Source organism: Octopus sinensis, linkage group LG12 (assembly GCF_006345805.1).
Source record: "Octopus sinensis linkage group LG12, ASM634580v1, whole genome shotgun sequence".
In the NCBI taxonomy this organism is placed as follows: Eukaryota; Metazoa; Mollusca; class Cephalopoda; order Octopoda; family Octopodidae; genus Octopus; species Octopus sinensis.
In genome coordinates, this window is record NC_043008.1 from 67,245,044 (window position 1) to 67,305,672 (window position 60,629).

Sequence of the window (60,629 nt, forward strand, 5' to 3'; positions counted from 1 at the left end):
GTTTTTAAGCCTGGTACACATTCTATCAGTCTCTTTTGCTGAACTGCTTAGTTAAAGGGATGTAAACACACCAACACCAGTTGTCAACCAGTTGTGGGGAACAAATACAGACACAAAGACACACACATACACAGATATGTTATGAACAAAAGGTTTCTTTCAGTTTCCCTCTACCAAATCTACTCACAAGGCTTTAGTCAGCCCAAGGCTATAGAAGAAGCCCAAGGTGTCATGCAGTGGAACTGAACCAAGAACCATGTGGTTGGGAAGTAAGCTTCTTACCACACAACCACACCTGTGCCTATTGTTAAAAAAAAACAAAACAGTTTTTCATAATGTTTATAAAAAAAATTTGAAGGATCATGACAGATTCTGAATCTAGTGTACAAAACAAAAATTTGAAAATCATTAAAAAGAATGGCGCATAATATAAGACTTAAAATCCAAGTTTAAAAGCAGCAACTTCCACACCAAAATGGAGAGAACAAGTTACTAAGTAATAACACATCTGGGAAGTAGTGTTGCTAAGGAAAATTGCAGTTTTAAGCTAGACTTTCTGCAAAAGAATGCTAAACAGAATATTCAGAAAAAATAATGCTAGTTTATTAAACAACAAAAAGAAAAATATATATGAACTTTGCTAACATATCTTAATCCACTTCCAACAAATATAAGTTTTCAGTATTTATGGTGTTACAAAGTGGTAACTATTGTACTAATTTTACTTTAAGTAAACAATCTTGGCAGCATCTGTCAGGTTGTTATAGACCACATTTCACAGAGTGAGAAATTCCATCTTATTTCTCAATTTGGGTTTGTTAAAATATTTGTGCTACTGAATAGACTTTCTATCAAAACATTTGTATTTCAGAACATTAAAAGATTAAGAGCAAATGTTGCCAATATCTATAAAGGGATTTCCTCCAGTAACAACTTTGGAATAAAATAAATTTGTCCCCAAATTTGTTCAATATTAGGTCAAGTTTAGCACCTTGCAGGTGGGGCCCCATTAGATTTTTCTTCAGGTCGAGTGGCTCGTCCTGCTCAAATGGTTCCTGAATACAGGTCGTTTAAGGATGTTGAACAAAACACCTATGTTACAAAAGGTGAATTATCCAAACTCCAAAGAATTCCTCTCAACACATGGCAATGATGCTCCCCCACTACTTCTGCTTATTAGAGATGCACATACTGTCAGCCACTAAGGGACATGCTCAACTGGTTAAGGTCAAGCAACTGACAAGCAATCTGTGGTATTGAGCAGAATATTTGCTGTAGCCCATCTTTTATACCAAGACAATGTACATGATAACACTTCCAATCATTTAAGATCAGAAGCTATGAGAGCCATTGACTGGTATTGCATCAGGGCATTTATTATTATTATTATTATCATCATTAGTATTATTATTAAGGCAGCGAGCTGGCAGAATGTTAACATGCCAGGCAAAATGCTTAGTGGCATTTCGTTCATCTTGACATTCTGAGTTTAAGTTCTGCCAAGGTCCACTCAGCCTTTCATCCTTTCACAGTCAAAAAAAATAAGTACAGTTGATCACTGGGGCCAATGTAATTGATTTGTAAGGAATTTTGAAATAATATTTCATCCAAATTTAAACTTAATGAAAACATTTTGTAACTTTATAACTGGAAATATTTAGGACTTTTGACACTAAATACTTCCAGTTATAAAGTTACAAAATATTTTTATTAGCTTAAATTTGGATGAAATATTATTTCAAAATTCCTTACAAGTTGTGCACATGTGTATTCTGCTAAAAGTGCTAAATAATGAAAAAGTGCTGATTTTCCTGTTAACTTGCTCAAAAATGCTAAATAAGCAACAATGCTGAGAAAATGGAGAAAAACAGCAGCAGCATCACAAAGACGGAGAGAGAGGATGTGTGTGGGGTGTGATGGGTCTCTCGGTTCTAAACTCCACCCAAAACCTCAAAAGTGACGTAGGCAATAGATGACATGTCACAATTACTGTAAAAGGGGGAGAAAGAAATTTGAGGGGGGAGGGGAACCTACTTTCCGTTGTCCTCTTATCTCACACATAAAGTTCTTTAACTTAACCCTATGGCAGCCAGGTTCCCAGTATAGCAGCAATAGCCTAACCGTAATCGGCGAAGTTCAAGAATACGCACATCACTCGTTTTCGGCGGTTAGGGTTAGGCCAAAAACGGGTGGGTGTGCGCATTCTTTACCTCCGCCACCGTAATCGCTATTGGTTTCCCATTGAAGTGATAAAGAACAAGAAAAGAAAAGATAAAACACTAAAAAAAAAAAAAGACAACTGATCTACCTTACAACTTTGTAGTCGAATGTGTTATGACTCATTGTTAATGGCGTTTCCCCATAGTTATTGTTGACTTTTGTTTTTAATCGAGAAAAAAAAAAAAAGATTCTTGCGATGAAACGAGCGTGTAACGAACCCGTTACTTAGCCTGGTAAATGAACAAGGCCCAGACTCCTTACAATTGAGGAAGTTATTGATGGTAATTTTTCGGACGATGAGTTTGGCCTTACGCAGAGAATGAGTGATTCGGACAATTTAAGTGGCGAAAGTAATGAGGAAAGTAATGATTCGGGTCAAATACGTTAGTTGAAAGACAAGCCTCTATTATTGTTATTCTCTGGTATTTGTGTGTGTGTGTGTGCGTAAGAGATTATGTCCATTAGTTTGCACGGTAGTTGAGACATAGGCCTAGCAATAGTTACTACTGGGCTGTGTATACAACTGTTTATTATTTTGTTCAGGAACCCAGGTAAAGAGTAAAGTTAGACATAGGGGTCCAGATCTGAGAGGGTTAAGCATTTCGTCACTTGTATTGAGAGATTACCCGTGTCCACTCGCTTCTACACAAATGCAAGTTTAAGACTTCTTCAGAACATTGACAGTTGGGGACTAATAAATAATCTCATATATTTTCTTTATTACGCTCGTGTTCTTCAAGAATTTTAAAAACATGAATAAACAAACAGTTTTTAATTCGAAACAGATTGAAGGGATAAAAGTTTAGAAATTTTCTGAAAGGATTAGGAGAATCGTTTCTCCGATATTTCAAACACACAAAAATAGAGAAAATGAAAAACCGGATAATGTCAAAAAAAAACTAACGGAGAGAAGTTGAAATTTTGATAAATTCAAGGTTTTAAAATATTCCTTTTTTTTTTTTTTGAAAACACACACACACACGGGAAAAAATTTAAATGACAAAATCCCGGGAAAGTGATCCAAAACTCCGTCAATTATTATCATCGGTGTAGTCCACGATATTCCAACGACGGCAAGAGGTCAAATTCTACGAAAACTAACCACTTCCTACAAATTCCTAGATGCAAGAACATTTGACTGCGAAAGTGATTTTGTAAGAGTGCAAAAAGAAAAATATGTATTCTAAACAAGTCCAATTATATCATAACATTTGGTAGACATATATACATAGATCCAAAGTTAATCATTACTTTATACCCAACATTACACACACACACACATACATATATATATATATATATATATATATATATATATATATATATATATATATTACACATTCAGTGGAAGCCGCTTATAATCGCAGGGGTTACCAAATACTTTTTGTTACTAAAATTAGAGGGTTCGAAATACTGTAATGGTACTCATATATTTCTCCGATAAAAGTTATCAGCTGTTTATTATCTAAAAGGTTCCGCCGTTTCAAAGCAATCACAATAAGTGACTTGCATGTTATTGGCCAGGCCCATATTATATCTATAAAGGTACCAAAATCACCAAAAGGTCGTCCATCAATCTGACAATGTGTGCGTGTGAGTGTTGTGTGTGTCTGTGTATCATATATATATATATATATATAAAACACCTGTGAGCATGCATATATGTCCATGTGTGTACATATAAAATATGTATAAATGGCATGTGTGTATATATATATATATATATATACACACTGCAATATATATGTTGACAAACATCTTGTATACCTTCCAGGGGGGCGGTGGATGTCAAAAATGACATGCAAATTTCCTTTGTCTCCGATCACAATATCCTCACCGCCAGGTCAGCATTGCTTTTAATCCTTCAAAAGTCCAGAAGACAAAGTAGGACCTTCCAAAAACTTACTGTTAGTTAGGGACAGGCTCTTTATCTCCTAAAAGACATCATACACTTTGTCTTCAGATATTTCCTGTTGACTTTTAAATCTTTCACTTCTAATCGTCTTGTTTTTGCGTTGAGAATGAAAAAAAAACATTGTATGTTTATCTATCAGCTAGTGTGAAAATACAAACGACGTTTGTTCCAGACTTATCTCCAGCAACATATATACATACATACACACACACACACATATATATATATATATACATATATATATAAGCTTATACATACACACACAAGCACGTTACTGGCATTGGGTCTATGGAAAACTGGAAACGTCAACAGAATATGGAAACAAAATATGTCCCAAAAAGGATGCGAATATACTGCAACAGACACACACAATATAAACAAATTTACTTTGCTCAAAGAAAATTGATCGGTGTGGGGAAAACTTATTTCAGTCATTTGGTTTCCCAAGTCAATATACAAATGTGTGTGCGTGTGTATAAAAATATACTATTTGAATACAGTGTGCGTATGTATACTACAGAAACTATTATAATGCAGTGTGTGAGAATATATACATAAACACAGAGTATCTGAATTCATTATACAGAAAAGAGAGAAAATAACAGAGAGAGAGAGAGAGAGAAAGAAAGCGAAAATTATTTGACGATCAAACACAAATGTAGGACAAAACATGGCGGGCGGAGATTTATTATTTCGAAGAAAAAGAAACACCTATAAACATAGAACTAACACGAGTAAATAGAAACAAATATGAATATAATATAAAAACAGTATTCATTAAGAAAACTTTCAATGAGCAACTTACGACTCATCTCTTCTCTCTATTTCCTTCACTTCTTTCCAAACAACAGCAGATCTCTTCGCTTTCGATGATATTAAATCTTTTTGCTCACCCACAACTCTCACCTCTGCTCAGTAGCGAATCTAACCTTCTTATGATAGTGCGCATGCGTTAATGGATCTCAGCCAATGAAATAACCCCGTGTTAAAAGGTGTGCGGAAACGCTTCTGGTACATTTATTAATAAGTTCTGTTTTAATAACAGTATAGTTGATTGGTTAGATCAATTTATTTATTTCCTCCATCAGTTTGTTATTCCATCGTGTAAGTGTTATTGTTCGAAGATGTGGTTTTATTTATTTCGTAAGCTGGTATCTTCACCGTATACATCCATCCATCCATCCATCCATCTATCTATCTATCTATCTATCTATCTATCTATCTATCTATCTATCTATCTGTCGATCTATCTATCTATCTATCTATCTATCTATCTATCTATCTATCTATCTATCTATCTATTTATCTATCTATCTATCTATCTATCTATCGATCTATCTATCTATCTATCTATCTATCTATCTATCTATCTATCTATCTATCTATCTATCTATCTATCTATCTATCGATCGATCTATCTATCTATCAATACATTCTTTTGATGCATGTGTGTATGTAAATGCATATGTATTTGGTTTTGTGCGTGTGTGTAAACTAGAATGAAAACATTTTTTGACAATTCTATTTATTTCAACCATAAATGACACAAAACAAAAATCTATGTAAATTCCATAATATTAGTGATAAGTAATCACACTTAGATACATATATATCATTCGAGGTGTGTGTGTGTGTAGTTGTCCGACACTAATTGGCTGTCATGAGACTTCAATGTGTGTATATGTGGTTGGTCAGTCGGCATATCTGATTATCTTTGATCTTTTGACAATTCTATGACGTTCAGTATGTTTGGTTAACTAAAAAAAAAAAAAGACTACTAATGGTTTTGGAAGAAATGTTTAAAACTGGGTACCGACAACGCTGCAGACACCAAGTTTAGACTTAAAATCGATGTGATTGTTTGTCAATATTTGGAACGAAGTTTTAGATTTAAAAAATTGTTTTTCGTAAACATGACTTCTGCTGTCAAACCTCGCGTTATCATAATGTATAATGAATGCATATATATAATATTTGTCGTATGAAATTTATTGCTCGAAACGTTTACAATCGGATGTGTGATTTTAAAAAAAAAGTGTTTGTTTTATACTTGTTAAACAACAGCAGAGTTTTGATATGGTTATCCCTACTTTTTAGGGAAAGAAACGGGCAAAGAATTGGGGCGAGGGGTAAAGTAAAAAAAAAATTCAGGTACAAAAAATTATTTCACTTGTAACTTTCTTTGCACGAAAAGCACCTAATCACTGCAGCAGTAAACTCATTATGATTAAATACAAAACAGGATGAAAGTTTCAAATTTAGAGCTAAACATGTAATACAGGAATACTAAAAGAAAATCGCATCGAAATTCCTTGCCCTTTTCCCTCCCCATGAAGTAGTGATAGCTATGGCTATTTCAATACTCCGTCCATATATCTAAGTACATATAAATATACATTCTGCAAGATATTTTAATTCCTATGTGTTTATTTACTACAAATTTTTTTTTAAAAATACAAATATATACAAAGCGACGAGAACATTCTAATGACTTTATGTAAAGGGGAGATAACTCTAGCTAAATGGAAAGACTAGCTACCTTACCAGGTAATTCAAGTCGTCAGAACACTGTCATACATTATGTTTTGGGTCACGAATACACACACACACACTTATATATTCAGTAATAATTTTGGCGTGGCTGTGTGGTAAGAAGCTTGCTTCCCAACCACATGATTCCGGGTTCAGTCCCACTGGATGGTACCCTTGGCAAGTGTCTTCTACTATAACCTAGGGCACTTAAAACCCCGTGTGTATGTGTGTATAAAGGCACATAGCTCAGCGGTTGGAGCGTCGGTATAACAATCATGAGGTAGTGAGTTCGATTCCCGGGCCGAGCCCTGTTGTGTTCTTGAACAAGACCCTTTTTGTTGTTCCAGTTCACTCAGTTGTACAAAGGAGTTGCGATATCACTGGTGCCAAGTTGTATGTATCAGCTTGGATAACATTGGTGGCGTGGGGAGATGGGGTTAGTATGCATGGGCCACTGCTGATCTTCCATAAACAACTTTGCCTGGACTTGTGCCTGGGAGGGTAACTTTCTAGGCTCAATTCCATGATCATTCATTCCCAAAAGAGTTCTTTACTTTTATATGTGTGTTTGTCCCCCACCACCACTTGATAACGGGTGTTAGTCTGTTTACATCCCTGTAACTTATCAGTTTGACAAAACAGATCGATAAAATAAGTACCAGACTTTAAAAAATAAGTACTGAGGTCAATTCATTTGATTAAAAAATTTTCAAGGCAGTGCTCCAGCATGGCCACAGTCTAATGACTGAAACAAGTAAAAGATATATGTTTGTGTGTATGTATAGAGAAGTTCCAGGTATGAAGGCAAGGTCTAGAATCGAAGGGCCCTAGAGTTAATCTAGTAAAAACCAAAGTCTTAGTAAGTAGGAAGGCAGAAAAATCACAAATCTCTTCAGGTAGATGTCCCTGCTCAATCTGTAGAAAAGGCGTCGGTAGAAACTCCATAAGATGCACCTGATGTAAGCCTTGGACACAAATGGTACAGCAATATCAGAGGAAGGTTAACAGAGAAACTAGCTTTTGTATGTGGAAGATGCACAGGTACTATAAACACTGAAAATGTGCAGAAAATAGACTCCATCAACTGCCAGGTGGGCAAGCTAGAGGTAGTAGATAGCTTCCGTTATCTAGGTGACCAAGTTAGTAGTGGAGGTGAATGTTCCAAGAGCATAGCTGTGAGAATAAGATTAGACTGGGCAAAGTTTAGAGAGCTCCTCTCTCTGCTTGCAACAAAGGGCCTCTCTCTCAGAGTAAAAGGAAGATTGTACGATGCCTGTGTACGAACTGCTATGCTACATGACAGTGAGAAATGGGCTGTGACAGCCAAGGACATGCATTGGCTTGAAAGAAATGAAGCTAGTATGCTTCACTGGATTTGCAATGTCAGTGTGCATGTTCAACAGAGTGTAAGCATCTTGAGAGAAAAGGCATAAGAGGTATCAGGTGTGCTGCCATGGTCATGTGAATCATATGAACAAGGACAGCTGTGTAAAGAGCTGCCGATCTCTAACTGGAAAAAACCTGTGGTAGTGGTAAACCCAGGAAGACATGGGACAAAGTGGTGAAGCATGCATACATAAATACATACATACATATAGGTGCAGATGTAGGCATATGGCTTTAAAGTTTCCTTTCTAACAACATGCCTTCAGGTTCAGTCCTACTGTGCAGCACCTTGGGTAAGCATCTTGTACTCTAGTCTCAGGCCAACCAAAGCTTTGTGAGTGGATTTAGTAGGCAGAAACTGAATGAAGCCCACTTATGTTAGAACTACGATACTGGATGGTAGCAAGACATGGACCTTGGTTGCAGAGGACTTGAAAGAAATGAAGTGAGCTTGCTCTATTGGATGTGCACTGTGAGAGTGTGTGTGAAAGACATAGTTCAAGGGTGCTGAGTGGAAAACAGGCCAGTGAGATTCAGTATGACACAGAATGTGACAAAGCTGTCCCTTTGAATTACAGTACAACTCATTTTTGTCAGCTGAGTGAACTGAAACGTGAAATAAAGTGTCTTGCTCAAGGATACAATGCACAGCTTGGAATCAAACTCACAACCTTACGATTGTAAGCTGAATACCCTAACTATTAAGCTATGCATCTCCACACACACATATATATGTACAACTGGGTCCTTCTTCCAATTTTCTTCCTCCTCAAGACAGCCACTCCCCATCATCTTAACTTTAATTCTCTCTTGATACCACTTCCTCTCTACCCAGAATAACTTTTCTTTCTATGCATCATTCATTGATTAATTCTGTTCTCTCCACCCAGACTCTCATTGGTCACCTACCTCCATTATGTCACCAAATTATCTCACCACATCTCACCATCTCTATACACTGTGGCTGCCTCTCTCTTTACCTCATCCACTCCTGCAGCTACTCACCAGCATGTCATACCGCATTTTCTTCTCCTTATCTCCTCCACTTCTTGTTGTCACTATCATCTATGCTCATCAATGGAGCAAGGATAATTAATCTTTGGTTACTGTTGAGGGTTTAATGTTGTTCCTCTTTCAATTAGTTTTATGGTTGGTGGTGGAATGAGGTGGAGAGCTTGTGTTTATCTTTCTTTGGCAGTGATGTATTTATTGTAGTTAGACATAGGAATATGTTTTAATCCAAAATTTAAAACTTTCAAGATATTTTCTCTTCTGCAGTTTCTTCTTGACTTTTCCAGAAATATGACTGACAAAACAAAAACCCAGTTTCCCCCACCTCAGTCAACAGTAGCGATCCCAAGTCCACAAGAACCTGGATACAAGTTAACAGATTCTGCTACAAAAGTAAGTAGTGGCCTAAATATTCTACTGCTCTTGTTTGAATTATAACAGTCTGCCAGGCCACAAACAAGTAAACATTGAATTTACATTCATTACATCTTTGGCGGGTACCTCCCAACCACAAAAAAGTGACACCATCATCATTTTTGACATCACTTTTCCATGCTTCACGGGTCAGATAGAATTTGTTGAGATAGATTTTCAACAAACAGATGTCCTGCCTATTGCCAACCCCAACCTGCTACCAAGCAGCATAATATTTTGTCATGGAAGACACAGGAAACTAACAACATCACTTGTAATACTCATTTTCAATCATCACATGATGTCAAAACAAAGGTACACACAAACACCCTCTTCATACACACACACGTGGAGGCGCAATGACCCAGTGATTAGGGCAGCGGACTCACGGTCATAGGATCGTGGTTTCGATTCCCAGACCGGGCGTTGTGAGTGTTTATTGAGCGAAAACACCTAAAGCTCATCGAGGCTCCGGCAGGGATGGTGGTGATCCCTGCTGTACTCTTTCACCACAACTTTCTCTCACTCTTACTTCCTGTTTCTGTTGTACCTGTATTTCAAAGGGCCGGCCTTGTCACTCTCTGTGTCACGCTGAATATCCCCAAGAACTACGTTAAGGGTACACGTGTCTGTGGAGTGCTCAGCCACTTACACGTTAATTTCACGAGCAGGTTGTTCCATTGATTCGGATCAACCGGAACCCTCGTCGTCGTAACCGACGGAGTGCTTCACAAAACACACACACACACATATTTAAATATATATACACATGCACACAGGGTTTCACATATTTTCCATCTACAAAATTCTATTGGCAAGGCATAGGTCAACTGGAGGCTATATAATGTTGTCGCTAAGCAATGAGATTGAACTCAGAACCACATGGTTACCATTGTTATGAAGCAAACTTCTTAACCATGCAGCAATTCTTGTGCCACAGTTATTAATTTATTTTTATTATTTTCCATTTCTTCCAGCATGTAACCAGTAGAAGCAGAGTTCCGATTAGCCCAGTGAAGAAACTAACCAATGGACGTTCCTACCACCTCATGTCTCCTATCGACAGTGACCAGGAACTCAATGATCTAGAAGTGGCTACAGTCTTGGCTGAAGGTTAAAATTCCTTTTGTTTTTGTTATTATTATTGTTGCTATTTAACTCCAAGTCAAAACTAAGCAAGCAAAGAGATTCAGAGCTGTGATCATGCTTTCTTTTGTTATTTATTCAGAGATAATGATTCCAGTCCAATATGTTTTTCTTTAATCTGGTTTTTTCAGACTATCTGATGTAAACAAACAAACACTCACTCACTCACACACAGGCTTCTCCCTCATAGTGAAAGGCAGATTGCATGAGGCCTATGTATGAACAGCTTTGCTACATGGCAATGAGACATGAGCTGTAACTACTGAGGATATGTGAAGGTTTGAAAGAAATGAAGCCAGTATGCTCCGATGAATGGGTAATGTCAGTGGTCATATATGGCAGAGTGTAAGTGATGTAAATGCACCTGTGCCAGTGCTGCATAAAAGCACCCAGTACACTCTGTATGGTGATTGGCTTTAGGAAGGGCATTCAGCTGTGGAAAGCATACCAAAACAGAACAAAGCCTGGGCCAACTCCTGGCAAACTGCTCAACCCATGCCAGCATGGAAAACAGATGACATAATGACATACATACATACATATATATATATATATATATATTAATAATAATAATAAAGAGTATGGAGACTTGTACTTCCATAACATTTATTTTATTGTTATATACAGCATATTATAATGATCTACACATGTTTCCAATGCAGCTTCATCAGGGCCATCTAGTATTTGGTTGTTCTCAAAATGAATTAATCATTGGGGTTAACCATCAACTGGAACTCAACGGAGGGTTAATAGGGTATCCATCCAAATAATATATCCCTCCAGACTCACTTTCATATATATTTATATATATATATATGGGCTTTAAGTTGCTGTCTACCAAATTCACTGACAGCCTGTGGCTATAATAGAAGACACTTGCCTTCAGTGCTAGTATGGATTAGACAAGACTTATTGAGGTAATTTTTCTACACCTGGATGCTCTTCCTATCACCAGCCTTCATTTATTTCCAAGAAAGGTACTATTTCTCTCAGTCTTTTGAACAAAGAACAAACCACATACACTAATTTGCATATTTTATTAATGTTTTCATGGCAGAAAGATGAAATATTAAATTAACTGTGTTAGAAGTGTTTCTTTTCTTTGCTATGATCTATTATAGAACATATCTATAGGTACAAATTAGATTATATTTTTTTTTTCAAAGACAGAATTACCATCAGAACAGCAGAAATACTGAGTAAGTTACCCTTACAAAGTGGAAAAATTTGTCAACAGCCATGGGACATGAACCCCTATCCCTCATAGTCTCCAGCTGAGTACTTTACCATTAAGCTAAACTGCCCGCTGACAAATTTATTGGCAATTTTAGATGCTAAATAGCTAAATGCACAACTCTGTGTATATAAGTATAAGCAAACTAACATTCGTTTTTATAATGTGTACTGAACAATACAAATTGGATTTTTTTTTTTCGGAATGCAGAATTGCCGATAGAACAGCAGAAATACTGAGAAAATTACTCTTACAAAGCAGAAAAATTTGTCAACTAACAGCCATGGGTCTTTTAGTCAACACAATATGTTAAGATGATTATACACAGCTGCTTATGAACATTCCAAAAGGAGTCAAAATATGCACACAGTTGTTGTCACTTTTTCTGTCTGCACATCTATTGTACAAACGAATATGTACAGTTGTAACCATCCTCCTCATTCTCTTCTTCATCATCATTATCACCATCATCATTATTCCTACATTTACTTTTCCATGTGGAGGCACGTGGCTTAGTAGTTAGTGTGTTGAACTCATGATTGTAAAGTTGTGGTTTTGATTCCTGGACTGGGCGATACATTCTGTTCTTGAGCAAAACACTTCATTTCACTTTGCTCAAGTCCACTCAGCTAGCAAATATGAGTAATCCTGCAATGGACTGGCATCCCATCCAAGTGGGGAATTTCTACATCACTGAAACCAGGAAACCGGCCCTTATGAGCCTGGCATGGCTTGAGAAGGAACATTTTTTTTTACTTTTCCATGCTTGCATGGGTCAGATGAAATTTATTGAGACAGGTTTTCTATGGTCATCTGTCTTTCCTGTCGACACCCTTCACCTGTTTCCAGTCATGGCAATATTTTCCCAAAGCTGAACATGTTTATACAGAAGACTGAACACAAGGGAGACCATTTGAATAGCAAAGCACTTGTTTACAACTCTGTCTCATGTTGCCAAGACAAGGAGGTCGAAATTCACTCAGACAGCCAGTCAGACCTCTTTTAGTTTCTGTCTACCAAATCCACTCACAAGACTTTGCTCAGTCTGAGGTTATAATAGACATTTGTCCAGAGTACCACACAGTGAGACTGAACCCAAACCAGGCAGCTGGGAAGCAAATTGCTTAACCAGACAGCCATGTCTGCACCAATGTTAGCTCCAAAGCCTATAGATATGTTGTTCAGCACATTATAGTATAGTATAAACTCTTTGTCTTGTCTAATATCTGATCAATGTCAACTAAACTTAATAATTTTAATGTTTCTTTTTCTTTCCAGGAGAATCTCATGTGCAGAAATACTCAGCAATCAACAAAAACCGAAAGTCTGACCTAGCCATCAAAGTGACCCCATCACCATTCAGGGTAGGTACTTGGGATAATGCTTTGTTTGGAGGTAATATACTTTGGTTTTCAGCAAATCTTGATTTTTGATGTGGTTTTGAAGGGTACATCAGCTCAATCACCATTCTAAGTTGATATCCTTTGTTGGTACTTTCTTTTTAAAAAATGTTTTGATAAGTAAATTCATCAGAGATTCAATTTCTTCACAAATTCCAGTTAAGTACCCAGGTGTGTCTTTTTTCTGAATTGGTTTATGTATGTTTTGGGATTTTTTTTTTTTACCCTGCGAATAGAGGAAGTGTACTTGTCACTTTTTTCATGGCACCAGCACAAGTGAATTTGTGTTGTTACTCTCTCTATATATATATTGATAGAAATGTTAAGACAACAAAAGAATGAAAGAGACCTCGATATTATGTAAATAGAGAAATTTATCTGTAAATATAATATGTGACAATTATTCAGTAGCCACAATAAAACTCCAAGTTTCAGATGTCAGGGCGGAAACCCACGCTGCCATTCTTTCGATGTCCAGATAACTGAAGAGATGGCGATGTGGGTTTGCACCCCGACATCCGAAACGCGGAGTTTTATTATGGCTACCGAATAATTGTCACATATTATATTTACAGATATATATATACACACACACACATGTATAAATGTGTATGTATGTATATCGATATGGAAGAGTCGTAAACTATATTAAATATGTATATATATTTTACATAGTTCTAGCATTATCTAATATAAAATTCAATACATCAGGAAGACTGGCTAGATATGTTTATATCAAAAGTTAACAGTCTACCCCTGGCTTTACCCCTGGTTGGGCCCATCTCCACCCATATTCATGGCCTTGCTCTTTTATTGGAAACACTTATTTTGAAGCCAATGTGGATTGACAGAATCATTTGAGTGTTGGTCAAAATGCCTTATGGTATTTATTCTGACTCTTCGTATTTTAAGTTCATATCCTGCCAATGTCAATTTTGCTCTTCATTCTTTTGCTGGTTGTGAAGAGAGTGTGGCAATGAAATAAAGTACTAGTCAAATATCAAACCTATTTTAGAAAGTGTCTTCAGTTTTCCTTGAAAATTTAACCAGTCATGGGGAAATATTATCTTGCTTGGAAACAGGCAAGTATTGGTGATAGGAAGAGCATCTAGTTCTAGAAAATCTGTCTTCATGAATTTCATCTGGCTCCATGCCAGAATGGGAAAGTGAACGTTAAAGCAATAATGACCAATGATGATGTCTACAGCAGCGAGTCATAAGCCGATGAGGGTGGAAGATATTACGCTACTAGAATCCTTCGATCACCTCTGTCTACGCTGCATCCTTCGTGTCCAATGGCATCACTTTGTCTCTAACATTTCGGTGCGACACCAGTGCAAAATCACCTCCCTCCGACAAGTCATCCTAACGAGACGTCTGCGTTGGCTGGGTCATGCTCTCCGTCGTCAACCAGGAGAATTCATCTACGAAGCAATTGCCCCAGCTCCCCTTCAGGGTTGACGAAAGCGATGTGGTGGACAACGAAAAACCTGGCTGATGACAGTCAAGGCTGATCTGGAACCCAACCTGGGCCCCCATATCTACAGCGTTCGCAGCTGGAATAAGGAGTGGTTGGAGATCATGCGGTCGTTAGCCTCAAATCGCCAGGTCTGATCGGCGTTTGTGAGAGATGCAGCGTTGAGGATGAATGAAGCCAGCTCAACCCACCCCGGGTGAATGCTGTCTCAACAACAACTACTCTGACATAGCTGGTGCTGGTGTCATATAAAAATCAACCTGTACAGTCTATAAAATGGTTGGTGTTAGGAAGGACATCCAGCATTAGAACCCATACCAAAACAGACAGTTGAGCTTCATCCAGTCTTCTGGCTCACCAGCTCCTGTCAAACCACCCAACCATGCCAGTATGGAAAAGGGACATTAAATGGTGGAGATAATAAGATCACTTACGTTGGAGAGTACAGGTTAAATTGATCCCAATACTTGTTAGATATTTAATTTTGTTAACCCCAGAAGGATGGAAGTCAAAGGTGACCATGCCAGGGCCCTAACTAAATATTGCAAGGCATTTTTCCTAGTCTTCCAATCACTTTTAAAAAAGAAAAGGATTTTAATCATTGACTGTTATAGTTTTCTCTTCACATTTTTATTTCCTGTTAACTCTTTACTTAAATATGCTAACCTTTAATGAACATATGAATTTCTCTTTGCCTGTCTGTCTTAATATTTTTGTTGTTGCTGCTTTCAGCCTTCTACTGTGATCACCAACCTACAGCGTGGTAATGTACAAACGACAACACCATCAATATTTCAGAGTAAGAGTTTATCAATTCTCATATATTATTTTTCATAACTCGTATGTTACACATCACATTGCTGGTGGTAAAAATATTTGTTAATTATGTATGTATATGTATCTTCATAAATCGGTCATAGTGAAGGTCTTTTTTTAAAGTCTGTGTTACATTGTCTATGTGTTGAAAGACATACTGAAACACCCCAACCACACAAACACAAAACAAAATAACTATATGTATTATACATACATACACACACACACACATACATACAGTCACAATGAGGATACTTAGACTTCTTATAGACATATTTTTATCCAAGATACACTGGTTTAATATATTGTATTTTGAAGTGATATTTCTTCAATGAATATATTATTTAAAATATTATAAAATATCAAATATTATTATCAAGTTATTATTAAGTTAGAAAATATCATTATTAAGTTAGTGGATACAAATTAATTTATTAATTAATTAACATATTCACCAATATATTTATATGTTTTGTAATTTTAATTTTGTTTATGAAATGAAACAGAGCTGTAGGTGAATATGTTAATTAATAAATTAATTTGTATCCATTAGATCTCTCTGTTTTATAACTTACTAATAATATATATATATATATATAATTTCAACAATTGAGGGTAAAATTAATTAATTAATCAATTTCACCAAGTGTTCAGTATGCAAAGGGACCATTTAAGGCGAATTCAAATTATTACATTATATAAAAGGGCTTAGTAAAATAAATTACTTTGCCGCATACTGAACTCATTAGAAATAGCAGCTAAAAAAACTTTTTTAAAACTATTTCTAATACTTAAAGAAAACCTCTCTCATATAGTGTTTGCTCAATTCAACTCACGCAAATATGGGGGTAGAGACATTAAAAAATCAAGTGCAAAGGTTATTTGAGAACGTACGTTTCAAGATTAGTCAACACGACACTTCTATCATCAGCTCAGAACTCCCTGGTTTGGATTTGAAAACACTGAAAGTAGGAGCATACCTCTCGGCCTCCTCTCGCTTCCGAAGATCTGCTCGCAACTAACAGTGCCAACAAACTCAAAAATGCAAGCGAAGAATTTCTGCTCTCCCCTTTCCACCAGCGTGGGTTAAAATCAGCAAACACTATGCTTTTTTCGGTAAAATCCGCGGCATTATATAGAGAGAGATGAATTATAATTTCAACAATTGAGGGTAAAATTAATTAATTAATCAATTTCACCAAGTGTTCAGTATGCAAAGGGACCATTTAAGGCGAATTCAAATTATTACATTATATAAAAGGGCTTAGTAAAATAAATTACTTTGCCGCATACTGAACTCATTAGAAATAGCAGCTAAAAAAACTTTTTTAAAACTATTTCTAATACTTAAAGAAAACCTCTCTCATATAGTGTTTGCTCAATTCAACTCACGCAAATATGGGGGTAGAGACATTAAAAAATCAAGTGCAAAGGTTATTTGAGAACGTACGTTTCAAGATTAGTCAACACGACACTTCTATCATCAGCTCAGAACTCCCTGGTTTGGATTTGAAAACACTGAAAGTAGGAGCATACCCTCTCGGCCTCCTCTCGCTTCCGAAGATCTGCTCGCAACTAACAGTGCCAACAAACTCAAAAATGCAAGCGAAGAATTTCTGCTCTCCCCTTTCCACCAGCGTGGGTTAAAATCAGCAAACACTATGCTTTTTTCGGTAAAATCCGCGGCATTATATAGAGAGAGATGAATTATAATTTCAACAATTGAGGGTAAAATTAATTAATTAATCAATTTCACCAAGTGTTCAGTATGCTTGCATTTTTGAGTTTGTTGGCACTGTTAGTTGCGAGCAGATCTTCGGAAGCGAGAGGAGGCCGAAAGGGTATGCTCCTACTTTCAGTGTTTTCAAATCCAAACCAGGGAGTTCTGAGCTGATGATAGAAGTGTCGTGTTGACTAATCTTGAAACGTACGTTCTCAAATAACCTTTGCACTTGATTTTTTAATGTCTCTACCCCCATATTTGCGTGAGTTGAATTGAGCAAACACTATATGAGAGAGGTTTTCTTTAAGTATTAGAAATAGTTTTAAAAAAGTTTTTTTTAGCTGCTATTTCTAATGAGTTCAGTATGCGGCAAAGTAATTTATTTTACTAAGCCCTTTTATATATATATATATATATATATATATATATATATATATATATATATATATATATATATATATATATAGTCTTTTTTGAAGTCAGTGTTGCATTGTATTCACAGACTTGCACTTAAAATTTAATTGAAACTTGTTAGTTACTAAGGTGACAACACCACCTATTTATCTTTCACACACACTCTCTCTCCCCCTCTCTCTCTCTCTCTGTATATCTCTCTCAGCATCAACTTCTCCTCCCCTTCTTCCCTCTCTCTGCATATATGTTGTTACAGACTGACAATTGGAGATCAGCTTCTCTTTTGTAATATAAGATTTGTGTCTTATATTTTCCAAAACACTAAACTTCCTTTTTTCACAGCATAAAAGTTATTCCATTGTTAGAACTATTTCTGCGACATTTTTGCTGACACACAACATCTCTACTTTACTCGGTAGTCATGTGTAAAAAAAAAATCATCACTACTGAGGAAAGTTAAATCAGCTCTGACACATATGCACTCAAGGCTGCTCTCCTCTGATGGTCTATTGACGCAAATATCTAGGAGACAATTGCCAAGGACCACCCAAAGTGGCAGCATGTCAATGTCAAAGAAATGGACCAGATGGAGAAATAACAGACGTCAAAAGGCACAGATCAGCCCCAGGAAAAATTTTTCCTTGTTGACATTCTTTTTACATTTTTTTACAGATATCAGTATTCACCAGAAAGCTGCACAAGGAGAACTGGTTCTTCTCTGGCAGGAATCCACTGACAGTGAGTAATTGTTTTTATACTCACTTTGGAAGAGTTGTGAGTTGTTAGTTACTGGTTATATAGAAATGTCATCATCATCATCATCATGGTTGAAGCAAAATGTTACTTGTCACATCATTGTCACATTTGGAAGTGGGTTGTTTTTTTTTATATTAATCCACATTGTTAACAGCACTGTTATTATCACGAATGGTTTGTTTATTATTGTCTATCATCATCACTGTCATCATCATCATTGTTGTCATGACCATCAACACTATCACCACCATTATCATCATCATAGCTATACTTTACCCCACACATGTTCCGGCTGCCTCATTACACACCACACAACAAACTTTCATGTATTCTACCTCACTAAGCTGTCCTCGACCACACATGACACACTAATTGTTACACTGTGTTCCACATAATATACTTCTTATAACATACACTCATCAGCACAATGTACCCCATACGACATACCATAACTACTACACTGCTTTTCTTGGTGAAGCAGATTAAATGTTCTGTTGAGCCCGTGGGTAGCAACCAAATAATTAGTTGGCTACATCCACCTTAAAGATTGTAACTTGAACTTACAACCACTACTCTTCATTACCAACTCTCACCTTCTTGGCAGTGTCTTTGCACATGGTTTGCACAGCTCCCACAAACGATTTTTGCTCCCTTACTCTCCTTTCTAAGAAATTCACAACAGTTGCTGGCCTTGTACCAAAATTTGAAACCAATATTAAAGGGGGAGTATAATTGATTAAATATGCCCTAGTATGACTGGTATTCCTAAAAGTATGAATGGCAAAGTTGATTTAAACTCAGAACATGAAGGGATGTAACTAAATATTTCAAGCCATTTTGGACTCATTCTAATCACTCTGCTAATCTTGGTAATTATTAATTAAACCACTAATTAATAATTAAACTATTAATAGTACAGGTATGGTAAGAAGTTTGCTTCCCAACAGCATAGTTCCTGGTTCAGTCCCATTGCATGGCACCTTGGACAAGGGTCTTCTATTATAGCCAACCAAAGCCTTGTGAGTGGATTTGGTTGACAGAAACTGAAAGAAGACTGTTGTTTGTGTGTGTGTGTTCTCCATAACTGCTTGATAATCATTGTTGGTTTGTTTATGTCCCTGTAACTTAGCAGTCTGGAAAAAAGAGACGAAAAGGATAAGTACCAGACTTTAAAAAAAATAAACCCTGAGGGTTGAGTTGGGGTCACAGACTGAAACAAGTAAAAGATAAAAGAATAAAAGATTTTTAAAAATCATATTAAAAGAAAATTGAATTACATCTTTTGTATCTTCTTTGTTGTATTTCCAGATCTCAACATAAATAAACCTGATGAACAAGGTTTGACTGCTCTGCTGTGGGCTGCAGCCAATGGTCAGTTAGCGACAGTGGAATATCTGCTGCAAAATGGTGCTAATCCATATGCACAGGGAAACAAGGGTGAAAATGCCTTACTGTTTGCCTGTTGCTATGGTTACATTGATATAGTAAAACTACTTCTGAAACTTGGTATGGAAGTGAACTATGTAGACGAGGTAAGTTATGCGATGTTACAAAGACTAGTTTATTATAGGTGAAGTAAGTAGTATGATGTTACCTGATGAGGTACCGCAGATTAAGTGATATAATGTTATGAAGATGAGATGCCATACAAAGATTAGTTATATGTTACAGAGACAAGGTACCATAGACATGATGAATTATATGGTTATCTCTCTTGTACTGGTGCCATAAAAAAAAGCACCCTGTACATTTTGTAAAATGGCTGATGTTAGAAAGGCATCCAGCTGTAGAAACCTTATCAAAGCAGACAGTGGGACAGGGATTCAATCCTGAGACCCATCAGTTCTTGTCAAATTGTCCAACTCATGCCAGCCTGAAACACAGACATTAAGTGATGATGATTTGAATCCACTTGACATCAACCCTTGTTTTATGATATAATCTTTAAGTTTTAAGGTGATCTAAATCAAAATTTCATATTAATTTATTTTCTAAAAAGCAGCTTAATAATGATAAATTAGCTTTTATTTCTTGGGCTCCGGGTTTCAGTCCCACTGCATGGCACTTTGGGCAAGTGTCTTCTACTATAGCCTCGGGCCGACCAAAGCCTTGTGAGTGGATTTGGTAGATGGAAACTGAAAGAAGCCCGTTGTATATATATATATATATGTGTGTGTGTGTGTGTGTGTGTTTGTTCTCCCCACCATCGCATGACAACCAATATTGGTGTGTTCACATCCCCATAACTTAGCGGTTCAGCAAAAGAGACTGATAGAATAAGTACTAGGCTTACAAAGAATAAGTCCTGGGGTCGATTTGTTCGACTAAAGGCAGAGCTCCAGCATGGCCACAGTCAAATGACTGAAACAAGTAAAAGAAAAGAAAAAAAAAAAGCAGAATTTTCCAACAGAAATATGGTAACATAAGGGTCAACCTTTTTTATATCAACCTGCATAGACTTCATTAAGTTCTATGGTACAAACTTCCAGTTTTAAAGTAATCTAAATTACAACAAAGTAATGCTTATTGCCTACTATTTTTAACCCCAGGAGGGTGCCTCCTCCAGCTATATTGCAAGCAGGGAAGTGAACTCCTACCATCTTCCAGCCATGACACCACCAGACCTTATGGTTTCGATCTCTTTGTGGTCATCTTCGATGGTGGATACTCATTCATTAGAGATAGCAGTAGTTCTCTCCAGCTTGTAATATATAGAGAACAAGTGACACTCCAGCTCACAGTATATAGAAAACAAGTGACAATCAGCCACTGACCTTGCAACAAGCAAATTAGCAATTTAGAAAATTTCTATGAGAGATGAACGCAGTAACCATACTGAGAAGTAATGCTTATTGCCACTTAAACATGGCTGTTCCATAGGAACTGGTGTTACTGCTATTTTTAACCACAGGAGGATGTCTCCTCCAGGTGATTGCATCAAATAACCAGCTGGATGAGGTATCTTCCTGGAGTTAAAAATAGCAGTAACGTTGGCTCCTACAGAACAGCCATGTTTAAGTGGCAACAAGCATTACTTCTCATTATGATTACTACTTTAATCTCTCATAGAGATTTTCTAACGAGCTAATTTGCTAAATTACAACCATCCATCAAAATTTCACATTAATCTATGTTCCAACACCAGCTTCATAATGGATTTAGTTACTGTACTAAATTTTTCATTATTTTCAAATTGGAATCAAAATCAAATTCGATGACTGGCATCCATGCTAGTGGAGCGCTAAGAGTACCATATAAGCGTGATCGTTGCCAGAGCAACAAGCTGGCCTCTGAGCCGATGGCACGTAAAAAACACCATTCAAGCGTGATCGTTACCTGCGTCGCCTTACTGGCACTTGTGCTGGTGGCACGTGAAAAAACATTTGAGTGAGGTCATTGCCAGTGCCGCTGGACTGGCTCCTGTGCAGGTAGCACATAAAAAGCACCATTTGAGCGTGGCCATTGCCAGTACTGCCTGACTGGCCCTTGTACCAGTGGCACTTAAAAGCATCCACTACACTCTTGGAGTGGTTGGCATTAGGAAGGGCATCCAGCTGTAGAAACACTGCCAGATCAGATTGGAGTCTGGTGCAGCCATCTGGTTCGCCATACCTCAGTCAAATCGTCCAACCCATGCTAGCATGGAAAGCTGACGTTAAACGATGATGATGATGATGATGAGTGAAGCAAAAACAGAGTATTTCAACAAAAAACATGGTAATTAAAGAGCTAAGACATTAGAATATGATGTGAGGAAGATTCAGCTGTTTTTTCTAGCAGTCTCCCTCATTGGCTGCAACACTCTGTATCTTTGTATTCACTGCACACTGCTGCATTAAAGTCATTTGTTTTTTTCTTTTATGTCGTGGTTGTGTAAATGATTATAAGTTGAAAATATTTGTGTTTTTGATGTGAGAGAACTGTTTATTATTATTTTTTTTTTTCAGAGTGGTAACACAGCATTGATGTATGCTGTCAACAATAACCATGCCAGTTGTGTGAAGTTACTGCTAGAAGCAGGAGCTGATCTTACCATGGCAAATGAAGATCAACTGACTGCTATGGATTTAGCTGTCAGTCATAATCACAAATCAGGTAGGTAATTATTATTATTGCAATATTCAATTTTGTCTTTCGAATTTTGTCAGTCATCCTTGTCTTTCACCCTTCTGTAAGAGTGGTCAGTAAAACACACACCAGAGTCAACTAAATTGATTCCCTCTGACCCTAAAATGTATGGCCTTTGCTTCCTAAATGGTAAAATTAATAAAACACCCTATTGTGTTTGGTTATATTCCATTGTTTTGTGAGCTCCAATCAAATCCTATTGGAATAAACTCAAGTTTTCCATCCTTATAGGACATACTGAAATAATGTATACTGCTTATCTTCTTCTAATTATCTTCTAATTATGTTGAATGATAACAAATAATTCAATCTTCTATTTTCAGTTCAAAATGTTATTGAAAACCATCTTCTGTCCATATTTGAAGGTGTTACATCACCAAACACATTAAAATGAATATTAATACTGCTATAAAAACTATCACATTGGACAACAGTTCGGGGCGGTGCCCCAGCATGACCAGTCTGATGGCTGAAACAAGTAAAAGATAAACAGTGATGATTTTTTTTTTATATCACCATCTGAAATGTTTCATAAATGTTGTTGGTATTGCCTTCTCTTCTGTTGATTTACATCAGACACTATGATGGATGTACCACATTTCACATTATTTATAGGACTTGTGTGGGATTTTTCCATCAGAACATTGAGATGGAACTAAAGACTAAAGTATTTATGTGTTCGAATGCATGGTATTAAATGGACTGATACTTGTCAATGTTTTATATTTATATTAAATGTATCCTGTCATCAAAATATATCTCTCTGTGTTCTATGTTTGTGTGTGTGCACAACCAGTTCTTGAAATTAAATTGCATTACTTCTAATTACAAGAGTACTAGATTGGCAGAATCATGAGAGTGTTCAACAAAATATTATGAGGTATTTCCAGGTTCAAATCATGCCATGGTCAACTTTGCCAAGCATCCCTCCAGGCTTGCTGAATTAAAGTACCAGTCAAATATTGGGGCTGATAGTATTGACTAACCCCGTTCAGATTTATCCTCTGCTCATCATCATCATCATCAACCTGTCTACAAAGAATTTTGTTTTGCTCTGTGCTAGCATGAGGTTTTGTGGTATTTAAATAACTTATAACTTCACTCGTCTGTCATCATGCTATCAACATCAATATTATGAATATTATCTCTGTTATTATTATTATTATCAGTGAACTGGCAGAATTGTTAGCAAGTCGGACAAAATGCTTACTGGTATTTCATCTGCCGCTACGTTCTGAGTTCAAATTCCGCCAAGGTCGACTTTGCCTTTCATCCTTTCGGGGTCAATTAAATAAGTACCAGTTACGCACTGGGGTCGATATAATTGACTTAATCTGTTTGTCTGTCCTTGTTAGTCCTCTCTGTGTTTAGCCCCTTGTGGGTAGTAAAGAAATAGGTATTTCATCTGTCTTCATGTTCTGGATTCAAATTCTGCCAAGCTCAGCTTTGCCTATCAGCCTTTTGGGATCAGTAAATTAAGTACCAGTGAAACACTGGGGTCATTATAATTGACTTGTCTCCTCCCCAAAAATTTCAGGCCTTGTGTCTTTAGTAGAAAGGATTATGATTATGATTAAGGTGGTGAGCAGGCAGAATCATTAGCACACCAGGCAAAATGCTCAGCAGTATTTCATCTGCCACTACATTCTGAGTTCAAATTCCACCAAGGTCGACTTTGCTTTTCATCCTTTCAGGGTTGATAAATTAAGTACCAGTCAAGTATTGGGGGTCTTGCTGCCCTTGTGGCAAAATTTGAAACCATTATTATTATTATCATCATCATTATTAAAGTGCTGAGCTGGCAGAGTTGTTAGCACACTGGGCAAGCATTTCATCTGTCGATACATTCTGAGTCCAATGCTCTGACTACTGAGCCATGTGCCTTCACCATCTCACCCATGCAAGCATGGAAAAGTGGACATTGAAACAATGATGAGGATGATATAAAATATTTGGTCTAAATATATGTTGTTTGCTTGGTATATATAAGGATTTTCCTTAGTGCTTATGTATGCATGTGCGCATATATAGTATCTGGTCATTAACGTTTTGATGTCTACTTTGTCAGGCTCGCATAGGTTATATGAGGGTATGTTGGGGCAAAGTTTTTATGTGGCCAAATGCCCATCCTGTTGCCAGCCTGCACTTGTTTCCAAGCAAGGCAATAATCTTCCAGTTTATTGAATATTGAAGAACCTGGTCATGTTTATGTAGAGAACTGGAAATAAACCACACCATATAAATAAGCCTTCTGCTTACAAATATCACACAACATCAAGCAGCCTAGCTTTGTTTCACAGTGGACTGCAAGCAAACAACAGCATCAGTGATCCATTGTTTACAACCAGCAAACACACATGAAGATGAGGGAAACACAAAGTCATTTACACACACACACAACAATCCCCTTTCAGTTTCCATCCACTAAACTCAGTCACAAGACTGCTTGGCCCAGAACTATAGTAGAAGATATTTGCCCCAAAGTGCTGTGCAGTGGGACCAAACATGAAACTACATGGTTAAGAAGCAATGCCTGTTGCCTTTATAACTATCCAGCCATGCTTGTATCTTGTTTTTCATTATAAATCTACACTAACAAGGCTGACCTGGTGCTAAACAACATTGGAAATTCTCATTAGCTACATACATTCATCTATACATCCACCAACCAAACCTTTAAACTGAAGCAAAGCAACACATCTTAAAGAAATAAGTTTATTCACAGTCAATTGCAGATTATATTTACAACAGGAAAATATCAGCTTTCCAAAAAACGTGCCCAGGCTGGATTTGAAGGTTCTGGGGGTAAAACCCAAGTATCAGGGATCCGACTGGCACCGGGTGCAGTTTCTGGTGCCAAATAACAATCCCAGTCTCTCCTATAAGACAGAAAAAAAAAATAAGAGAGTAAAAAATATGTATTTAAATTTATATATTTTACAAAGTAGTAATATTTTAATTAACAAAAAGATGAAAATTTGATTTCAGTGTTCATGTGAGACCTTATTTTGAAATATAAAAATTAAAGTGCACTGTGGTCATCAAAACTAGCCATTCAAAATGAATATATAATCCATGAATGATCAGGTATGGGTTGGACAAGACCCACCGAAGCAGTGTTTAACTGCAGGATGTTCTTCCTCTCACCAACTCTTGTTTTTCAAGTAAGATTTCTTTTTATTCCACTGGTCTTTATGTTAGAATAAACGAAACCATCAAGCTATGGGACATAATGCTTATGGGAGACAAATGTCACAGATGCTCAAATCATCAATGTGAAAATGCAAGAAGACAAACACACACACACATATTATGAGGGAATGCTGAAAAGTTCTTGGCTTTGGGTAAAAGAAAATACAGGAGGATCAGTTAATTATGATTTTATCCAACATATTCTCCTCTCAGATTCACACACTTAGCAGTCCTTCAGTATTTCCAAGGCCTGTAAAAGGAGTTGGAAGGTTGGGCCTCCAACCATGCCTTTCGCAGTATCCTTAAAGCCAGGAACTTTGCAGATCTCCCTTGTATGTGTGTATGTATTCATTCAAAAGCCAATACAATGCAAATTAAAGTAATAAAGACAAAACAACAGTTGTTCTCTCTTCATTCAGCTTTCATTCTTATATTTCATTTTGCACACACACACCTACCATACTGTCCACACACACACCAGCATTACTGTTTACACACAATTGCTCCAGTTGAAAAACTCACCGAATCTGCAGAAAAGACTCCCAATTGTCAATGGCCTGTGTGTAGTATTTCAGGAAAGGGTAACAAGGATCCATTGAATCAATGACATCTGTGGGGAAGAAAAGACCCAGAGAATTACTGGCACTATAAGAATTATTTCACAACTATAATAACAACAAGCAACCCATTAAGGGTGTTTCTATGTGGTTTCTAAATCTGCTGAAAGCAGCAGCCATACCACTCCTCAAATTACAACCTACCTTTTTAAAATAGGAAGAATGGAGTACTTGATATAAAAAATGAGAAGGTCATGGTTGAAGCACCTTTGATCAGTTAAAGTTGATATGGAGTTAGATAACAAGAGTCTTATGTTCTAGTAAATTTAGGCTTCTCTAATAAAGAAAGCAAAATTGTTCCATATTGACTAAATCCACCTTGTCATCTCTGTGTAACCACTGCAACAAACTGTTTTTCTTATATGAAGATGCTACTACTCAGGATCCCCACACAGTCATCCACCACAGTACTAATCAACAAAGAAGCCTTTACAACAGGCATGGGTAACCTTTTTGAGAAGCTGGGCCACACGAGACAGGCTTATCATCAGGTAAGCCACATTACTAAAAAAAAAACAGGAGGTAATTTATTTCATTAGGTATCAGACACTGGGCCTCACTGAGGAAATGACAAGGGACCGGGAGATGTAGTAATTTGCTATACTTGATAAGACACATCAAGCTAAGTAAAATCACTGTGTTCCATACATATAGGTTTGTCCTCTCAGTGCCAGTAACACTTAAAGACCACCCATGTCGGTACTTTATTAACCCTTTCGTTACTATATTTCTGACCAAATTACACCCCTTATGTGTTTCAATTAATTTCTAACGTAATCATAAATTTAGTCTGGTTTCATTAAACAACTCTAACTTTTTTATTTATCAATATATTAATCTGATTTTTGGAAGATAATTTAATGAAATATTCTCAACCAATTCTATACTATAATTTTTGTCACAAAGTGACTCTAATTGCAGGTAGATACAGGTAAATTCCACAAAATATAAAATTATTAAAATTTTGTTCAAACATCGCCATAGAAAATGGGTTATTAGCTAATATTCAATTGGGTATACAACAAAATTTTACGATAGAATTTGTTATTCTGGGTAACTTTCTGATACCCATAATAATATTTATGGCAAAATAGTCTTAATTTCATTTAAGGTTGTGGGAAACCACAAAGTATCCTTTCTTTCGTTTTGTTTACATTTAGTGTAACAGTTCGTTTCTGCCGTAATGATTTCAAATAGGCTCATTCGAAAAAGTAAATAGATATAGTCTAAGGCTTTACCCTTCTGGGAAAGTCTGTGGCTTGGTCCAGTTTCTTCAGAAAAGTCACCGAAAGAAACAGTTTTTAAATTTTCACTCCATTCAGGTGCCAATTCGTTTTCTTTATCGCTATCGGAGATCTCAGATTCACTGTTTTCACTTTCGGAAAATGAAACATCAGATTCATTATCAAATACCACATGCTTTTTTTTTTCAGTCATAGAGTTAGATTTATGAAGGTCTTCAGTAGAAAATCCTTCGAATTCTGACTCGCTGCTTGATATAATGAAATTCGTATCCATTTTTTGTCAGAATTACAAATTTTGAAAACACAATAGGAACAAATTTCGGAAAAAAAATCTCCCAAAATTCACGGAATTAAAATTACACTTCGATTATTGTACAAAACTGTAGTTGAACTGTTTACGAAGTATAATACGTGTTTTCACGAATGTACTGAAGAGATTTGCTCTGATATTCTCATTTAAATATGAATAGGTAAATTCGGGCGGCTTTGGGCGGTTTGGTCTCATAAACCAAAATTTTTTTCGGCCGGCTTTGGGCGGTTTGGTAACGAAAGGGTTAAAGCACCTGTGCCAGTGGTAAGTAAACAGCACCCAGCACACTCTGTTAAGTGGTTGGCATTAGGAAGGGTATCCAGTCATAGAAACTATGCCTTAACAAACAGTTGGAATCTGGACAGCTCCATGTCAAACCGTCCAACCCATGCCAGCATAGATAGTAGACGTTAAACGATGATGATGTCATTTGGAAAGTCCCATGAGCTGAAGGTTACATGTGACTCCTTTACAGGATCTTTCAACCTACAAGAAATAGTAGCCAAATTTCCTTCACTCCACTAGACATACACCAGCTTCTCACCATCATCATTGAAAATAAATATTTCACTTTCTATCACCACACATACAAACAAACAACAGGCCTGCCCATGGGGTCCAGTCTCTCAGGCCTTCTAGCCATCACCTATATGAACCAACTGGAACATTGAGTGCTAAACACCTGCTGCTCCTGTGTTTCCTTCACCCAATACATAGACGATATACTCATCCTCACATCATCCTGTGAGGGGCTGACTAAATATCTATGACATTTTCAAATGCAGATAACAACATATAATTTACCACAGAACACCCTTATAGAAATGGTTCCTTGTCTCTGCTGGACTTCCAACTTAGAATAACAGATGATGGTACTATATGCATCAACTTCTATAAGAAAGCTGCCAGCAGAGACTTGTTTGTGCATTATAGATCAGTTCTTCCCTTTGGTGCTAAAACCAGATACATAAGAAATGAACTTACATGTATCTGGAATAAATGTAGCAAGATAGAAGGCCAGATCACTCACACTGCACACTTCATAGATGTACTGAAGATGAATGGATACCCAACATCCACAATGAATTGACTTAAGAATCAAAGGTGCCGCTGTCATAAGACCTCCTCTGACATCTGTTTCATGAAATTACATCTTAGCAAAAGCATAACCAAAGCTATCCGCAGAGCAATCCACAAAGGACTGGACATACAGTTAGCACATTCCAACCCTTCTCTGCATGGATACCTGTCTAAAAAGCAATCCAGAGACAATAATCAATGTTCGCTGACTAACTGCCCTATCCGTGATACAGGTATGTACCGGCAGATACATGAGGTATACCAGACTGAATGCAACAAATGTAAGGAGCTGTACATTGGTACAATTCGAACACTCCACACTGGCATTAAAGAACGCCTCAACACAAGCGCATCCTCATTCAAGAAGCACATTGACAAATGTAGAAACATCAACCAACATAAAGCCAGTGATAGAAATGTGAGCAACTTGAAAATCAAGGAAGCCTTGCTCATACATAGACTCAATCTGCAAATAAATAATAGATTAGAAATCAGCACACAATACTTGACATAAAAAGAAAGACCCACAGGCACACAAACTAAACACCTTGTGGCGGCACAAGCAATCAGCGCCATATTGGATGAGCCATTGCCATCTCCGGGACTGGAGCGAGACCTCACCTGCATCCATTTGCCATGCACAAGATCACAACGAGGCTTGCAATGGAAAACTATATAAAGAGAAAACCCGATTCAGACCTCTCTCTTTTGGTGCCACTTCACAGCAGCGCTGGTTAAACACCACCACTGGCTGTATCTTTCTGCATGTGTACCTCCAGAGGCAATTTGCACCCGCACTGTTGGAGCTACTGCACAAAGCACACAGCTAAAGATGGTAGCTGAGAGCAGCACACTTCACCAATCCTGTGAAACTTGTAAATAAAACCAGTTGTAAATAGCATTTGTACTTAAAGTCTTCTCTCTTCACCTGCCGGAAGCCTGAACTACACAAAGAACAAAAAGATAATGGAAGAACATGATATTCTTCCGATATCGTAAACCTTGCCTTCCATTATAATCTCATACAACAAAAAAATTGATTTCGCAAAATACTATATTGGTAATTAATGTCATTCACGTGTAAAGCGAAGTAACTATCAAAAACACTCTCAAAAAACTGAAGAAAAAATTTTAATCAAATCAAAAATTTTATCTCAAAGAGAGGAAATTGGAACATTATTCACTGAAAGTTCCTTAAACCCTGATGAAGGGATTTTTAGGTCTTGAAATATTGGACAGTTAAAAGAACAACAATAAATACAAAACAAAGATTACTGGGTAACTTAATCATCGTTACCGCATCTTCCAATCCATTTTACATTGTTTAGCCTTCTATCTCTTTCTATGTTATATATCAGACAATGCTTCAAGCAAACTTTGACATTTTAGTTATATTTTTAGTTTAGGTGTACCATCGAATTTTGAAAAGAATATAAGTGTACCATAAGTGAAAAAAAAAGGTTGCAGAGCACTACAAGAAATCAAAGGGTATGTGTAGGAGCGTTGTTCCAGAAAGGGATATTAGCTAAATGCAAAAAATGTTTCCACAAACCTTTGCCAAACAGAAGTTGTAGTTCGCGTTTCTTCTCTCGCTTCTCAATTTCTTTCTTAACTTTGTGTGACTTTGCCCGTTCACGTTCTTTGGTCTCTTCCTGTTCACATTCCAGCATTACCTGCAACAAGGCACAAACATATTTTAGACAAAGCATCAGATTATAAGCATGAGTGTTAGTGTACAAGCATACAAGCATCTATATGCCACCATACACCCACACGCACACATGCAAATATGTCATTACACAACTTTTTTGTATGCGTGTGTAAAGCTGTATCATTATGTTGATCAGACTATCAGATGTTATATATCACTGGTCACAATGCGCTTCCAAGACTTTCTTGATTGCAACATTCTTTTTCATCTTGGCCCAAATCATTTAACTAAATTGTCTTCCCATTGGTTTGGAAGCCTTCCAAGAGGCCTTCACCAATCTCTTGGAAACCACTCAGCAACTGCACAGGTCCATCTACCAACTGTAAACTTTGCAACGTGTCCAGTCTAGAGGAACTTGTGCTTTCCATATTCTGCAATCATGTCATTCACTCCGCTCTATTCACAAATTATCTCATTTTAGATATGCTCTCGCAATGATATTCCTAGAGGCCTTTTGCATCATAGCCAATCGATCTTCTTCCCTCTTCCTAGTAAGCCACATCTCACTGCCATATAACTGCATGTAGAATGGTACAATTAAAGAGCCTAGCATGTATGGTCATGTCCAGCATTGCATTGAGCACAAACTTTATTGAGGTAAATGTCTTCCCTCCTACCCTTATTCATCATCATCATCATTTAGTGTCTGCTTTCCATGCTGGCATGGGTTAGACAGTTTAACTGAAGCTGGGGGAGGGGTCTGCACCAGGTTTCAGTCTGATTTGGCATGGTTTCTACAGCTGGATGCCCTTCCTAACACCAATCACTCCAAGAGTGTAATGAGTGATTTTTTTACATGCCACCAGCACAGGTGCCTGTTATGTAACACCGGCATTGGCCATGACTATAATTTCACTTGGCTCAATGGGTTTTCTCAGGCACAACATATGATCAAAGGTCTCAGTCACTTATTATTTCCTCGGTAAGGCCCAATGTTTGAAGGGTGCTTTTTAAGGGCTACCAGCACAGGTGCCAGTTACATGACACAGGTATTGGCCATAACTACGATTTCACTTGGCTTGACAGGTCTTCTATGTATAATTTGATATACATTAATAAAGATAAGTTTAACACATTAAATTAACTTCATTAAAGCTGCCACTGAATTTAGGACATTTATATTACTTATGCAGTATTCTATATGTTTTAGCTAGAGTATAGTTGGGTCTCAAGGAGGTAGTATAAACTTAGCAATATTTGTTTTATAGTGAAAAGAAAATTTCCATTCAAATGGAACGATTTCTGTTCGAGTCTAGCCATTTTAAATTGTAGTGGAAATGCGACCTATGTTACAAATAGGCATATGAATATTGTATGAATTATATAATTGAAAAATTTCCATATTTTGTACATGCGAGTATATAGGCCTGTAGGCGCAATAGAAAGTGCTCGCAGAGGTTTCCTACCCCTGGGTTAGATAAATATGTATTATTATTGAAACATAATATAACTGAATGCCCTTCTGATTGCTAATTCATAATTGTTTTTCTAGAGGGGAATTATTTTTATTTTCCTCTTTCTGACTACCTAATCCTAAATTTAACATGAAATATTTTTGACTGACCAGTGATGTTCAGTATTTAACACAGGATCTGTATAAGGGACAACAAAAAAAAAAGCAAATGAAGGAAAATATTATAATACAAGGGTGTGTGGGTGAACTGGTGAATAATGATAGGTTTACCATAAGGGTACGCTGCTCTGCTTCATAGACATCCATCTGGTTATTCAGCATCCTTTGTAAGCCAGAGATGTCTTCCTCAAATTTCTTATCAGAATGGAATAATGTATATAAGCCTGAAGGAGAAAAACAAAAACATTAAGAAGAAAGAAATGAATCATATTTTCTTATGATTTAGGGGGATTAATTACACTTTTATAAAACGTTGGTGTAGTTGTTAATAATTGGTGTTAATAATTCATAATTGGTGGCAAGCTGGCAGAATCATTAACATGCCAGGCAAAATACTTTGTGGCATTTCATCCATCTTTACATTCTGAGTTCAAATTCTGCCACGATTGATTTTGCCTTGCCTCCTTGTGGGGTGATAAAATAAGTACCAGTTGAACACTGGGGTCAGTGTAAATCAGTTTACTCCCACAAACAGTGCTGGCCTTGTGCCAAAATTTGAAATCAAAATTATGAATATAGGTAAGGCATCAAACTGGCAGAATCATTAGCATGTAGGGAAAATGTATCTGTTCCAGTCTTTGCTTTCAGACAGCAATGTATGCAGCATCACTGTTGCTAAGCTTTGTTGACCCAAGAGCAGTAGCCTTTCCCTCAAGCAACAGTTGGCATGGAGAAGGAAAACTTGCATTCATGGACAACTGCTAAAGTTCCATGAAAATAAAAATAAATAAAAAACCCTAGCCTACCTCTGAAGATATAGAAGCAGGTAGATTAGATGATGAACCTTAACACTTAACTGTGCAATTAAATTTCGAAGTTATTCCAATAATAAGGTTAAATATCTATCAAAAAATAGAATTGGTATTTTCTTCAAGCTTTAAATGAACTTGACATATCTCAATGGAAAGTCGTTTCAAACATGACATTCTTCAAGAAATGGTAAAGGTAATGAGATTTTTTGAGTGGATACATCTGATTTATGCAGGAATCTAGGATATAAAAAACTACGAGGTTTCTTCCTTCCATCTCAAAATGGTCGAAAAAAAAAAAAAAAAAAGAAAGAAAAAAACATGCAAACACACCTTTCTTAGCAACATTCTCTTTGCGGATTTTCCTCAGTTTACTCAAGTTTCCAATCAGTTCCAGCATTTTGGCAACATCAGACTTCTTCTTACGAACTTCACCCAGGACTGAGTCAACAGCCACTTTCATTTCTTTCTCCTAAAAATACAAGTAAACCAGTTAGATCATTATCATCATCATCATCATTTAGCATCCGTTTTCCATGCTAGCATGGGTTGGACGGTCTAACTGGGGTCTGTGAAGCCGGAAGGCTTCATCAGGCCCAGTCAGATTTGGCAGTGTTTCTACAGCTGGATGCCCTTCCTAACGCCAACCACTCCGTGAGTGTAGTGGGTGCTTTGAATATTCCGAGAAATACTTCAGTTCTACATTCCCAGTATGAAAGAATCATTTTTGTTAAAACTTTTAATTAAAATCACTTTAATTAGTTAAAGAAAGGAAAAAGAGGCAATAGAGGCAATGGTCATATCCTTTTCAAGGCCTGCTAGTTAAATCAATATAAAGATTGTACAAAAAAGTACACAGACATAACAACATAGATGTAGAAGTGTTGTTATGAACTTAGTCACAGCTCTGGTATTACAGACATGTGATTAGAATGTCACAGGAAAGGCAAGCAAGATGGATTCTTCAAGCCAAGCCAACAGGTAGGACACAAGGCAGTTGACTAAGAATGAGATGGTTGGGTAATATCCATAGCTTCATTTGGTCACGCTTGGGAATCCAGTCAAGGAAGTCTAATATTTCTGATAGGAACCTGTGGAGGAGGTGCTTGGAGATTCTACCCCTACAACCCTCCCAGGAATAGTGGGAGAAGATGGAGATATATATATATATATATATATATATATATAAAGATAGATAAGGTTGGTCTATGGGATTATCCCACAGACACCGGCCTTATCTATTTTTATACTATACTGCTCTGGAGTGTACTTTCTTTTCAGATTTATGATTTATTAATGATATATATATATAATCACTCGTTATGTTTTTTATGCCTGTTTTTTTCATGTTCCTATAGGTAACATAAATATATTATTGAGGCACTGTTTTACAGCTGAATGTCCTTCTCGACACAAACCCATACCTATTTTCTAAGAGTATATATATATATATATACACATATTAGTCTTGTAATCAAGCAGTTAAAGGGAGAAAAATAGAGAAAGGGTAGGGGGACAGGATAGATTTCTGAATATGCATATTACTGTGTAAAGCTTATTAAACATGACAAATTGAAATAGAAAATTTATCCAACAAACTAAAAAAAAATTTTTTAAACAAAAACAAACCACCACAACCACAATCATCATCCTCATTGTCATCGTCATCATCATCATCCCTTACCTGTTTAATTTGCTGTTCTTTCTGAGATATGGAATCTCTCCAATCATCCAAGGTCCGATGCAGTTCCTTCCTGAAAGACATAGCCCTTTCTCGTTCTTCATATTTTTTTTTCCGTAAGCGTTTCAGCCTCGCCTGCAAATCATTCAGAGAAAACTCATTTCAAGCAGAAAGGAACATCATTAAAAATGAAAGCAGAGCAGAGTGCTTCTACACTATAGATAGATATGGTCACAATACAAAACAGAAGTGTAAATTATAACTATAAAATAGAATACAGGTAGATATAGCCACAGTATAAGTAGATCTGGCCATGACACAGGTAGGTATAATCATAAGACAAAATATGGTTACATTATACAGTAGAGGTAGGTAGGGTCATAATACTGAATATAAATAGTTATGGCCATAATGCAAAATACAGGTAGATTTGGCCACACTACAGTATATAGGTAGATAATATAGCTATATATAAGCAATAGTACAATACACGACGGCCATCAAACATATATCTAAAATATGGGCTACAATTGAACTGGGAACTATTCTATTTAAAAAGAAAAATCTTGTATTGCATGAGAAAAGTTGATATATAGGAATTCTAGTAATATTTGAAAACAATTCTGTAAAGTCAGCCATACTGTGATGAACTTTGTACAAGACTTACTGTTTCAATTTACACACCATGTGTTGTATGACTTTGATTTTCTTGAGTTTCTACTAACAGAAACTCCATCAGATAGCATCATTTGATATCCAGTTTTACACCATGTATTTTCTATCATTCCTGACTTGGTGAGGTTTTCTCCGTTGACAGTTTAATTATCATTATTATTATTACCTGGACTCAAATTACATTTGTACATCCATCACAAATAGATGCAGCTTCTTTTATGCTTTTATTTTTAAAGTCGTTTTTCCTTTTTCTCTCATTTTTTTCTCTTTCTCACCTTTTTGGTTCTTTAAGTCCTCTCCTTCAAACACTTATACATTGAAATCAATGGAGCGAACATCATTATTTTGGTCATCTTCAAACTTCTGCCAAGAAGTGCTATATCGTTTCATTGTTTATAAACTCTTTATCCATGAATAAAAATTAACAATTTCAGAATAGATCATCAATGGTGTAACATAGGTTGTGAAAGGTGTATGGACTCCACTAGATGGTCACCTCATAGACATGCATTTGATATAGTCAAAAGTATGTTATAATTAAGGAATGAAACAGCCGAAACCCATTTAGGCCACAGAAAATCCCTACATCCAGATACCCTTAATGTTCTCATCCTAGACAAGTATGGTAATATAAAACCCATTTCTTGTTCTTCCTTGTTCATTAACCTCTAAGCATTTAGATTACTCTGTGAAATGTAATGTTTATTTGCATTGTTTTGAATTAATCATGCATTATATCACAGCTTTGTGATTGTGTATTTTTAGAATGATATAAGGTAGGCATGAGAGGCTGGATCCTACCTTTTTGAACATAAAACAGGTAGGATATTTGGGATGGATATGGCCTGTCTAAATCCTAAAGGGTTAAAATTCAGTATTTACTGCAATGATTCCATCCCCCACCCTCATGGTTGTAGCTAGATCTAAACTCCTCAATGAAAAACACCAAGTGCTATGAAAAACCTTACAAATCTCACAGATAGAGCAGTTATTTTGTAACACAAATCTTCCCTCACTCCTCCTGGTGAAAATCTATGCTATGGAAAGCCCAGAGTAATGTTAAGATACTCTAGTATATAGTTCTTTTATGACAAACAAAATCATAATATCAGAAGCTGGATTACTGCTGAAACAACAGATTCAGTTATCAACAATGAAAGACAACTGGTTTTATTTGGGACTCTTTCAATCCACCAGTCTCAGAGAACCTGCAAAATCAATGGATAAAGCCAGATCAGAAATAAAAAAATCTGTACCTTCTTCATCATAACATATCTATTTCTAACACAGCTTACTTTGTCACTGATATGTTGAGCAATGGAAATATACTCTGGAGTTATTACCAATTGTCTTCTTTGGGTGAACATGGAACCAAAGATTTTCAGAGCAAGTATAAATGGAAGTTGTGATGTTCTTGTCTTTCCTAAAGGCATTAGTAACAGAAAGGAAGCAAAATGTAAAAGCCTTTTAAGATTCCAGAGGCTTTTAATGGCCAGTGTCTAGAGCTAGTTTTGTGAAAGTAAGCAGACAACAGATAAATTACCCACATGGATAGGGTAACAGTTTATTGTTTATTATTACAGTTAGCATGCTGAGAAAATTTGGGCATCTTCTACTATAGCTCCAGGCTGACTAAAGCCTTGTGAGTGAATTTGGAAGTTAGAAACTGAAAGAAGCTTGTCACATATGTAAATGTGCATGTTGTGTTTGTATATGTACATGTGAGTGTTTGTGTGTATTCTTGTCTTGACAATCACATGATGGTTGTAATAGAGTATCACCATCATCAAGTGGTGTTGTTCATTTCCAGTCTGGCCACGGGAAAATCATTTTGCTTTGGAAAAGGGATGGGTTGGTGACAGGAAAGGCATCCAACCATAGAATATCTGCCTCAGTGAATATATCTGACCCATACAAGCATGGAAAAGTAAATGTTAAATGATGATGATAAAGAGGTAATCAAGCACATATTCCTGAGAGCTAAATGAATCAAAATGTGAAGGATTAAGTGAAATTGTCTTGATATTCATGTAATAAGTTGTAACTGCAATGGATTTAAACATAACACCTAAAAAACAACTGAAAGACAAGTTGATTTCCAATCCTCTGTGAAAACATGTTTCGTCATAGAGAAATATTACCTAGTTTGGAAGCAGGTGGGGGTTGACAACAGGAAAGGCAACTCTATCCAACCCCATGTAAGCATGGAAAAAAAAATGGATGTTAAAATGATGATGACATGAGCCCCTTATCTCAGAGAGACTGTGAAGGTTATAGACACAGTCTATTTGTGTGTCCCCCCCCCAAAAAAAAAAATTGAAAAAAAAAAAAAAGAAGAAATAGCAGCTTAACATAAATTTCACTTCCACAATGCAAGTGAAGTGATTCCAATTGAGAACAGAAACCAGAACTTCAATTTCAGTAAGTGGAAAATATTCAACAATAAAATAGCAATGGGGAGGAAAAGTGGAACTGAAAGCCACACCCTCTGGTTAATGTTTAAATCAATAAATTTTCTCTATGCTCTCTCTTTTGAATACCTTAACCAGTTTCAGGCAGAACTTAATGTGCTTTCTCCAGGTAAAGATGAATCTGGAAAATTTTAGGAAGATGTGGACAGAGTAGGGAGTAAATGAGTGTCTAGATTTTTTCAAAGCTTTCCAATAAACAATTGGCAGAATGGGTCTAAAATGTTGCCTGGTTTAAAATCTGCAGCAGGTTTTGGAGTTCTTTTAGCAGAGTTCATTCTCTTGCATTCATTCACAACAGAATGCATGCAAAAGCACACACACAGAGTTTAAAAGGATAACAAGAAAGTAGACCAATGGTATTTCAATTATTTCATTACAATCATTTTGATTGTTAATAATCAATAATTAGTACATATTATATTGATAACCATTCACCTCATCAGATGAACATTGGGTATTTCAACATGCTAGCTGATGAGGTGGTTAATTACTGGTAGCACGGTACCACTGTATTGCGCAGACTCTCAGATGTTGTTATACACCACTGGTCACAATGTGCTTCCTCACATTGCTATAGCTTTTGAATGATGCCATCCCACTGGCTAAGGCAGACAGATCAACATTCCCTCTCAATGGAATACCAATTCGTCGCAGGGTTACTCATTTACTGCTGAGCATAGAGAAATGAAGTGTTTTGCTCAAGAACACAATGCACCTTTGATCTGGGAATTGAAACCACAATCCTGTGATCATGAATGCAACACCTTAACCACTGAGCTACATGTCCTCATTATCAATATAATATGTACTGATTAGTCATTATCAGCTGTTGAAACAACTGTAATGAAATAAAATTGAAATACCAACAGTTTGCTTTTTGGCCATTGACAATGGCTTAGCTGGCCGAAATTCCAAAGATACTGTCAAGAACATTCTTGTATAAGAATAATAAATTTGTACTCCACAAAAATATAAATTAACCCATCAGATTAATGCAAAATTGTTTTCATTATAAGTGAACATAAAAACAAACATTAGTGTGTGTGTGTGTGTGTGTGTGTGTGTGTGTGTGTGTTAGAAGGTTTGGAAGTGATGAACAGGTATTATATATTATAAAAAATAAGGTACACAGAAATTTGGATGGTTTTATATTCACAGATTTTTATTAATATGTCACATGTTTTTATAAATCAGATATTAGCGCTTGCATCTACTCTAGTAGAAGCTCCAGATTCTACTAGAGCAGATGTTCAGTTATAATGAAAACAATTTTACATTAATCTGATGGGTTACTTTATACTTTTGTGGAGTACAAATTTATTATTCCTATACATATTCTACTCTAGTAGAATCTCCAAATCTGAAGATTCTACTAGAGTAGATGCAAGGGCTAATATATGATTTATAAAAACACGTGACATATTAATAAAAATCTGTAAATGTACAACCATCCAGATTTCTGAGTACCTTATTTTTTCTAATATATATATACACACATATATATATATATATATGGCTATTGCCAGTGTCATTTAAATGGCACCCATGAAATCATAATTGTGGCCGTTGTCAGTAGCATGATCCTTAAATGTTGGGACTCATGGAGGTGAGGGATGAGGTTGTGAAGCATAATCTTCAAATGTCAGGCCTCACAGAGGCAATATAACCTTTGGCGATATGCTGGGTTTGAGAATACTTGTCAAGCCAAATGAAACCACAGTCATGGCCATTACTAGTGTCATGTAAATAACACCCATGAAATTGTAGTCATGGCCGTTGCTGGCAGTCAAGTAAATGGCACCCATGCCAGTGGCATGTAAAAAACACCCATTACACTTTTGGAGTAGTTGGCATTACGGTTAGGAGTTAAAAACCATGCCAAATCAGACTGGAACCTGCTGCAGCTCTCCAGCTTGCCAGTTCCAGTTAAACTGTCTAACCCATGCCAGCATGGAAAGTGGACATTAAATGATGATGATGTAGGAGAATGCAATGTAAGCATAGTATAGAGAATAAGGGTTAGTGCTCAGATTATTAAGAATTTTTTACTCCAACCTCTTCATCCAGGGCCGGCACCTCAGGCATTGAAAATTAGTTTTAAGAATGATCCTTGCCAAGCCGTTATGTAGATAGAAAGGCAGATAAACATGGCTAGGCTTAATCCGTATATCTATGTGAAATACAAGATACAAATTATGGAATAAAAAATACTCTTCTCCCAAGGAGGATCACCAAGCCTAGCTTAAACAAATTCATTGAAACTTATGTTGTTACACACACCTATGACATCATGCACAGCTGTTATGTATGAATTTGATTATGGCATAAGTCACTGATCTCCCAAATCAGCTTTCGAGATAAGACTGTTATGTAACACCTTTTGTTTTCTTTATTCTGTAATCTGCATTTTGTATTCCATGCGTATATACACATGTTAAGCATACCTGTGTTTATCTTCCTTTCTATCTGTGTGTGTGTGTGTGTGTGTGTGTTTGTGTGTGAGCTAAAGAAAGAAAGAAAACAGAAATATAAAACAGTGAAATACAAATAAATTACAGCTGAAACAAACAACATAAAAAAACCATATCATTATATGTTTCCACCTTGTTATTCATTGGTTGGTTTGATTGTACATCCAACCAATGAAAACCACTAACTGAAAGTTGAATCTTCATCGTAGCTTTAAAGGAAAAAAGAAATATTTTATTAATGAATTCAATTAATTTATTAGCTAAGAAGGAAATGTGATGCCCATAGGTGACTTATGCTTCAAAGAAGTTGAAAATATTCAGGCAAAGAAAAAAAAGTGTTACCATTAAACTTGGAATTATTATTGGTGGAATTTGAAGTTGTTTGGAATCAAATAGAATATTTGCTGTAGTGTCAAAATATATAGCTATTGTGACAAGATGATACCAACAATTGTTATAAGTGTTATAGCATTATATCAACACATGTTATATCTACATGATGAATACCAACATGTGTTATAAATGGGTGTTATAACAGTTCAATAATGACACATGCTATGACTATGTAATATTGATGTGCTATAACAAGACAGTACCGACACATGCACAACATGGTATCAAATATGCCATAACACAGTGATATTGACATGTTATAACAGTGATATTAACATGTGCCATAACAATATTGACACATAACAGTAAAATCAACATATACTATAAGCAGTGTAATATTGGTCATTGCACAACAATGTGATATCAACATTTACTACAACATAATTTTGGCTACTACACAACAATGTGATATCAATATGAACTATAACATGATATTGGCTAATGCACAATTACATAATATCGATATGAGCTATGACATGACATTAGCTCAATGCCATAACAGTGCAACATTGACATATGCTATAAGCTATAACAAACATCATAACAATGTGATATCAACACATGCAGTGACTGTAATATCATCAGATGTAATAGCAATTTATACTGACATGTGCTGTATCAACAAGCTCTGTAAACAATATTGATTTCAAATTTTGGCACAAGGTCAGCAATTTTAGGAGAAGGAGTTAAGTCAATTACATTGACCCTCTGAGTTCAACTGGTAGTTATTTTATTGATCCCAAAAGGATGAATCGAAAAGTCAACCTTGGTGGAATTTGAACTCAGAACATAATGATGAATGAAATGCTGTGAAGCATTTTACCTGGCATGCAAATGATTCAGCCAGCTTGCCACCTTAGTTCTGTAAACAATATTAACAAGAAGAAATAACAGGATATCAACTATAATAACAAGCTATCAAAAAGAAACATACTGCTAATGCTATATAACATGACATCAAGGTACACCCCATCAATATGATAATATAATGTTGCTATCACACATCTTTAAGTGTACGATAACAATAACCTATCAATACATGTTATAAACATGATATCCACTTATATTGCAGAAATACAAAAAGGCACTGATAGGGATGGTCACTAAAAACACATAATTGCTTGAACTTACAATGAAAAGAAAAGAAAAAATGTCACTCCCTGACACACAAATATTGTGCATTAATGTAAAGGATATTCAAAGTAAAAGGATATATGAGTTTCGAAGCCCATTCTTTGATCAACTTTGATATATTAGCCAGAGCTTTAATATAATTTTTGTTTTAAACAAAGGATATATATGTTTTGTTTTATCTGATTTTTTTTAAAGAGGCACAAGGCTGAAACAGGCAAGTGGAGTAACTGCCTAGATTGGTCAGTCAAAATGGAATATAGACTTCCTAAAGGTACACCATGTATATTTCCAATAGGTCACACCAGGGAAGCTTGAGCCATACATACTGCAACCAAATAGGAATTCAGTTAAAGTTTCAGATATGACAGACAATATAGATTCTTTTTAAATAAATAATATATACGTATGTATTTATATAACCTTGCAAACCAATCCCCTATCCAGCCGTTTTTCTACTCACCTTGTGTCTTGAGGGACCACATAGACACCTCATTGCCATGATCTATCTCTTTGCAGCTCCTACTGATCATTTCATTCTTCTTTTTCTCTCCCTCTCCAACTAAATGTGTGTAACCATGCAGATCCTCTTCAAGAACCTGCTCTGAACCACCCAACTTCTTTCATACTTCTCATATCCTAGCATGAAGATGACTCCACTCTCTCAGGGTTTGTAGTCATGTGAGCTGCATGGCAACCTTACTGGTGCTGGTGGCATGATTAGAAGCACCCAGTACATGCTGTAAAGTGGCTTGCATTAGGAAGCGCATCCAGCCATAGAAACCATGTCAAAGCAGACACAGGAGCATGATGCAGTTCTTGGACACAATGGATCCTGTGAAATCACCCAACCCATGCCAACATAGAATATGGATGTTAAATGATGATGAGGAGGAGGATATGTGTGTGTGTAAAAAATGGTTAACAGATTTATTTTTTTACATTGTTGTTTATAATTTTAATTCTATTTAATTATTAAAATAATGCCTTAACTCTTTCTGGAAATGGTTTTCCCTCACTTTTCAACAATAAAATATATTATATTAAAATATTGAAATCTTTTGAAGAAGGCTCATACCCAATTTCTTTGCAGAAAATGGAGGAACCAATTAAATCAATGCAAATATATTTTGGATATGTAATTTTTATAGACATTGAAGAATATGGAACTCTTTTAGCAAAGTGTCCAATAGAGTATTTGGTCATTTTTTACAAAAGCTAAAACATCAAAACAGAACTGGTAAATTAAATATTTCACATAAAACACACTCTTACACATCAACATGACATCGTTTTCAAACACCAAATATGAAAAGATGGCTCTTTTCACCTTCCAACACCTTAACTGATGTTGGAATGTTCTTTTGGGTGGAGGGATCTTTGTCTCTCTAGCTTGCTCGATATATATTCAAATGCCACACCAAGCACCTATTTCTCTATCACTTCTGCTTTATTACATTAAATAGTTCAAGTATTGCTATGTAGTTAAGAGGCTTGCCTCCTAACCATGTTTCAGATTCAATCCCACTATGTGGCACCTTGGACAAATGTCTTCTACTACAGCCCCAGGCTGGCCAAAGACTTATGGGTGGATTTGGTAGCAAAAGCTATAAGAAGCCAGTCATAATATATGTGTGAGTATGTGTGTGTTAGTGTCTCCTTGTTTTAACAATGTGTAATAATTGTAGATGAATGTCACTATCAGACAAATGTTGTCATTTGTTTTGTGACATGTTCAGAAAAATTACCATTCTTGGAAACAGGTGGGGGTTGACAATGGTCATAGAAAATTGCCTCAACAAATTCCTTCAGATCCATGCAAACATGAGAAAGTGAACATTATAAAAAATGATGATGATGATAGACTGATATTAGATACTCCTAAACAGCCATTTTTATTTTTGTAATACTCCATTCATGTTTCCTTTAATCCTTTTATTACCATATTTCCATTCAAATACTCTGCCTTTGTTTAAATTAATTTTGAAACTAATAAAGAATTTAGTAAAATAACTGTCATTATTACACTGGTGTTTCAAACTGATTAAAATAAAATTCTGATGGAAAGTTTTAATTTAGACCACTTTAAAACAGGAAGCTTGTATCATGGAACCAGGAGTGATATCAGGCAAGTTAGCATCAAAAGGATTAATAACTTATTTCTTTTCATTGGCACTTGAGCCTCGTGCTAGTAGGGTGCTAAGAGCACATCCAAGCGTGATTGTTGCCAGAGCGGCTAACTGGCTTCTGTGCCGGTGGCACATAAAAGGCACCATTCGAGTGTGATCGTTACCAGCATTGCCTTACTGTCACCTGTGTTGGTGGTATGTGTAAAAAGATTCAAGCGAGGTCGTTGCCAGTACTGCCTGACTGGCCCCCATGCCAGTGGCACGTAAAAGCACCCACTACACTCTTGGAGTGGTTGGCATTAGGAAGGGCATCCAGCTGTAGAAACTCTGCCAGATCAAGATTGGAGTCTGGTGCAGCCATCTAGTTTGCCAGTCCTCAGTCAAATCGTGCTAGCATGGAAAGTGGACTTTAAATGATGATGATGATGATGATGATTTTACTCATGGTATTCCAACCTTTCATTTTCCTTTTTTCATCCATTCATCATCATTATCCTTTAACCCTTTAGAATTCAGATTATTCTGTCGAGTATAATGTTTATTTATTCACGTTGTTTTGACTTAATCTCACATTTATCTTTGAGATATCGATGATGTGGTTGTCTATTTTTAAAATGATACTGCAAGGTAGGTGTGAGAGGCCAGATCTGGCCAGTTTGAACATAAAACAAGTACAATATTTTGGCTGGGTATGATTGGTTTAAACACTAAAGGGTCAAGGTCTATTTTTCCATGCTGGTATGGGTTGGATGGTTTAACAGGAGCTGGCCTGCTGAAGAGCTGCCTCGGTTCCATGTCTGCTTTGGCATGGTTTTTACATCTGGATGCCCTTCCTAATGCCATTAAGGGTCTAACTATCCAAGTTGAATTCTCATTAATAGGATCATACGTTTTGTGCCTATGATTTTTGTTTCATTCAGTTCTGATCTCAAGTCATTATCAAACAGCCCCAGATTGGTTCATATATGTATATGATATGTATATACAAGAAAAAGAGTTTCAATGATAATCAGAAATCAATCTAATTCAAATGTAATTATCTAAAGAAGAGGGCAACAGTTTAGAAAATTTTACCATATTTTCCTTGCAAATTACTTGGTGACCCTGCCAGTGTTGGTGCCATGTAAAAAGCATCCAGTCCACACTGTAAAGTGGTTGGTGTTTGGAAGGGCATCCAGCTGTAAATTCTATGCCAAAACTGACTTTACCTGTGCTGGTACCACATAAAAAGCACTCAGTCCACTAAGTGGGGTAGTTGGTGTTAGGAAGGGCATCCAGCTGTAAAAGCATGCCTAAACAGACACTGAAGCCTGGTGCAGTCTTTTGCTTAGCCAGCTCCTGTTAAATCATCCAACCCATGCCAGCATGGAAAGCAGTTGCTAAATGATGATGATGATGACAAGTCAACATTGTATATAGTGTAAGCATAAACATTCAAACATTGTCACCGTCTTTCCAAATCCTGACGCATTTCACATGGAATTTTTGGTCCTCTGGAGTCATCTTGGTGTTTTAGTTGACTACCTTTGGGGCTGAAAAATTCAACTTGTATGCTGGAAAATATGGCAACTTATTAATCCAGCCACTGTCTTTCTTAATTTTTGTTATTTAGTCAGTTATTTTTTTTATCATCTATTTATTTCATCAATCTGTATATATTCTACCTGTATTTCTACTGTTTCTTTTAAGCAGCTATCATTATGTTATTTCCACTAGTTTCACCCTCAGATAGAAATTATGTCTGCAACACCATCAAGATAATATCTTGGTTACCTAGGTCCACAAGTTGATCAGCTTCTACAAAACCCAACTTACATTCAAGAAACAGCCTCTTCATAAAAGCCACTTATTAAAACACCAACTATGTTCAGTGGTACTTTAACTTCAGCAAATTCTTAGGTTTTCCTGTGTTAATTACAATTACAAATGAACCACAAGGTTGGAAGGTGAAAGTTTTTCTCCAACAAACATCATCGTCACAAGATCAAACTTGTGATTTATGCCGTTTAGAGTAGGTTTTTACTTAATACTCCATAAACAAGACTCAAAAATATATTTGTTTCAAGTCTACCAGGTTTTCAAAACAAGTATCACTTTAGTATTTATGATACAATAATTAGTAGCTGTACTTGCATAGCTACTAACTGTAGCTATGCAAATAAAAAATATGCATAGTGTACCACTGCATTACTTAATTAATCATCATCATTTAATGTCTGCTTTCCATGCTGGCATGGGTTGGATGGTTTGACCGAGGACTGGCAAGCCAAAAGGTTGCACCAGGTTCCAGTCTGATCTACCAAAGATTCTATAGCTGGATGCCCTGCCTAATGCCAACCACACCAATAGTATAGTGGGTGCTTATTACATGCCACCAGCATGAGGGCTAGTCAGGCAACACTGGTAACAACCAGACATGAATGGTGTTTTTCACATGCCACCAGCACAGGACCAGTCAAGTGGCACTGGTATTGATCACATTCGTATGGTGCATTTTATGTGCCTCCAGAACAGGAGCCAGTCTGGTGGGACTGGCATTGACCACACTAATATGGTGCTTTTTACATGTCAGCTGGCACAGGTACCAGTTTGGCGGTACTGGCATCGGCCACGACAATGATTTCACTTGACTCAACAGGTCTTCTCAAGCACAGTATATTGCCCAACGATTGAAGAGTACTTTTAAATGGGGCGGTTATGCGACACTCGCATAGACCACAGTTAGGGTCTCACTTGGCTTGCCAGGTCTTCTCAAGCACAGCATATCTCCAATGGTCTCAGTTGATTGTTATTGCCTCAAAGGTCATGCTTCACCACCTCATCCCAGGTCTTCCTGGGTCTACCTCTTCCACAGGTTCCCACAACCGTCAGGGTGTGACATTTTTTTCATACAGCTATCCTCATCCATTCACAATACAATAACCTTCTCTGTATCATTCCAATCTTGTTGAAGATGATGTATGATCGTTCATCTTTTGCCAAAAGACCTGCACAAATTATTTGTTTTAGAGAGATCAAATGTATGTGCTATATATTAGCTCATCCCCTCCATTAAATCTATGTTGCCTGAACAGGTGCATGGTGTACCACATACCAGGTGTTGAAGTGATCATAGAGCAACTTGAGATGAAGTGTTTTGCTCAAGAACACAATGCACCATCTGGTCTAAGAATAAAAACCATGATCACATGATCATGAGTGCAAACCCTAGGCCATCACACTGGCACGAGGACACAAATGTGTAGAGGAGGAGTATATACTGTTGATAGAATGACCCCTATTTTACTGGTACTTGCTTAGACGAACCTTTTGGCAGGGTGGGAACAAAAATCAGTCACCAACCCTACAAGTTTTGGACACTTGATGTAAGGAGGATTAAATTTGAATATGGTAGGAAATTATCCCAGTATGCTTACATTTTGCCACTCCAACACCCTAACAATAGTGATAATGATGGGGGGGGGTTCTTGTAGCAGAAAGTCAGAAGAATTGTTGTAAACTAATCACAGTACATGTCTTATTTTCCATCACCCAAGTGGAATGAAGAATAAATGTGACTCGAGTGAAATTGGAACTCTGAACATAATGAACCATGACTAAATACTATAAACCATTTAGCCCAGTATCTTAAAGTCAATAACATCCCTACCCTTAACTACCATCATAGACATAAGGCCACATAGTTTTGAGAGATGGTATAAATGATAAAACTCCCCCTTCCATTTCCTCAACTGATTACTCAAGGTAAATTTAAAATACTACCACCCACCAAGCAAGCAAAAGAGCTAAACTAAGATCATAAAGAGACATAACTCAATGCTACAATGCTGTGTACAACTTCCTTCCAATTTTGAAATTCAGAGCACCATTTATAATAATGGTTTCTAAACTTAGCACACGGCCAGAAATTTTTGAAAGGAAGAGTTAGTTGATTAAAGTGATCCCACCAATACTTGAGTGGTATTTTTATTTCATCATCCAAATGGATGAAAGGCAAAGATGACCAGGGTGGTATTTGAACTCAGATCATAAAAAGCCAGAAGAAATACTGCCTAGCATTTTGTCTAATACCCTAATGCTTCTGCCAATCCATTGCCACCTTATTTAATAAAAACGATGAGGATGATGATGATGGTGACATTGGTAGTGGTGGTTGGGGAGGGTAATTTTAATTTTATTCCAAATATTTGGGAAGTCAAAGCTGAGAACTTGCCACATAATGAGATACCAATAAGAAACATAATCGGTGTCCTATTGATCATGATATCTACTTATATAATAATAATAATAATAATAATAATAATCCTTTCTACTGTAGGCACAAGGCCTAAAATTTGGGGGGAGGGGATAAGTCGATCACATTGACCCCAGTGTTTCACTAGTACTTATTTAATTGACCCCCAAAAGGATGAATGACAAAGTCAAACTTGACAGAATTTGAACTCAGAATGTAGCAGCAGATGAAATACTGCCACCTCACCGCCTTAATAATAATAATAGTAGTAGTAGTAGTAGTAATGGTTTCAAATTTTGCTACAAGGTGAGCAATTTCAGGAGAGGGGCAAGTCAATTACATTGACCCCTATGCTCAAATGGTACTTATTTTATTGCCCTTGAAAGGATGAGCGATAAAGTCAATCCCAGTAGCAGTTGAACTCAGAATGAACTGCCACAAGTAGTTTCGTCCGGCATGCTAATGACTCTGCCAGCTCACCACTTTAGTAGTAGTAGTAGTTTATAGCTTTAGCAAGGTGACAAATTTGGGAGGCAGGAAGGTCAGTGAAATTATCCCCAATACGTGACTGGTAATCTATTTTATTGACTCTGGAATGACAAAAGGTCAAGTCAGCCACAGCTAATAACGATGAAGATGGTAATATAAACAGTAATCATTATGATGATTTTTGTGGAATCTGTTTGCAACATAACTTCTGGTTTGGCTCACTGCTCCCTCACCTCTCTTCCTCCTATTGTATGTATGTATGTACGCACACACACACACTTATATATTTTTTGACACAGTTATTAACCTACCACTCTTAAAAATAAAATTCCATCAAAATGGAAAGAACAATTATGAATCTTTGTTTTTCAAATTTCTCTTAAGAAAACTTATAAATAAATATTCATTTTTCTCCGTTAAATTTTAATAAGTTACTTTCCTCACAATAAGAAATGCTATGTATCTATCTATTTGCTTATCTTCCTATCACTGTTTTTACCTCAATCTCTCACTCAATACACAAGTAACCTAGATGACTCACAGGCAATGTCCACTTCAGTTTCCTGCATTCAATCATTTCAGAATGTTGTTGAATGATTATTTGCTTACAACCATTTTAAAATTCATTTTATTATTAAACAGTTTGTCATGAATGAAGAATGAGTAGTTTCACAAAGTGTAAGCAAGTGATACAACAAGAGGATTCCATCACTTTTTATCTTGAGCTCTCACTGAATACACTCTCTGTCTCTCTCTAACTCTCTTGCCATATGTATGTCTGATTCTGTGTGCATGTTTATTTTCTCTTAAAAGAAGTAATTCATTGCAGAATGGAACAAAAAAATTATGAATCTCTTAACTTATGAATAAATATTTGTTTTTCTCTTACTGAATTTTAATAACTATATTGTCAGGAATTCATCAGAGGTAAAAATTCTTGCTGGTCAGTGTAAATTTACTCTACCAAGGGGATCCCACCAGCATCCTAATTATGAAAATATAAAATTTTCTAAAATTATAGTATATATACAGACACTGGCTGTCAAAATTTTCTATCTGCGGTTTGTTGTATAGAATGCTGCATGTAGAAAAATAGTTAAAAACTAATATGTATTTTGATCTATCAAATGTTTCTTTTATTTCAATACTGTTTTATGTTCCTTTGTTTAATCCTTTGTGGAATATATATATACCTGTATTTCCTTGAAAGAAAGAATTACTTATTCCAGGTATAACATAAGGGGTCATGCACTAGTAGTAATAATATCTCAAGAAATGTTTTAGGCAACTCTGAATTTTAACATTGTTGCTAATGAAACTGGAAATATCCCCCATAAGAAACAGGGCATTAACAGATGAAATGTCAGAGTGATGTCTGCCTTGGCAGACATCTTGGTCACATAGATCAGTTAGTAAAACAATCAATAAACTTACCCTTTTCTTTAGTCTTGCTTTCACCTTCTTTTCCAGTTCTTCAATCAGATTTTTATCAGTGATTTTCCGACGTAAATCTTCCAATGTCTCCTACAAAAAATACGTTTTTCAGGAATATATAAGTAATACAATTTTTTTGCTTTTGTCTTTATATTGGTTGGTTGGTTTATCACAGTCAACACCTCACTTGCAATGTCTCAATATTTTGGCATCAAAATAAAAATCAACCCTAACCCTAGTACTCAAGTGGTACCATATTTTATAGACACTGAAAGAATGAAAGGCAAAGCTGACCAACTCCCCACCCCATATAGCGATGATAAAGTGTTGTAAGCAAGATGACAAAGGGAAATGCAGTAACAAGTGAGTTTTAGAATTAACCCAAGAAAAACCTGCAGACTTGAGTGTGGATTATGAAAGGATCAGATCATTATGAAAGGATCAGATCTTGGAAAATGAAGCAACCAAAACGATTAGGGATATCTGCAAAGGACAATCTTCTGGAGACATATAAACTAATGCAACTGTGAGGAAGGATAGACTAAGTATCAAACTTTCATGATACCCTTAAAGCCAGGAACTTTTCAGTACCCCCTCATACATCATTCTTGCACATGTTCAGTCCACTGCCGGATGAAGGCCTCCACCAACCATGATCTACTGTTTTCCTCATGCATGTTTGGATGCCAAAGAATTTAACAAAGTCTTCATTCCAACTTCTGCATGGTCTTCCTTTCATTCTCTTTTCTAGACATGGTGTCCACTCTGTCAATTTGCTGTTCCACCTATTATGCTTTCTTCTAAACACATCCCATGAAAAACCATTTCAGGATTATTATTCTCCGTATAATATCTGTTAAACCTGTTACCACCCTTATCCTGTTATTTCTCCACTTTTGTTATTCCATGGATCTTACTATATTTTCAATGCTCTTCTTGATAGTCCATGTTTTTGATGCATATGTAATGATAGGCAACACACACTGGTACACAAAATCACACCATGAGCAGTAACTCTTGCCCATGCGTCTTCAAACCTACCGAGAACTCTACATATTCTTATTTACCCAACTGACAATAAACAGTTTCCACTCCAAGATCACAATTGTTACTCTCCATTCAACTTTGATTAAGCAGGCCCTGCCATCATTTTTTTTTTTGTATACAGTAATCCCTTGACTATCGCGGGTGTTATGTTCCAAAACCTTCCACAGAAATAATTAAAATCTAAAAAAATATAAATACCTATCGACTGCAGATATCTGGATATACTGAGGACTCCACAATATAAATTTACATACATCAGCCAGAAAAATCAGCGATGTATTGAGTGTGCGATATGGTGAGAGATTACTATATCTATGTTTACATTATCTTGTGTCCTTATTTTTTTATCTCAACACTAGGGTGTGATTTGAGAAATTTAGCTTCTATATCTAGCAGGTCAAATAACTGCATAGAACATCCAAATGAAAAAAACAATTTTGCTGATAGGAATCATCTGACCAACATTAACATAATAAAAAATTAATATGTAAAACAAAAACAGTGAAAAGATGTGTCATGCATAAAATATGAATATGTTACCTTTGTTGCTTCGATTTTTCTAATTTCAGCCAACCATTCCTCTTCAGTGGCAGTTTCATGAATATTCTCTAGGGTTTTCTTTAATTTATGAAGTTGTCCAGCAGTCAGCAGCATTTGACGGACAAGATTCTGTGATTCCCAGATCTGAATAACAAATTTGAATTTAAAAACTGATATATTACACCAGATATTCTTTGAATCAATGATCCAATAAAGTTTTATTATCATAAGGTAGGTGGACAAAGATGATTATCACCATCACCCGCATTATTAACTGGGGACATTGAGGTATGGAATTAGTTGATGAAATTGTGCTTCTCTGCACACTTTGGGCTACTATCAATTTTACACATTCACATGAAATATGATATGTACATGCTGAGACCTAGCCATTGTCAATCTTACACTAGTGTGAAAGGATCAGTTATAGTCCTGATTGTTAGAGTTATTTCAAAAGTAGTCATATTTAACCAGGGAATGATAACAGCCTGGAGTACCACATCCCAAAATCACTAGGATGTCCATGATATTTAAATTTAAAAAGAAAGCAATCTTCATTAACAAAGCTGTTATATGCTTTCATCCTAACAAGTCAGTCAGAGTATGTGTTTGAAACAAGAAAGGAACTACTAAATCCAAGCAATGCAATAACTTATTAATATAATTAGCCTCAAAATTTCAGAGACAACACTTTTATACTCTCTTCTTAAATAACAGGCAGGACTATCATAATCATCTTTCAGCATCTATGGCAAGATCTGACAGGTCCAAAACTGCATTGTGTTCCATGCTTTGGCATGGTTTCTACAGCCCTTCGAAACACCATCCACTTTACAGTACACACTGTATTGTGATTTTTATTATTTGCAATACTAGCACTAATGAAGTTTGCAAGACTAAATCCCCTTCAACTGAGGGGAGCTATAACAGTGATGAAGGTGAGAAATTAAAGAATGAAAGAAGGGAAAAGACAAAACATGTTTCTTGCCTTAGAAGGCTGAGTGGAATTTGATAGCAACTGTATGGAAGGCTGTCTTTACATTGACACTACTTGGGCAGTGGTGGTATTGTTTATGTTCTGAATGAACAAAAAATCTGACAGCTCAGAGGTCTGATGTGTGAGGATGTGGAATACATGAAAACAAGTAAAGGTTGACATCAGGAGAGACATCTGACCATGAAATTTCATCCAAATTATGTCAGCATAGAAAAAGTGGACTTAAAAATGATGACCACTCTCAGACACAGTGCAAAGGGCCAGAAACATTAGCGACTATGCCCTTCACCATAACTGATCTCTTATCAAATCCTCTTACATTGACACAAGCCATCGCTCTTCTCCTCAGATTTCATATTTGATCCATTAATATAACTGATCGCTGTTTTACTTATTGTGTCAGTAAAATAATCTACCAATCAATATCACTCTATAACTATTGATCTATTATAGATTATTCTGTTGCCATATTCATCTAATACTTTACAATTAAGCATATTTACAAGAACTAAAATGAAGAAACTGTAGGTTTGCCAAGTGAAAAATCCAAACCTGATTACTTAATCACTTTCCCCAAGAGTTACAATATTTTCACCTGCAATACCCACACCGATTTCTCACAATAAAATATACATGAAACTGAACTCAGTAGTGGAAGTTTATGAAACGCATCTCAAATTTACAATGGTGTAGCTGCTTATAATGGTAAGCTGTTTTACTCATTGGTACTAAATGGACTAAGCTGTTGAGTATTAAATGTCTGTCTTGGACACAACATGGTGCCTAGATTTGAACCACAAAGTATTTATAATCACCTGTGCAACACATTTACTCAAGGCTCAGACTTTAACTCAGTACATTATAAACACTGCCTTAAAACTGAAACTTATAAGAGGAATGCATTACAAATAGCATAAAAGTAAAATGGGTATATTCAAATCCATCCGTGTTCTCTACTCACTATTCTTGGAGAGTCCTCAGGCACCTCCTTGACTTATCAACTGTCATTAGACCACTGAGACCATGGATATTATTAAACCATCTCATTCTCGGTCTATTCCTGGGTCTCCTACCAATTGGCTCAGCTTGAATCCATCTTGTAATTCTTTCCTGAGGCATTCTAGTCAGTATTACTATAGGTTTGTGCCCCTCAGTTTTATCATTTTAGAAAAAAAATAAAATGGCAGAGGAGTGTAATTTCGGATACAACTTCACCACCAACACCATCAGTGTGACTACCAGTTTTCTATATTGCAAGCAATTTTCACTTTATCTATTTAATTATGCCGATTTATGTTTGAAATATCAACATTACATAATCTACACTCTTGAAAGCATATTTCTTGTATGCTGTTTGGTCACCAAGCAGCTTTGGTCACGCTGACCTATGATCAGAGATATTCCAGTTGTGACCATCTCATCTTTTTGTACATCAGCAACTACACTGTCAGATGTAGATTGTCATTTCAAATTATACAAGAGACAGAAGACACTTTGGATAATGTCTTCCTCGATACACTATGCCTGAAACAAAGACATGAGTCAAATACATTCATTCGTTCGTCTGTCTGTTCAATCTGGAGCTAAACAATAAAATGATAAGAAAATCTTCCAATTTGAACATACCGTTATGGTTGAAGGTTTCTTTGCAGGCCGGTCCTGGATTTTCGTGGAAAACTTTTGCTTAATCCATTCTTTGTCTTGTTGTCTTTGGAGTTGTAAGGCATCATCGATTTGGGAATATTCAGAATCTACAGAACTGTCAGGTTTTTGTGGGATCCTGTTCCCATAAACTGGCGTCAGAGGAGGTGGAACACTGAAGTTTGATGTCGCTAAAGTCACATCAGACAGTCCACTGTTTGATGGAGTGTTAAAATTATTATCCCCGTGTAATTGATTCGTATTTAAGGTGTCGGCCAGAGGAGGGGGCGGGGGAGAAATAAAACTGGGACCGAGAGGGGGAGGAGGGGGAACAGAAGTGGCATTGGATGGGATGCTAGAAACAATGGAATTAGAACTGTCGGTTCCTAGATACATCGGTGCAGAACAAGGTTTCAAGTACTGTGGAGGCAGTGGTGATGGACCAGCAGAGGATGGGGCAGATGAAGTATGGGGTATCACCGGTGGTAGTGGTAGGGGTGGCAGAGGCGGCAGGGAAGGTGGGGGACACGATGTGTCGAGGCCGGGGAAAGGGGGCAGGTTGAAGTTGGCCGGATACTCTGGTGTTGCAACGTTCTTCTGTTGGGGAATGTAATTCACTCCCGAGTAGAATCCAGCTTGGTCCCTGATGGGTGGTGGCAGCGGTGGTTGAGGACGAGTCGGTGGTGGCTGTGACGGTAACCTTGTCGTCACTTGTTGATGCATGTGTAATGGCGGTGGGCGTGGCGGCGGTGGTGGTGGTGGTAAGTTAGTGTTAGGAAACTGTTCTGGTCTGAAACCGCTTCTGCTGTATTTCGGCGGGTAGTTGTTGTCATTAGTGATTGGTGGAAGAGAGTTCGAATGTAACATGTTCCTCGTGTTATTGTTGTTGTTGTTAGTATTACTAGACCTTGGATGATCAGAATAATTATACGGTGGCAAAGCTCCTTCAGTTCGGCCGTAAGGTGGGGGGTAGTTTTTGGAGTCATGATCTTTATAATAATTTCCCTCATCAGGATGGTTATATCTGGTACCCCGGTGCTGTTGTTCGCTAGGGGGAAAGTTGCGGAACGTACGTTGGCTCTCGCCGTAGGGTCTGGAAGAGAAGTTGTCATTATTTGTGTCATATGGTTGATGTTGTTGTGATGGAGGTAGTGGTGATGGAGGTAGTGGTCTACTCTGTTGGCCACGTTGGTGATGCTGATGATAATATGTATCATCACTGTAAGCCGATGATGACGGATTCATTATAAAACACACTGTCAATGCTCACAGCTTCCACGAGTTTATATTTGGATGAACAAAATATCACAAACAACAGCTTATTTTCTATTATAGTTATTTTCTCCTCTTCTTTAAATTACATCAAATGAAAAAGGGAAGAAAGAAATTTAGAAGAAAGTTAATGGAGAAACAAACCAGAGTAAGACGCCATGATAGATAACACGAGATTTGATCGAGACTTCAGTATTAAATCTCGTTGTACCACAATAAACATTGACAGTTGCTGTAGCAACTGACCAGAGTTGTGTGTGGATAAAGACTCGATTAACGGGCACAAGTACAGATTGGTGCCACAGACTTCCGTTTTGTCATAACTTTCTGATAATTGCATATTATTTAAGGAAATTTTGCAGAAATATGTTTTCGATGATGTAGATTGCAATTATATTGATGAAATTTACAAAAAAAGGACTTGCGAAAGAGTTTTTGATCGTTTTTCTCCTTCCTCCCCCAGCTGCTTTGACTTTAGGATAACTAATTTCTGTAATTTTACCTGTTTTCACCTTTTTTTCTTTTTCAGGCTTATATGTTTCAAACATTAACATTACATAATTAACACTCTCTGTAAAGTATTTCTGAAAATCGTCTCTTAAAAACACGCATTTCAAAATGTTATAAGGAAATAAAATTAGGTGAGGAATAATTCAAAACACCTTAAACATTTTGGTAATCTGTCAGTATATGGTGTTTGAAAAATAAATAAAAATTAAAGAGGAAATAATTAGGTTCTCATACCTAAATAATGGTATGTCCACTCACGAAGTGATTGTGCATCAGAACTTTGTAGATCCGACAAATAACGACGCCCTTACGCAAAATGTGGAGAATATATGGGTGCGGGTAAAAAGAAAATTACGACGTCAAATAATTTATTCGTTTCATATTTACACGCGCTTATATAGAGGAATTCTGTACCAAAGAAAGAGACTTTTGCTCACTTTTTGGTGGCTATAGCCAATGTCTACGTTAAGCTGACGTATTTATCTCCCCTTGTTAGTCCTCCAATCTTTACTTACTTTTTAATCACCATATACTGAAAGATTACCTAATTTTTTTTATAGAAAGCACTTTTACTTTATTTCGATTCTTCGAATTTAATAATTACGTATATAACACACACACACATGATACATATATAATACAGAATCACATAAATAGAAATCCAAAACCGAAGAAAACACAAATGTAAGCGAAGAAAGAAAAAAAAATTAATTTTTAATATTAGCAAATTCTGCCGCGGCTGACTTTGACTTTCATCCTTTTGGAAGCAAAAAAATAAGTACCAGTTGATTACTGGGGTCGATGTTATCAACTTATCCCCTTCACCGAAATTGCTGGCTTTGTGCCATAATTTGAAACCAATATTATCAATCAATATAATCGTAATCTATATTTTCAAAACTATATCTCTGCAAAATTTCATTAAAAAATAAGCAATTTTTTTTCTGAAGGGAAACATATTGTTGTCGAAGGGGACCACTCTGTAGTCATAGCTTAGCTCTTTCATTGATATTCACTATTCTTCTCTTCCCTTTTTCGACAGACAAGAAGCTACTTGGGAGGTCAGATTCTTAACTTGTTTTATTCTACAACACTATAATCGTCATTCAGTAGATGAGTCTGTATACCTGACACGAATGAGTTGGATCTAGAAGCAACCCCTTGGAAATACTCCTTTCTACAACAGGCTCGAGGCCTGAAATTGTGGTGGTAGGAGGGTGCTAGTCATTTACATCAACTCCAGTGTTCAACTGGTACTTATTTTATCGACCCTGAAGGGATAAAAAGCTAAGTCAACCTTGGTGGAATTTGAACTCAGAATATAAAGACGGCCAAAATACCACTAAGCATTTTACCCAGTGTGCTTAATGATTCTGTCAGCTCGTTGCCTTACACTTGAGCAATATTATTCATAATAAATAATCATGTCATGATTAAAAGGATAGTATTACAAATTTTGTAAATTCTCCATCATTTTCAATGACTGATTTACAGGATCAAGTTATTTTACAGGCTTTCAAACAGTTTTTGTCTCCCCACTTTCACTTGCAAGATTTAGATAGAACTAAGTCTTAGATTAAAAGACACATCTGAGATGCCATACAATGGAATCAAACCTAGAATCATATAAGTGTGAAGCAAATTAACCATTCAGCTATGCTATTGTCATGAGGGTGTTTGTTCACCATTGTGGTGGTTGCAATGTATGTGTGTATTGTGTTGTTAGCATATTTATTGCTGGATATGATTTACTGTGTTGGCTGTTTGTAAAAGAAAAGTGCTGATAATATAACAGCCAACTGGGAGGAGAGAACCGTACTGTGTCTGGTAGGAAGCTACTTGTAATACGTTGTGTACCACAAACTATTTCTTGCTCGAGGTGATCTGTCTGAGAGCCAGAGGTGGTCTGATCTTAGCGATCTGCATTCTGTGAGTGCCCAGGTGGTCTATGTGAATACTGACAAGGCCATCTGCTCTTAGTTGTTTACTGAAGTCATCTGTCATAGCAGTCTGCTAAGGTCATCTGTCTTAGTGATCTGTCAAACTACTGCAAGTCACTGGCTGAGTTAGACACCAAACAATTTTTTATAGAGTGAAAAGTGAGTGAATTTTAGATCATCTGATGAGCCATATCACACCACAGCTTCCTGCTCATTGATCAATTTATAGATCAATCAAATGAAACTGTAGTGGTTTATTTATGGTTTTAAATAGAATGTTTTGCAGTTGGGGTTCAAATCCCTACAGCTGTCTTCTTCCAGTAATTTGCAGTGTAAGTGAGAAGAACAAGATAATAAAACAACAAAATAACATACAAATTCAAAATGCCAACACAAGAGCAAAAATATGTGCATTGAACACAATAAATACAGAGATAAAATTCATGTAGCCATGATCAAGTAATAAGTTTGTAAGATATGCAAAGCATTGATAGGAACATGGGATTTTAGCGAAGATTGTTGTTGAATGAATGCTATGCAGTTTAAGTTCAGATGATTTAAAGTCTTCTGATTAAAATGAGTCAGAATGAATATCAATAAGAAAATACAAAAGCAAGTTAAAATTTACCACACTGCAACATTTATTTCCAATGCTTAAGTGAATACATCAACTGGTACAACAAATAGAACTCTGTCAAAAAGTTTACATGGTTTCACAATGTTTCTTTGAGATGAAGTTAAATGTTAGAAGAAACGCAAAACATAGCATTAAAGATTCTGGTTACAAATCTCTCCTTACTGAAAATGCAAATTGGTAAATATTAACCTCATATCAAAGATAAAAGCTCACACATAACAAACTCACCTCTACTTGGAATTTGCAGGAAAATCATCCCTTAAATAGCTGATATAGAGACACAAGGATAGTCTATCACGTTAAGGGGTGGACAGTCTAGGTAAAGCTAAATGGAATGGACATCATGTGATGAGCCAAAATGAGTATCTAAAAGTCAAGAAGCAAAATGTGGGTAGCTAAAGGTAAATACCAAACGTGCTTCTGCTACAAGATAATGTATCTACTGCAGAATTTTCAGCACCCTTGACATGGCATATATACTCAATAATCTTCGAAATATTATCAAAGTGTCTAATGTCCCATAGGAAATATTTATCTCTTTTGAATTATAACATGTAGGTTTATAGTTTAAGATCAGTATAACTGAAGTTCTTCCTTCTAAGAAATGGCAAAAGTGCTTTACTGACAAATAGGCTGCTCCTGAATGTACCAGGAACTAATATTTGGAAATAGTGTCATGAATATGAAAGATGCAACTTATTGAAATTATGCCAAGAAATGTTGTCATGCTTAATCCCAGGAACTGCTGTTTTTCTGTGTTTGAGTGGCTAATTTTAAAAGAACATGATTGAGTGTATTTGCGTGTGTTTGCACCAAAACGGTTGTGATACCAACAACATGTCATTAGTCTCCCACAGGGACTGAATGAACAATTTCTTGAAGATATGCAGCACCAAGAATTCAAACATGTAGGGTATCAAGGTAACTGTAATTACATGAGTCTATCCATCAGAGCTTGAATTTTGTCTTCAATTGTCTAATGAAACATCACCAGTTCAGAGGAAATAGAAGAGACAAAGGTAGGAGGATGTGTTTTTGTGTCAAAAAGTATTGAAAGAAGAAATATCCATAATACCATGGGAAGTTACCATATTTAAGTGCAAATTATTTGGAATCACTCAAATGAAAAGGATGTGAAAAAAATTAAAATACTGGCTGTTACTCTGAGGTTGGGAAGGTTCTAGATAAAATTTGCTCTGAAATCATACCAAAGCTGTTTGTCTTAGTGGTCTGCCAAGACCATCAGCATAACTGCCTGAAGCTGTCTGCACAAATGCTCAAAGCTATCTATTTGAATGCCCAGGGCCATCTGGCTGAGTTGGGCACCAAACGATTTTTATAAGGTGAAAAGGGAGCACATCTTAGATCATCTTATGAGCCAAATCACAGTTTCATGCTGACTACCCAATTTATAGATGAATCATGTGAAACTGTAGTGATTTACTAGTGATTCTTTACTTAGTATCTTGTGTTTGGCTTCAAATCCCTACACTACATACAAAATACCATAATAAAAAAGGTAAAGTTTCCTTCTCAAGTTATGCCAGTTCATAAGGGCTGGTTTCCATGGCATATTCATTCCCCACTTGGATGGGACACCAGACCATCACAGGATTACTCATTTTTGCCAGCTGAGTGGACTGGAACAGCATGAAATGAAGTGTCACCCGGTCCAGCAATCAAAACCACAATCTTACAATTATAAGCCCAACACCTTAACCACTAAGCCATGTACCTCCACTGAACACCATAAGAGAGCAGACATTATGGAACACAACCCTTTTAATACCAACTCCAGCCCTGATCCTATGATACAGACTTCCTATTTT

At 36.5% G+C, this 60,629-nt stretch overlaps 2 protein-coding genes across 2 annotated transcripts; one reads left to right on the forward strand and one right to left on the reverse strand.

Annotated features, from left to right (window-relative positions):
• Window positions 1-4,041: 4,041 nt before the first annotated feature.
• LOC115218006 (ankyrin repeat family A protein 2) lies at window positions 4,042-23,328 on the forward strand. The gene is made up of 9 exons (XM_036508033.1): window positions 4,042-4,063; window positions 9,332-9,457; window positions 10,456-10,591; window positions 13,137-13,222; window positions 15,468-15,534; window positions 18,361-18,426; window positions 19,753-19,976; window positions 22,392-22,539; window positions 22,896-23,328. The coding sequence occupies exons 2-9, from the start codon at window positions 9,356-9,358 to the stop codon at window positions 22,964-22,966; spliced, it is 900 nt and encodes a 299-aa protein (XP_036363926.1). The 5' UTR covers window positions 4,042-4,063; window positions 9,332-9,355; the 3' UTR covers window positions 22,967-23,328.
• A 1,943-nt stretch (window positions 23,329-25,271) lies between these two features.
• On the reverse strand, window positions 25,272-55,936 carry LOC115218034 (programmed cell death protein 7). The gene is made up of 9 exons (XM_029787784.2): window positions 54,427-55,936; window positions 51,804-51,947; window positions 50,217-50,306; window positions 34,793-34,924; window positions 33,442-33,580; window positions 32,411-32,523; window positions 30,568-30,688; window positions 26,287-26,374; window positions 25,272-25,451 (listed from the first exon to the last, which is right to left on the reverse strand). The coding sequence occupies exons 1-9, from the start codon at window positions 55,684-55,686 to the stop codon at window positions 25,331-25,333; spliced, it is 2,208 nt and encodes a 735-aa protein (XP_029643644.1). The 5' UTR covers window positions 55,687-55,936; the 3' UTR covers window positions 25,272-25,330.
• Window positions 55,937-60,629: the final 4,693 nt, after the last annotated feature.

What these genes read in the sequence shown, in the direction of transcription:
- LOC115218006 (XM_036508033.1), top strand. Translation starts at nt 9,356, where the DNA reads ATGACTGACAAAACAAAAACCCAGTTTCCCCCACCTCAGTCAACAGTA. An exon ending in TAACAGATTCTGCTACAAAA is followed by an intron (nt 9,458 to 10,455) that starts GTAAGTAGTGGC and finishes CATTTCTTCCAG; the next exon opens with CATGTAACCAGTAGAAGCAG. An exon ending in CTGGCAGGAATCCACTGACA is followed by an intron (nt 18,427 to 19,752) that starts GTGAGTAATTGT and finishes TTGTATTTCCAG; the next exon opens with ATCTCAACATAAATAAACCT.
- LOC115218034 (XM_029787784.2), bottom strand. Translation starts at nt 55,686, where the DNA reads ATGAATCCGTCATCATCGGCTTACAGTGATGATACATATTATCATCAG. An exon ending in GAAAAATCGAAGCAACAAAG is followed by an intron (nt 50,307 to 51,803) that starts GTAACATATTCA and finishes TATTTTTTGTAG; the next exon opens with GAGACATTGGAAGATTTACG. An exon ending in AAGAACAGCAAATTAAACAG is followed by an intron (nt 33,581 to 34,792) that starts GTAAGGGATGAT and finishes TTGTATTTTTAG; the next exon opens with GAGAAAGAAATGAAAGTGGC.